Here is a 69,463-nt window from a genome sequence, read left to right on the forward strand (position 1 = left end):
AGGTCTGGGGTTATTTACCACCTCCAGGAGATGGGAGGTTTGGCTCACCTTTTTTTTTTTTTTTTAATTTTTTTTTTTTTTTTTGTGCAGGCAATGGGGGTAAAGTGACTTGCCCACGGTCACACAGCTAGTAAGTGTCAAGTGTCTGAGGCCAGATTTGAACTCAGGTACTCCTGAATCCAGGACTGGTGCTTAACCACTGCGCCATCTAGCTGCCCCCTTGGCTCACCTTTTGAAAAATACTTTCTTATTTTCTGTAAGCCACTCCATGTGACTTTAGGGTAATTGATTGATTTCAATGCAGTCTTTTTTTTTTTTTTTTGGTGAGGCAGTTGGGGTTAAGTGACTTGCCCAGGGTCACACAGCTAGTGTCAAGTGTCTGAGGCTGGATTTGAACTCAGGTCCTCCTGAATCCAGGGCCAGTGCTCTATCCACTGTGCCACCTAGCTGCCCCTAGTCTTTATTTTGTAACCTCTTCTCTTTTGGGAATTTTATATAGATGAGTGCCTAGGTACAAAGGTATGAATTCAGTCTATGTGCTTAGGAACCACCATTCATTTTCTTAGTATGATCTTCTTATTGTAATTAAGGTATTCAAGCCTCCTACTCTTTCTAGGATGGATAATGCCTATTTGGCATCTAAAGTTTTCTCCTTTACTCTTTAATGTTTCTATTCTTTAGCCTCCAGAGATCACCTTCTGCTGAAGTCTCACTGGGACATCCTCATATTGAAATTTTAAAAGTAGTTAGACCAAGAGATCATTGTCCCACAGATGTTCAGAAAGAAATCAGACAAAAGATAGACAGTTCCTTGGAGAAAGGTTGGTGTATCCATTATAGTGCCTCCAAGGAATCATATACACTAAAGAATTGGTTCTAGCTGGTTACCCTGAAGGAGAACAAAGAGGAAATGTTCCCGTCAGGGAAAGGACAACAGAAGCTCCAGAGATCCTCTGGAAGGAGCAGAAGGAAGCTAAGAGCTGTTGTCAGATGTGGAAGGAAAAAAAGGAGTCATTACCTTTCAGCTTCTAGAGAGAAGATACTATTATTCCAATCTTTTTTCACTAGATACCATGGCTGATTAGAGCAGAGTGGAGGGGGAAGGAGGAAAAAACCCACTTTTTTTCTAATCTTTCTACCAAGGATCTCACAGCACAGCTGCTCCACAGACTTGATTACCTCCCATTCTGTAATTGCTGGATAGTTTATATATGGGCCCAAAGGGCATGACTGATTCAGCCTATAATCTCCATGTTGATTAAGGAATCTTTATTTACATTTGGGTTGCAGGAAAACTCTTAACATTCCTTTATATCTGTAAAATGATCATCTAGAATGTTCCTTCTGGCTTTATATCATAAGACTTTTCCCTATGATCATTACTGAGCCAAACCTCCTAGCATGGCACCTGAATGAAATCAATTACACAATGTAGAAATCCTTTGGGTTACACAATAGTAACCTTAGGCAGGCAGCTGGGGTTACTGGTCTAATGTAATGGTTCAACATGTTGCTGGGTAATTTTAGTAAGAGGATTCACATTCTCTTCCCATTTCTCCCAGCCCCAAATCTCAGGCCAGGAAACCTGAGGTTGGAAGCCCCATCTGTTGGATGCGGGGGATCCTTAGCTAAAACTTTTGTATTTGAACAAGAGGCTGCATTTTGAGTCAAGGCACCTGTATATTACTATTCCACCAATAATTTTGGTCGAGTCCCTTTTATATCTCTAGCTCTCATTATGACTAGCTATATAAGGTTGAAGTATGGTATACTGGAATTTGTTGTTTAGTCCAGCCCAACTCTTTGTGACCCCATCTGGGGTTTTCTTGGCAAAGATACTGGAATGGTTTGCTATTTCCTTCTCCAGCTTATTTTACAGATAAGGAAACTGAGGCAAGCAAGGTTAAGTTTTTTGCCCACAATCACATAGCTAGTGTCTGAGCCGGGATTCCTAACTCCAGGGTGGGCACTGGGCACTCTATCCACTGTGCCATCTAGCTGCCCCAGTGTAGTGTCAAGTGTTGAATTAAAATCCTGATTCTGCTCTTTATTTGTTCTGTACCTTGGGTACCAAGTCACTGAGACTCTCTGGGCCTTGGTTTCCTATCTGTAAAATGGACAAACCCACTTTAAGGTTTTGAGTTTTTTTCCATTTCTAAATCTATGACCCTAAGACTCTAAATAAGGGTCTTTCCTGCTCAAACATTGTAGTCTTGACTTTTCTATGAATGCGCAGTATGGCCTGGAGAAAGTCAGTGGAGGTCTCTGCCTCAGTTTCCTTTTGTAAAAGGTGAAGGGTTGGAATAGATAATCTCTAAGAATCCCTTTCAGCTTCAAAACCAAATTATACAAGGGCAACCTGGGGAAAGGGAACTGGGTGGGAATGGAAGCAGCCTCACGAGGCACGGCCCCCTCCCTTTTCCTTCCCCGGCTCCTCTTCCCCTCTTTCTTCCGTTCCCTTTTTCCCCTCCCTTCCCCTCCCCTCTATTTTCCCTCTTTCCCCCTCCCTCTCTCCTCTTCCCCGGTCCAGCTCCCGGGCCTTTCCATTGCTCGCTTTCCCCTCACGCGCTCGGATACCCCGCCCCAAGCTCGTCCTCCCTCCAAGCGGAGTAGGAGGAACTGGGCGGGGTCAATTGGCAAGGAGTCGGGGAGGGTGCGGGGGAGGAGCGGGACTTCCCTCTCTCATTTACGACACTGTGCGACCGTAGGGCGCGGCGTGGCTGACGGCTGTGCCGCACCGTGGTCGGGGAGGTCACATAGGAGACGGCAGCAGCGGCAACTGCCCCAGCGGCCGTGGCTCCGGCTCCCGGGCGCAGGCTCTCGGTGGCAAGATGTGGCGAGTGTGCGCGCGGCGGGCCCGGTGCACGGCCCCGCGGACGGCTTTTGGGAGCCCGGCCGCGGCCCCGAGGGAAGGCCCTGGAGCGCCAGCCCCAGTCCCGGCCGCGACCCCGAGCCTCGCCCGTTCTTTCCACCGCGGGGCTGGGGCGCCGCAGGGCTGGGGTCCTGGCTCCGGCTCCGGCTCGGGGGCCATGCCGCGGGCTCGGCTCCTGCTTCTGCAGCTCTTGGGGACGCCGGGCCGGCGCTGGTACAGCCTCCCCCCCCACCAGAAGGTGAGACCGGGGCGGTCCGCCTTGCCCTTTGAAAAGCCCACCCGGGCCCAGCCCCCGGGCCTTGACCCCGGGGGGTCAGGGGCCTTCCAGGCCTGGGCCGGGCCAGTCTGCCCCAGAGCGAGTTCCTCCCCATCCCGCCCCACCCCCAACCCCCCATCCCCGTCGCTGGAGGCCGGGAGGGCACTGGAGAAACCTCTGGGACTGTGTGAGTGATAGATTGTAAATGTCAACTGAAAGGTAGCATTCTTCTTGCCAGATCCAGAGCCCAGTGAGACACTGACAGGGGCTAGAGGCAAGGAGCCGTAGCATCCCACCGGGCTCCAGAATAGGGCCCCAAAGCCAGTGAGGGAGCTATGAAGAGGTAAGAAGCAATGCTTACTCTTTTGAAAGCAGGTGTCTCCTCTCTTTTCTTTGCAGGTTCCTTTGCCTTCACTTTCCCCCACAATGCAGGCAGGCACCATTGCCCGCTGGGAAAAAAAGGAAGGTGAAAAGATCAATGAGGGTGACCTTATAGCAGAAGTAAGTAGTTTGGAGAGGTGTTAAATTGAAAACATTATTGATTGAGGTGTCTCCTAACGACCTTTGACAAACTAACTTTTAATTCTCTGTTTGGGTGGTAATCTGAAGCATGTTGCAGTTCTGCAAGCTGTCTTGAATAAGTTTGTCACTGCCGTAAATGACTGAGCTGATTTTTCTGAGAACCTTTAATAGCTTTTGCGATCACTTTGCAAAAGTGGAGGCTTTATTTCCATTTGTGAACTTTTGAATGCCAGATTAAGTTAAAAAATCTCCGTCTGGCTCTATTTAAACATCACGTCTTGTGTTTAAAGGTTGAAACAGACAAAGCCACTGTGGGATTTGAGAGCCTAGAAGAGTGCTATCTGGCTAAAATCATTGTTCCTGAAGGTACCAGAGATGTTCCAATTGGAGCAATCATCTGTATCACTGTTGAAAAGTAAGTACTCTTTATTGATTTCATCTGTTTGAAAATTGCCATTGGATGTTGATGTCTTTGAACCTAGAGTGGAGAGATGTTCTCAAGTTGCCTTAATCGCCATAACTTATAAAGATAACTAAAATATCTCTGTGCATGTGTGTTTTCCTCATACCTTAGGGCAGAGGATGTGGATGCATTTAAAAATTATACCCTGGATTCCACAGCAACAGCAGCAGCTGCAGCAGCCCCTGCTGCCACCCCACAGGCTTCCACAGCACCTCCCCCTGCTTCTGTGGCTTCATCACCTTCTGCCCAGGCTCCAGGGAGCTCATATCCTACTCACATGCAGGTAAAGCTTTAACTACTGAACTTTCTCAAGAATTTACCTTTTCAGTTAATTATTTATTCCTTTATGTTGGAGCATGTTACTTTATCTTGGGGAAGCTTAGAAACTGAAACACATTTTAGTTAGGTCTTTCTACAAAGATAACAGTTGTCATTTTAGGAGTAAATAACAAGCATTAAACCTCAGACTGTTCCCATGCTTGGAAGGTTCACTTCAACCTAATTTGCCTTTCAAAATATTTATATTCCTTTAAAATTCAGGTCAGGTGATACCTCTTTTGTGAAATTTTCATTGATTCTATTAGTTTTTCTTGCTTATTGCTCATTCCCTTCTGTTTCCTTATTTGTGTATATGTTATATTCCTCAGTGAAACGTAAGCTGTTTAAGGGCAAGAACTTATCCTTTTTTTGGTCTTTGTATTCTTAGTGTCTACCACAGTCCCTTACACTTAGTAAGAATTTGATGTAGGAAATTAATTTTATTCCCACACATGTGACCTTGGACAGCTCCTTTGACCTTTCTGAGCCTAGGTGTCTCCACTTGTAGATCTAGGAGTTTAAAGCTTCCTTCTTTCCATGACAGGGACATTGCAAATATAGTAAATCAAGGCTATGATCAATATTTATAGATTTTTTTTCTTTGTAAACCTATTATAACTGAAATATAGAGATATGTTTGTCAAATTCCTTTTCTTTCCTTTGTTTATGACTAATTGTGTCCTCTAAATTTAAACAGGATAGTTCCCATCTTTCATTTACTATATATAGCTTTCTGCTACACAAAGCTACAATATTGTTAGAGTTTATTAAGTTAGGAAGCTGATCGCTACTAAAGAGTTTTATGTGTGTAACCATCTTATATGTTTAGAAACATAAGACATTGGACCTTCTTTCTATAAACATTTTATGACTGTAAACCGTAATTAGCAAGATAAACATTGAATTGGGGCAGCTAGGTGGCACAGTGGATAGAGCACCTGCCCTGGAGTCAGGAGGACCTGAGTTCAAATCTGGCCTCAGACACTTAACACTTACTAGCTGTGTGACCCTGGGCAAGTCACTTAACCCCAATTGCCTCACCAAAAAAAAATAAATAATTAGGTCAGAGTTTCTTGAAACAGATCTTGTATCTATTCATGATACATGTACTTATTCATTTAAGAGATAAAGAATGGAAAACATTCAATAGTATCTTCCCCCTTTAAGTTGGTTCAAACCAGAATATCGTTTATATAGCTTTATCGTTTGCCACTTTGTGGCACTTTGTAGAGGATTCCAAAGAGGAACTATTTCTTTTTGGAAGGTGGTGGTGGTGGTGTAGTATCATACTCTTATAATCCCTTACTCTTACAATATACCCAATGGTATATTCAGTTTAAGCTTATGTTTCTTCACTCTTGTGTACCATTGTTGTGTTCCCTTAGTAAGGTTTAATTGTGCCTCTTCTCTTTCTTTTGTTTTCTCCTTTATGTGCCATGCTCAGAGTCTGCTCTAATTATGCAATAAATAATTCATCAATTTTAAAAAATTACTCCATTAATCTTAAGTTAGGAATCAAATGACAACAGACTTTAGAAGGAAGATTGCTTTTGGTCTGAGTCAGCTCGTTTGCTATTGTTGGGGGTATCTGAGGAAATGTGACCATCATGATGGTGATTATAGAACTGTTGTGGCTCTTTGATAAGCTTGTAAATTTTTTTTAGAAAAAAAAAGCTACTAAGAACCTTCTATGGAAAGTTTAAAAATTAAAATGCTTTGTGGCTTGATTCTTATTTCTCCCTTAGATTTTGAAAAGATCCTGAGTACTTGTGTCAGGAATGTTTCCATTGACTGAAAAGAAAAGGCCAAATATTTTTCATCTGTCAGCTAGAATACAGTAAAACCTCCTTTTCACAGACTAGCTTGGGACCATAGTCATTCAATAGAAATAGAAATTGGATTTATTGTAAGAATGTATTGTCATATCTAGAAAAGAAATTTTATACTTAAATTTTTATTGTGCAGTTAATGCTGATTGTCCAGGGAATGGGTTAACTACATCAGGGCCTTAGTCATCTGCTACTTTGGAGAAAGAAAAGAGTATTTATTCATGAGTATTCAGATTCCTGTTTGATATGAAATTGAACTGCTACAGAAAAACTTTGCAGGTAAAATACAATCAAAATATTGCTTTCCTGGCCTGGGACCAGGAAGATTTAAGACTGGATTACTGTTGTCATTCCTATTCCATAAAACAGGTATTTCAGTTAATATGGTATAAGAAAATCCCATATTTACAGATATTTGACAGGGTGTGCCTACTTGGTTTGCTTCTTGAGGGTTGCTATTATGCCCATTGAACCTGCCTCTTGGTCTGAAGCAATATCTGTTCAGGTGTCTTTTTTGTTTGTTTTTTTGTTTTGTAGGTCCTGCTACCTGCCCTCTCTCCCACCATGACTATGGGCACAGTTCAGAGGTGGGAGAAGAAGGTTGGTGAGAAATTGAATGAAGGAGACTTGCTGGCTGAGATAGAAACTGACAAAGCTACAATAGGTGAGATTTTTACCTCAGAAACTAACAAAGGCACAGCCATACAGTAGGAATAAAAGATTGCTATCCTACCCAGTAAAGATTGTATGTGCACGAAGATTTTCTAACTGGTAGAATTTATCTTGTGAGGACAAATTTCACAATAAAAGTGGCTGTGTGCTAATTTGACAGTGACAAATAGGAGTCTCATCCACCCAGTGAAATGTTAGTTTAGAAATTGTATTTAGAGTAGAGTTTGTTTCACAAGCAATGATTATGACACCCTTTAGATATTTCTGGGAAGAAAAGAGAGTCTCTAGAGGGATATTCTCACAAACAAGGAGGAAAGAAAAGGAAACAAATAAGAAACAAGGCTAAATCATCTCTTGGAATTAATTTATGGCTTGTTCAGTTTCCTTTTCTGAGGTTGCATTTTTAAATTTCTTTGTTAATCTGAGTATTTTATATTTTTGTAAATAAACTCAAGTTGCCGGTTTTATTGGAATATTCTTGGATAGAACAGTTTCTGATAATTTCTTTATTTTATTTAATGTGAATTTTCATTTTTCATACTATAATCTAGTTTTCTTTAAATTTTAATCAAATTACTAATGATTTTAAAACCAGCTCCTAGTTTTGTTCATCAAATAGTTTTTGTTTTGCTTTATTTGTTACTCTTGTTTGCTTTTCAGATTTTTGTTTTGATACTTATTTGGATTTAGTTTATTGCTTTTCTAGGTTTTTTAGTTGCATGCCCAATTCATTGGTCTTTTTTCTCTTTCTCTTTTCTTAATGAAAGTGCTTAGAGATATAAGTTTTCCCCTCAGGACTGCTTTGGCACCATCCCAAAATTTTTGGTATGTTGTCTCATTGTTATTGTCTTTAAAATTATCTATTGTTCCTGTGATTTGTTCTTTGATCTGCTGATTCTTTAGGATGGCTTTTCATTGCGTTGGATTTTCATTGCATTGTGGTTAGTAAAGGATGTGTTTAGTATTTCTGCTTTTCAGCATTTGTTTGTGGGTTTTTTTGTTGTTTTGTTTTTTGAGGGGCAATGAAGGTTAAATGACTTGCCCAGGGTCACACAGCTAGTAAGTGTCATGTGTCTGAGTTCGAGTTTGAACTCAGGTCCTCCTGAATCCAGGGCTGGTGCTTTATCCACTTCACCACCTAGCTGCCCCATGGTTGTGTTTTTTTAATGCTCTTATATGTGGTCAATATTTGTAAAGGTTCCGTGCTATGTTGAGAAGTTTATAGACTTCTGTTACTATTTATCAGAAACCTGTCACCTCTTAACTTTTATAAAATTATAGTCAGAACCTTCATTTCTTGGGGGCATTTCCAGGGCCAGTGGGCCCTGGATTCAGTAGGACCTGAGTTCAAATGCTGCCTCAGACACTTGATACTTACTAGCTGTGTGACCCTGAGCAAATCACTTAACCCTCACTGGCCCCCCCCCCCCCCAAAAAAAAAAGAACCTTCATTTCTTTCTTAGGTTTTGTTTTGTTGTTAAAAGTTGTAAAGGTCTAAAAGGAGCATCGTGAGGTCTCCTCACAACTGTAGTTTTATTGTTTATTTCTCCCTGTTTAATTTTCCTTCTGAGTGTTTGGATGCTTTGTCATTTGGTGCCTATATGTTAAGTATTGATATTATTTTCTGTGGTGCCTTTAAGCATAATGTAGTGGTTTTTGTTTTTTTAATCAGTGATTTTTGCTGGCATTTTAAGATTTTGATTGCTATTCCTGTTTTTTTTTGTACTTGACTCGTTTTTATTTTAGCCCATTATTTTTACTGTATGAACCTCTGTTTTAAGTATTTTTTTAATAAACATATTTTGGGTTCTGATTTCTAATACATTCTGCTATCCTTTTTTATGGGTGAGTGGGTTTTTTGCAAGACAATTGGGGTTAAGTGACTTGCCCATGATCAGGTAGCTTGTAAGTGTCAAGTGTCTGAAGGTGGATTTGCACTTAGGTCCTCCTGACTCCTGGGCCACTGTACCACCTAGCTGCCCCCACAGTTATGATTATTAATAGCAGATATTCCCCTCTAATCTATTATCTTGTACTTTTTCTTCTCTGTGCCCCGTACCCCTATAAAAAGAAAATGGTGGCAAGAGGAGAGTGTGCTTAGCACTTCAAAGCTATACTTTATTCAGTGTCCTCTTTCTTTATCCCTTTTTTCTTCCCCTTGCCTACACCCAATTCCAGGTTCTTACCCTTTCTTTCCTATTAAGCCCCCCTTCACAGTCTACCTTCTGAGGTTGTAGTTTGTTTTCCTTATGACTAAAATCCTTCCCTTAGCCTATCCTCTCTCTTAGTTCCTTTCTCTGTTCCCAGTTCCCTCCTATTTCCCCTTTGAAATTGAATATATTCCTACACCAAACTCTGTGTTCTGTGTTTGCTTGTTTTCTATCCTTTTATTGACTCAAAGGAAAATGAGATTCCATTGATGAAGCAGAACCACTGCTTCCTCCCTGTTTTCTACTTATGTGCCTCTTTTATGTGAGCTTGTAAATTTGCTTGTTTCTTTGAGCCCTTTTCTAATGTATTTGAATTCCCTTTCATTTAAGACAATAAAAATATAACAAAGGCCCTTTGTCTTACTTAACTCCGTGACCCTTGAGGGGAAACTTGTTTCTTTTCCTCCTATTAGAAAGCAAAAACTTTATTATCTTCTATAATTTCTTCTGATTACTCATACGTGTTTATCTTTTATGACTCTTGACTCCAATGATGCATTTAAGTTTCTGTTAAGCTCTTTTAATCAGGGATGCTTAAGAATCTTCTATTTCATTAAAAGTTTTTCTCTGTAGTATTATAATTTAGTTTTGCTGGTTGCGTTTTTTCTTGGTTGTAATGCTAAATCTTTTGTCTTTTGAATATTGTATAACCAATCTATCTTTGCTTCTTATAGTGGTAGCTGTTAAGTCTTGTGTGATACTGTGGTATGTTGGTACTTGAACTTTTTTTCTGGCTGTTCACAGTATTTTTTTCTTTAACCTGAAAGTTTGGGATTTTGGCTGTGACATTTCTTGGGAATTTTCACTTGAGTTTTTCTTTCAGGAAGAGACTAGTGGATTCTTTTAATTTCACTTTTTCCTCTGATTCTAATAGATCTAGGCAGGTTTCATGATTTCTTGAAATATATCAAGACCCTTTTAGTCATGACTTTCAGGTAGTCCAGTGAGTTTTAGATTTTTTTTTTCTTTTGACTTGTTTCCTAAATCTTTTTTTTTTTTAACCTTATGTTTTCTGGGTCCGGCTCCCTCCCTCCCCCGCCCCCCCCCCCAATCTTTTGACTCTGTTTTAATATTTCTTTTTCATAAGTCCTTCGAGTTATCTTGGAACATTGCATTGCTGAAAATAACTAAGTCATTCACAGCAGATCATCTTAAAATATTGCCATTATTTTGTGTACAGTACATTTCACTTTGCATGAGCTCATGTAAGTCTTTCCAAGTTTTTCTAAATTCTGCAGCTTTCTTAAGGGAGTACATAACATTGTTGCCTTGGGACACAGAGCATTGCAAACTACGTCTGTCTTTGGTGGCCCTTGGAGTCTACCATGGATTAACCTCTGGCTTTGCTGCCAGGAGGCCCCCGATGACTTTTTATGCAGTTCTGGGATGGAACAAGTTACTTATTCTTGTTTCTACTTTGGTTTCTTGGTCATTCAGTGTGGTTTGAATTCCATATTTTTACTGGAGTAGATATGTAGAGGTTTACAGCCTGCTTCTCATTTAGGCAGGAAATGAAATACTTTCTCAAATCTATAAAGATGGGTATCTGTATTTGATTCAAACCAGTTCCCACATACTAAAAAATCATGGACACTTGCATTCATAGAGAGACATGAGTTGTCTGAACTGGTCATTTTGGATTCCCCAATATTGTCTGGCAATCTGTTGTATTTCTCCAAAGTATAATGTCCAGACCTGTGCTAGTGCCATTGGGCATATTCATTGCAATCCAACAAATGCTTAATTAAATACTTTTGTTACGGTTTGGTATGTTTGCACTGTTGATGTTGTGCCCTGGAACAATTTGGGAGTAACTTCCATTTAGAACTGAAATAATCTATAGTTTTCTCTTAAGCTAAAACTAAGCACAAAACTATAAACTTAATTTTATTCACCCTGCATGATTCACTGGATGTTTTCCTTTAAGATTAACTTGTCAGGGGCAGCTAGATGGAGCAGTGGTAAAGCATGGGCCCTGGATTCAGGAGAACCAGAGTTCAAATTCAGCCTCAGACACTTGACACTAGCTGTGTGACCCTGGGCAAGTCTACTTAACCCTTATTGCCCCGGGGGGGGGGGGGGGATTAACCTGTCAGAAGTAGTCTCTGATAACATAAATGGAATTTTCATTTAAGATCTCCCTTCTTTGAATTATGTAGAATAGTGGAAACCTTTGTGTCACATTTTTTTCCTTTTTATTAAAGGTTTTGAAGTGCAAGAGGAAGGATACCTTGCAAAAATTCTTATCCCTGAAGGCACAAGAGATGTCCCTCTAGGAACACCTCTTTGTATCATCGTAGAAAAAGAAGCAGATATTCCTGCATTTGCTGATTATAGGCCAACTGAAGTAACTGATATAAAACCCCAAGCACCACCACCCACCCCAACCCCGGTAGGTATGATTCTGGAATTGAGGGAATGGGAGAGAGTAATATTTGATACATCAAGGGTATTCACCTAATGGTGAATAGTTTGACCCTTATAGCTGTGTTTCCTGTTCTCTTGGAACCTGCTGCTGAGACCAAAGCATACTGAAATGCCCCAAGTATTGGTGTGACTTGTTGTCTTCCTGCTTTAGATGTAGGATCTCATGCTCTTGAAAGGTAAGGTTTCATTTCCCACTCTCTTGGAATCATAGAATCAAAGAATTGGAGGGATTTTAGAGCTGAGCAGTCTAATTTCCCAAGCAATGGATAAATCACTTCTATATTATCTTAGAAGAAGTACCCAGCTTCCTGTTAAAAACTTCGAGGGATGAAATGCGCACTGTGTCATGAAAGAGCCCATTTTTGGACAGCTGTTAATTCTTCCATATTGGGCTAAAATCTACTTTCTTGTAACTTTAACTCATTGGTCATTTCTTTTATCTGAAGTCATATGGAACAAGTCTCTTCCAGCAAATAACTAAACAGTTATACTAAGCTAAAGATGTTTTTAATACTAAAAAGGCATATGCCTTTAAGCCAGCCTGTCTATATTCTTATCTTATTCATCTAGCCCCTGCTAAAGTGTTATAACTAAATCAGTGCTCATTTTTACCAGCTAGGTTTTAACCCAGTCTCTTTTTGGAAAACACCAAATACACAGAGACTCTTGACCTGTTTATAGAAAATATACCTTTCTCCCATATATTTTGACTAGTTTATTATTAGGATTTTTTTTTTTTAACATTCCCGGAAGTTCTAGGAACTGCCTTTTAAATCAGGTCACTCTCTCTCCACTAGTTAACTTACAATAAGAGTCTCTCACTAACAGTCCTCTTTGTGCCTCGTGCTTATGTGTTATAGCTGGGTATGACCAGAAAAATGTCTTCTAAAAAACAAAAACTAAAGATAAGTATTTCTGATACACTGAAATCCTTGTCATGTGCATAGCCTGATACAGTGTAGATTTCTGTGCTTTGGTTTTTTTTTTTGTTTGTTTTTGTTTTTTAAGGTCATTTCAGAGCTTCATAGGATCATTAAATTAGAGGTCATCAAGTCTAATGTCTTCATGTTATAGAAGAAGAAACTGAGACCCAGAGCAGTTCAGTGATTTAGGCAGGGTCACACATCAAGTAATGGAGGCAGAATTTGAATTTGGGGTCTTTCCGACTCCAAGTCCATGATGTCATGTTACTTCATGCTTGTAATATACCATTTTTTTTTCTTTTTTTTTTTTTTTTGCGGGGCAGTGAGGGTTAAGTGACTTGCCCAGGGTCACACAGCTAGTAAGTATCAAGTGTCTGAGGCCGGATTTTTACTCGGATCCTCCTGAATCCACTGCAACACCTAGCTGCCCCCCTGTAATATACCATTTCAACCATAAAATTTCCCATGGTACGGACTCCAATGATAGCATTATAGTTGAGGTATCTGTGCACTCTAGAATTATTCATGTACTTAAGCCTAAAGTAATGTTAAGCTAATTTTAGAAATAATTTCATGTGTATTTACCAACAAAATTATATTTTAGAGTAGGGCTTTTAAAATTTTTTTCATTCTAACCCTTTTATGTCTGAGAAATTTTTATGTGACCCTGGGTATATAGGCATATAAAATAGGTGTATATATAACTTTTTACCATTGCCAAATTTTGCATGACCCCTACATTGTTATGGGATTCCATATAGGGTGGAGACCCACAGTTTAAGCAGCTTTGCTTTAGAGAACACTAGATCTTCATCTCTCGTACATGTAAAGGTAGAAACTGACATGATAATTGCCATTTGGTATACTAGGATGTGAGGATTAAGCAGATATATGATCTGTCATAGAAAAGTAAAAATGATGTAATTTAAATAGCCACTGACTTAGAAGATATCAGCTCTTGATCTTGGAGACTAACCTTATCAATGGAACACTAACTCTGTGACTCCTTATTTTTGTAAGATGGCTGCTGTTCCTCCTACTCCCCCACCTACAACCACTGCACCTTCAGCTGCCCGTCCAGCTACTCCTACTACTACAAAAGGAAAGATATTTGTGAGTCCTCTTGCAAAGAAGTTGGCAGCAGAGAAAGGGATTGATCTTACACAAGTGAGAGGTAAGTCTTTCTCTGAAAGTTGATGTTACTAAATGTTTGATTTTAGTTTTTCCTCTTTGTTTTTATATATTGCCTTCATTTGTCAATATAACCTTGCCCTACTTACTTATAAGGAGAAAAAGGAATTCAGCAAAGCTAATCCATCACATCAGTCAAGGTCAACAGTATATGCCGTTTTCCACTTCGGTAGTCTTCCTTTCTTGCTCTATCCTCTGTCCCCACCCAAAGGAGAAAGCCAAATGATCATACTCACCTTCTGGATCTTCTTGTTTATTATTATTATGTAGCGTTCCATTTTGAGGCTTTTTTGTTGCTTCCATTTACATTGTCATCTTGGATATTGCTTTCTTGGTTCTAGTTATCTCACTTTGCCTTAGTTCGTGTTTTCCTGTATTCTTCGTATTCATCTTTTCTTATTTCACAATGATATTCAAATACATTGATGTACCGGTGTATTTAACCATTCCCCAATCAATGCACAGCACTTTTGTTCCAGTTTTTTGCTACCGCAAAAAAGTACCACTCTAAATATTTGATTGCATATGAAGTCTTTCTGTCTTTGGGATATATACTTAACAGTGAGATCTCTGAGTCAGAGGGTATGGACTAGTTAACTGCTTTCTTAGCATAATCCCAAATTGTTTTCCAGAATGGGGATTGTTGTTTTTTTTTTTGTTGTTGTTAGTTTGTTTTTGTTTTGGGTTTTTTTGTTTTGTTTTGTTTTTGCAGGGCAGTTAGGGTTAAGTGACTTGGCCAGTGTCACGCAGCTAGTAAGTGTCAAGTGTCTGAGGCCAGATTTGAACTCAGGTACTCTTGAATCCAAAGCCGGTGCTTTTTCCACCTAGCTGCCCCTTAATGGGAATTGTTTTAACCACTTTGACTGCTTATCCAGTGGAGAATGGCTTTGAAAGGAGGTTTTTAAAGGGACATTTTGTGATCATCTTTCTCCTTTGGTTGTGGCAAAGTATAGTGTGTCTGGCGTGGTGGGGAGGAGCAAGCCTACTTCTGCTTTTGCAATAATAATACTATATGGCACTTACTTTGTGCCAGGCACTATTTGAAGCATGTTAAAATTATTTCATTTAATCCTCACAGCAACCCTGGGAGGTAGGTGGTATTATCATCCCCATTTTATAGATGAGAAAACTGAAGCAGACAGAAGTTAAGTGACTTGCCCAGTCACACAGCTAATGTCTGATGCCAGATTTGAAATCATCTTCCTGATTTGAGGCCCAGTGCTCTTCACTGTGCTACCTAGACTCTGCAAAATTCTGCAGGTGGTTTACTTTCATAAATTGAAGAATGATAGTTGGACTCATACAAATTCATGTTTCAGGAAGCTATAGGAGCAAGGAGAAATCTTTGTCAATGCTAGATTGATTGGTGCAGCAGTAATAATTACACCAGAAATGCAGTTGTATTCTTCTGTGTGTCTTCCCAGGAACAGGGCCAGATGGCAGAATCACCAAGAAAGACATTGAGTCCTTTGTGCCTTCAAAGGCTGCTCCTGTGAGTTGAACCTGGTCCCTTTTGCTTATTGTTCTCTGTGAGGGGAATAGTTCTTTAGCAGCAGTCTTCATTCCTAATTATTTGGTTTGCAAGTTGAATATTACATTCAGTATTTTTGTGTGAAATTGATACTGGAAATATTATGTTTCCCCTGTTTCTGTTTAAATTTAGCAGTGTAAAGGTATTGATGTTCTACCCTTGATGTACACAGATGCATTTACTGACAATATCTGAAATATGTTTTGAGATTTTCAAGTATTAGCAATTTAGGATTTGTACCAAATATTTTCACCTAATTTCACCTAATCCCAGTTGTTAACAGAATGATTGGTCCTCATTATTGGTTTAAATCTGGGATTGTAAATCTAACTTGCTCATGTTAGCAACCCTGAGCTTGTCTTCATTAGGGCATTTTGTTTAGGGAATCATGCTCATAAACCACTAAGCAATACTGCAGTTATTGATTGATAATATTTTCTTTTAAAATAAAATCATCCTAATCCTTCTAATACTGTATTTTTTTTTAGTCCAGTACTTTGATTTCATCAATGTAGAGAACTACCAGTAAGGAAGCTTTCTCTGCATTTGCAGGTTAACAACTATCTTGCACTTTGATTTTAGAGAATCCGTCTACTGTGAGGTTGTGCAGCTTGCCTGTGGTCACAGCCAATTTGTGTCAGACACAAGAATGTATTGACTTGGATCTTTTTGACTCCCAAGTCCACCTTACTATCCATTATACCATACTGCCTCACAAATTCTGGGAAGGATTGATACTTGCTCTCCTTTCTGCTGAACTAGTATAGCCTTATTTTTTAAAGGCTTATTCACTTCTGTGAAAATATTGGGTAGGAAATATTCCCGTCTCAAAACTATTCAATGGTATATACTGTGACTTAGGGGAAATAGTGCTTAAGTCTTAATTAAAAATTCAGAAATAGGTCAAGCAAGTCCCTTCTGCTGATTAAAGATGACTTGGAAATGACTATTCTTTTCAAGAAAGTGAATTTTCATTCCAGTATCTCTTAAATAAGTCACTTGACAATATTGAGCTTCCCACTAAGAATTTTAGACTTAAGTTATTCTAAGATTGATTCCTAGTTTTTAAGAGTTCTTTTAACCTCTTTATCCATAGGCTCCTCCTCCAACAGCTGCCATGCCCATATCAGCTCCAGGAGTGGCAGCAGTTCCTACTGGTGTTTTTACAGATATCCCAATCAGCAATATTCGTAAAGTAAGTGTGCTTCTATAAATCTAGAAATAGTTGTTGGGTTTTTTATTAGGTTGCTAAGGTGCAAACTGTTGGAAAAAGTGATTTCTTAATTGAGGAGTGAAATGGCTGAGATGTTGAGGTACTTGGGATTAATCAGTGACTTCATTCTGCTTTAATTAATAGAATAGGAAAGTACTGGATATGAGCTCCAATTTCTTAATCCTGTTGACATGTTTTTCATTGCTGATTAGTTTAACAGTTACTAATTTTAAGGATTTTGGTTTGGTGGAGGGGGATATAGTAGAAAATTTTATGAAAGTGATTATTTACATACTTGCCTAAGTGACAGGTTTTTTGTTTTAGGTTATTGCCCAGCGTTTAATGCAGTCCAAACAAACAATACCTCATTATTATCTTTCTATTGATGTAAACATGGGTGAAGTTTTAGAAGTACGGAAAGAACTCAACATGGTAAGATGTTTGGAAATTCTTATCTGGGAATAATTTTTTTTCTCTTTCTTATATGCTGTGTCTTTATCCTATGTCTTTTGAACAGAAGGTATTACCACCAACCCTTGATTGGCTAATTGACTGTATTTTTCTTTCTTTTTTTTTTTTTGGTGAGGCAATTGGGGTTAAGTGACTTGCCCAGGGTCACACATCTAGTAAATGTTAAGTGTCTGAGGCCAGATTTGAACTCAGGTCCTCCTGACTCCAAGGTTGGTGCTCTATCCACTGTACCACCTAGCTGCCCCTTAATTGACTGTATCTTACCATGGTCACCCTAAGAATTTGTGTTTCTATTCTTGATTAAAGTGCCGTGAGGACTGGATCAATTTTTGTGTCCTAACAGACATCTTAATGTTGTTGTACCCCAGTTTTGTGTTTACATCCCTTAAGTCTTTTGTTCCTAATAGGAGCTCAGCCTTGTGGAAGAAATATAAAACACATCCCCTGCTTTTTAGGAGCTTAAAATGACAGGTACCCTAAGATAGGATAGAATATGTAACTGCAGCATAACAGGAATGTACAAATCATATAGTTGAGTGCTCAATGTCCTGTAGTAGGAATTTGGAGAGCCATTGAAAATAGTTGGGCAAGGAGAGGGTGAGGTTTAGATTGGTCCTTGAAGAATGTATGGAATTGCGGGGGTGGGGGGGGGTGGGGGGTGGGAACGACTTCATTTTGGGAGAATGACTGAGGTAAAGGCCCTGCTGGAAAGAATCTTGGTTGGGGGGAATCAGAAGAATTGACTTTTTGTCTTGCCTTTGCCACTAATGTGATTTTGGACAGGCCATTTACCTCTTTGGGCCTACATTGTTTGTTTTTCCTCATTTATAAAATGAGAACATTGGGCTAGATTTGTTCTAAATTTCATTGTGATTCTAGAATTCTATGGATATCAGAGTCACATAGACTGTTTAAGGAAGACTGGAATGGAATAGTGGAAAAGGAGAGAGGTTGGAGAAGCAGAGTGATGTATGCTTATAGAGGAAGGCTAAAGAAAGTATAATAGTTAGGCTATTGTAGTAACACAAGAGATTTGAAATAATGGATGAGGTCTGGATGAGGTGGGCAGTATTGAGAATGAAGAAGGAGAGAAAGAAAATGTTTTAAAAAGAAAAACCAGTGGAACTTGGTGGCTGAATATTTGGCATAAAGAAAAGATGTAAAAAAAAAATGTTTTTTGTTATGTTGTCCCCATGATCTGTTTCTTTGGTGATTCGACAATGAGTACAATATATGTTCATTGTGTCCTTATAGTATTTGTACTGTTTTTCTGGGTTTTTCACTTGGAGTCAAATTTCAATGCTTTTTAGAATGCTTTTTTTCTTTTTTCTTTTTTTTTTTTTTGCGGGGCAGTCAGGGTTAAGTGACTTGCCCAGGGTCACACAGCTAGTAAGTGTCAAGTGTCTGAGGCTGGCTTTGAACTCAGGTCCTCCTGAATCCAGGGCCAGTGCTTTATCCACTGCACCACCTAGCTGCCCAGAATGCTTTTTTATTAAATGTTCATCCTTATTTGTGTAACCTGAAAAGTCATACTTCATGTTCATCATCACCCAGATTGTTCTCTATACTGTGAGATTAAAATTGGATATTAGATCATAAATCGACCCTACTTAACCTTTCCCTTAATTTATCTCCCAGACTAGTAAATGGAAGAAGCTTCTGGTTTTCTAGATAGAGCTTTTATTTTTATGGTAGTCACAAGGTGATGTTGATTAGAAGGATAGGAAAGTAGAAATACAATACAAATCGTCTTAAGTCTAGGCTTAGTCTATATTCTGTATAAAACTCACCAAAAGCCGAAGGCTACCTTTGGGGAGAGAGAGACCGTCTGTGCAGCGCAGTCAGGAGACCAGCAGAGCAGGAAAAAAACTCCCACTTCGGTTCTCTCCTTGCCTTTTAAGCTCGCACCCCGGAAGTGGAGTGCTAGCAGGCGGTCTGACGTGCGCAGCAGGCGGACTGGCGTGTGTAGCTCATGCCATTGGTCTCCTCCCCGAAAGGGTGGTCCTTAAAAAAAAAAACTGGCGTCTTTCAGTTATCCTAACCGACTGTTAAAAAACTTTCATATTTTTTTACCACAATACCTTTGCTTTAATCATACTCACGAATTCTGCAGAAAACAGTACCAGTTTATAACAATTCACGTTTATTTAGTATTTAATAGTTTACAAAGCATTTTCCTCACAACTACCAATGAGGTAGTGGCACAAGCATTACTATTTTGTTATATAGACAAGGCAACTGAGGTTCAGAGAAACTAAATATCTTGCCTAGTATCTTATGACTAGTAAGAAATGGGAATTTGAAACCAAGTCATCTAACTCCCAGTACTAGTGCTTTTTCTCTTCACTGTGCTGTTTGTTGCCTCTCCTTTATTTTTTTCTCTAATTAAATGTTTATTATTATTGTCTAGCAGTTTCTCCAAAACTGCACAACGGCTTTCTTTCACTTCTAAATTTCATTTCACAACAAAAACCAAATGACTTATTTCATAAGTAACCATATTTCTGAAAAGCAAGTGAGATTAAGTTAGGATCATTGAACTGAGATTTTTCTGAAGGAAATTGACTTAGAATCCTGAACTCATGTTTCCAAAGTTGAAGATACAAAAAGAAATGTTAAATGAACTTCAGCTTTTCATTAACTAGATCAACTAACCTTATAGTAAATGGGAAAATTTTTTTATACTTAATTTTTTCCTTAAAAAATTAAACATTTGGGCAGCTAGGTAGCACAGTGTATAAAGCACTAACCCTGGATTCAGGAGGACCAGAGTTCAAATCTGGCCTCAGACACTTGACACTTACTAGCTGTGTGACCCTGGGCAAGTCACTTAACCCTCATTGCCCCCACCAAAAAAAAGAAAGAAAGAAAATACAAAAAATTAAACATTTGGGGGCAGCTAGGTGGCGTAGTAGTTAGAGTACTGGCCCTGGAGTCAGAAGGACCTGAGTTTAAATCTGATCTCAGATACTTAATACTTGCCAGCTGTGTGACCCCATGGCAAGTCACTTAATCCCAATTGCCTCCCTCCACCTCTCCCCCCCCCCCCAAACGTTTTATTAAAAGCAACATTTAATGTCAGTGTATCTAAATCATCTTGCTCTTATGCTAAAATTTTTAATTAACATTTCTATCAGCCATTTTTTTTTTTTTTTTTGCGGGGCAATGGGGGTTAAGTGACTTGCCCAGGGTCACACAGCTAGTAAGTGTCAAGTGTCTGGGGCCGGATTTGAACTCAGGAACTCCTGAATCCAGGGCCGGTGCTTTATCCACTGCGCCACCTAGCTGCCCCTCAGCCATTTTTTTAGATTAGATTTTGCCATCAAATCTCTTTCCTTTTAAGATTTTGCAGTTTTTGAGGCTTTATGGAGTAAAGAAATGACAACAGCTTGTCTTTTTTCTTTACAGACGTTGGCAGGAAACAGTAAGATATCTGTCAACGACTTCATCATTAAAGCTTCTGCTTTGGCATGTTTGAAAGTACCTGAAGCTAATTCTTCTTGGATGGACACAGTTATAAGGCAGTAAGTATATCTTTATTGAGGTAAGCTATTAATTACTATTAAGTACCTAATATGCCCATCGTTGTGTTAGTTGATGTAGGGTCAGGGGAAAAATAGAAACAAAAGAAAAGCTTTCTTCCCTGGATGAACGATGGAATAGTTCAAAACGATACTAAGACAGTATTTAGTTGAATGTTACTGTGTTATAAACTCTTAGTGTTCAGAACAAGGAGAAAGCATTGTATAAATGCTCACACACAGCTGGTGGCATGGTGGATCAAGTGCTGAGCCTGAAGGCATGAAGACTTGACTTCAAATCTGGCCTCAGATATTAGTTATGTGACCCTGGCAAGTCACTTAACTTCGGTCTCAGTTTCCTGACCTATAAAATGGGGATAATAACAGTACCCACCTCTCAGGGTTGTTATGAGGATCAAATGAAATAATATTTTTTTAAAGTGCTTAACACAGTGCCTGGCTCATAGTAAGTGCTACATAAATGCTTATTTCCTTTTGATGTTGGGGTCAGAAAACTTGGATTTAAAGCCTGCAAGCCATTGAATAACTGTTAAGTTGGGCAAGTCACTTTGATCTCTTAGCCCTGTTTTAAGAAGTACCAATGTAGTATGAATGAGAGCACCATAATATAGCCTGTTTTCTTGTCTTTACTTGCCCACCTCTTACTAGGTGCCTGAGCCCTAGGACAGAGGCCAGATACCTTGTTTGTTTGACAAATAGGCCCTGAATGACTACTGAAGATACTTCTCAAATGTTTGATACCACAACCAAAGAGAACAGGCCACTGTGGAATCTGTGGAGTCTTAATCTGTCTTTACTTTTAGCCAGTATGACTAAGCTGGAGAATCATTAGGTTAGTAGTCTTAGGTGTGTGGTATTATGAAAACACTGGTTCAAGTCCTGACTTTAGTATTTACTGGTTGAATGACCTGGAGTATGTAACTTCACCACTATGAACCTTAGTCTCTTCATCTAAAACTAGGGGTGACATTTGCATTATCCACCTTACAAGGTTGCTTTGTAGAAAATTTAAAGTGCTGAATTAAATGTGGACTCCTAGGAAGCTAGAGCAATCTACATACCAGCTGGAAGTCCAACAAAGTCTTCTGCACCAAGATTACAGGCTAGAGATGGAGCTACAAAAAATACAACTTTTGTAGACAGGCTGCAGCTGAAAAGAGGATGTCCCTTTGTTGAAAGTGCCGTTCATCTCAGCATGATCTCCTCCAAATCTGCACAGAAAGAAAGCAGGAGGCAGCTAGGTGGCGCAGTGGATAAAGCACTGGCCCTGGATTCAGGAGTACCTGAGTTCAAATCTGGCCTCAGCCGCTTGACAATTACTAGCTGTGTGACCCTGGGCAAGTCACTTAACCCTCCTTGTCCCACCAAAAAGAAAGAAAGCAGGAAATCACAGCTAATAGGGAAGGACAGTGACATGCACACCATTTGTATAAGAGTTAGTTTTTCTAATTGTTTCTAGCTCCACATCTCCAAAATGTCTTGATGATTTTGTGTCTTGAATCCCTTTGGTAATCTGTTTTTGGAAGCCTGCTTTTCTCGGAATAATATTTTTAAAAAATATATAAAACATAAGAATTACAAAGGAAACCAATTATATTGATGTTTTCGGAATATTAATTTTTTTTAAAGGTCACAGATGACCCCCTGGTCTTTAGGATAAAGTCCAGACTCCTAGCCTGACCATTTGAGGTTCTACAGTCTGGCCCCAATTTCCTTTTCTAGATGGAATATCCCATACATAAACTCTTCCCTTCTGCCAAATTGATCTACTTATTCTGTATCTTAGTTTCTCCAAATTTGTCCCACTCCCCTTTCCAAACCTGAGAATATTCACCGTCTGTGATGATCCTAGCTTGGACTGGAATCCTAGCCTGGGATATAGTCTAGGTTGGATAACATAATAAAACTTCACAAAGTAATAGAATTTGAGGGTCAGAAGGGACGTTGGTGGCCATCTGATCCAATCAATACATAAATGGAATCCTTCACTATAACATACTTAGCAATTCAGCCTCTGCTTAAAGGAGGGAGATCCGACCACCTCTTAAGGGCACCTATCCCAGGACTTTTGTACGTCCTAAGTGAAGTCTTTCCTAATCACATCAGCTAAATGTGATCTCTCTTCTGTGAACTCCTTCAGCATTTTAGTTATAAAACACTTTGGATAAAAGTGCTGTGTAAATGTCAGCTATTATTAAGACTTCTTAAACTTAAAAATTTTTTTTCCTTTGCTCAAAATAAATACTTAATAAGTTTGCTGATTATTCAGGTCATATTTCCTTTTTTCTTTTCCAAACAGAAATCATGTTGTTGATGTTAGTGTTGCTGTCAGTACTCCTTCTGGACTCATCACACCTATTGTATTTAATGCACATATAAAAGGACTGGAATCCATTGCTAATGATGTAGTTTCCTTAGCAACCAAAGCACGTGAGGGTAAACTTCAGCCACATGAATTCCAGGTAAATAATTTACTTATTTTATGTTGACTTTAAAAATATGAAAACATTTTCTTGCCTGTTGATCCTGTCATTTGCTGTTATGATGGACATAAGTGAGATTCTGGATTTTGTGTTGTAGGAAATTAAATAAACATCATTCTAATTTGTATTCACACATTTTCACAACACCTTGTTTTGTTACCCTAAATAGAGTGATTACAAACTTAAGTTTGAGTTTAACTCTTAAGATTTGAGTCTGGTAATCTTTAAATGGAACATATAAAGATTAGGCTTTGTAACATCACCTGTTTATGTAATATAATGATTTACGTATTTAAAAAAATAAAGCATTCTATTTTTTAATGTTACATTCTTTCTCCTTTTTCTCTTCCTTGTTAGGGTGGTACTTTTACCATCTCCAATTTAGGTATGTTTGGGATTAAGAATTTCTCTGCCATCATTAACCCACCTCAGGCATGTATTTTGGCAGTTGGTGCTTCAGAGAATAGGCTGGTTCCAGCAGATAATGAAAAAGGGTAAGCACTACATGGGGGGAAATAGTTGTTAAAATATTTGACTATTTTTTAAACCCTACTTTTATAGTCCAGATCTTGATGTATTTATTGGAACAAGATAGGTAAAATTAGAAATGTAGAATCCAGTTCTTTGGGGGCAGAGACTGTCTTTATCTTGTTCAGATGTAGCAAACTATAAATTCCCTATTGAAAATCTTAATTTTTTCCTGGACATTAAAGGACTACACTTAAGCTGTCTGATCTGTCTTTTCAAGCAGTTAATTTAGGGGAGGGAGGGAGGGAGGGAGTTGCTATAGTATTATTGCCAAGCATTATTGCTTGTGGGCAAGTTTTAACTTTTTGGAATACTATGATTTGAAAATCTTATGACTGCTTTCTTCAGAGTACCTGATTTATTGTTTGTTTTTTCCTTAGATTTGATGTAGCCAGCATGATGTCTGTTACACTCAGCTGTGACCATCGGGTTGTGGATGGAGCAGTTGGAGCTCAGTGGCTTGCCGAGTTCAAAAAATACCTTGAAAAGCCTATCACCATGCTGCTATAACTACCTTAAGCAGTTTCTGCACTATATCCCAGTCACATTGGTTATTCTTAGTAAGATATTTATATGTGTCAGTTAAACAAAGGTGGTTCCTTTTTTATTTTAAGTTAGCCAATTATTTTTATTATCCATTTTGTACAGTTAAGTTATTTGTAATGGGCATGGTTGAGTTTCATGAACTCCAAATGCCAATTACAACCAACCATTGTGCAAACTTTTAATAAACATTCATTCAAATTCTGTGTGCTCCCAAATCAAAAAGACACATGGCCTCCAACCCCATTGTAATTAACATTTCCATTGGGAGATGTAGTAGCTTTTTTTGGGGGGGGGTGGGGATTAAAATTCCATTTTCTTTGGAATTTAAGTTGTATTTTGTTTTCTCAGCTACATGATCCCTGTTGGTGTGGAGGGAGTTAAAGCCTCATCAAATATAGTCATAAAATAGTAACTTCTTTTTTAATCTTATAAAAAAAATCAGACCATCTACTTGACTGTTTCCTTTTACACTTTTCTATGAAATTTGATGTAAACAATTGTTTCCCATCTTGTAATGAAGACACAGCATGGAATGTAAGCAGACTTCTTTGTAGAACTGAAGTGAGAAGTCAGAATTTCATCACTCAGAGTTGATAATTGCATTCATCAGACTGTTACAGTTGTAGGAGTAGAGGGCTCCTACTTAAAAAATAAATGGTAGTTATTTGTAAGTAAATTCTCAGATGGATTCAGTACTCATGCATTTTTGGAAAACTACACCAAATAATGTTAATGTACATAGGTAAAATGATGGTCACTTACTATGTTGGACCTGTGCCAAAATCCATTCGTTGTCATGTCCAACCTGAAAGAATAAGGAAAGATAGTAGTGAACCATTGGAAATGTTTTTTAAAAGGGGACAAAAGAAGAGTCATGTATTAAATGGTCAGTGATGCTAGTAGGAAGAAAAAAAAATGTTAAATATGTATTTAAAAAATACTTTTGTACCTTTTTGAGCTGTCTTACATAAAATAAGAATGTACTAAAAATCCTCTCTGGAGAAGTGTGTCTTATGGTGAGCAAGTAAATATTTTATGAAATTTTACTCCATTTGGTTATAGTTTGCTTTATTTTGGAGGGGGGTTGGAGTCATGTACAGGATAATTGAAAATCATTGGTAAACATCTCAATTCCAGGCTTTCTGTTGAATCACTGTGTTTTAATAATTGTTTGGAATTGTTAACTATTTGAAATAAATCTGACCAGTGCTTTCTTGTGTGCGTGTGTGTGGACCTAGCCCCAGGTACTTTGAGCCACAGAAATTCACATTCTCATTGTTTAACGTTTTTATAAGTGTCTGAGCAGATAGTTATGTGGTGTACATATCCAACTGACACTCCATTCTATCTTCATGATTCATCCTAATGTACAGTTATGAAAATGTACTCCTGGAAACTAACCTGACCTTCCTGGTAATAAGTGATTCTAGCTTGAGCTGAAAGTCAAAGGAGGAAATAATTCATTACAAGGGACCATTGTCAGAATGAGCCAGATTGGGTGCAGATTTGTCAAACTATTATTTAAAGATATTTTACTCTCTGTCGCTATTGCTTAAGGCTCTGTACTTCCCTTATAAAATGAACAAAAACCCCAAAGGTTTCATATTAATAAAAATTATTTTATTCTGGGTTATGGTAATGGATCTAGAATGTTTGATACAATCTATTTTCTTACCCCATACTGAAAAAAATAGTTAGGGAGAGTGTTACTTAAAATGAGTGTATTAAAAAATTAAAGTAAATTATGCATTCTTAATGTGTCTGGTTTAATTTTTGATGGGATTCTGGTATGTTAGCTTTTAAAAATTTCATTTAATGGTACTTTATTTTTTCCTATTTACATAAAAGAATTTTCAGCATTCATTTTTGTAAGATTTTTGAGTTCCTTATTTTTCTCCCTCCCCTCCCCCCTCAACATGCTATGCAGTATAATCATGTTAAACATATTTCCACATTAGTCATGTGAAAGAAAAATTGGAACAAAAGGGGGAAACCATGGGAAAGAAAAAACAAAGTGGAAATAGTATGCCGCAATCTGCATTCAGCCTCCATGGCTCTTGCTCTGTATGTAGATAGCATTTTCCATGATGAATGTTTTGGAATTGTCTTGGATCATTGTATTGCTGAGAAGAGCTAAGTCTAGCACAGTTGATCATTGCACAATATTGCTGTTACTATGTAGAATGTTCTGGTTCTGCCATTAGCTTTAATAGACATTTCTGAAAACTATTATAGACTTTAATAGAGAAACCTCTAAACTTCTATCCAAAAATTTGAGTTAATAGAAATTGATTGTCAGTAATGTTAATTTTATGTTAATATGAAGTAGCAGACTTCTCCCCCCCCCCCCCCCCCCCCCCGGGGCAATGAGGGTTAAGTGACTTGCCCAGGGTCACACAACTAGTAAGTGTCAAGTGTTTGAGGCCAGATTTGAATTCAGGTCCTCCTGAATCTAGAGCTGGTGCTTTATCCACTGTGCTACCTAGCTGCCCCTGAAGTAGCAGACTTAAGGAGTATTTCAATGAAAAATTTCATTAGATGGTGACATCTAGTGTCAAAATGAGTGTGGTGGTAGATGTTTTTAATGCTGAGAAAAGAACAGAAGACATACTGAGAACTGTGAGTCAGGGCCTTTATCAGGGCAGGATGGATGTTATGAAAACTAAAGCAATATGTGAAAAGTAATCACTTATCTGAGAGTTTCTAGAAGACATGGGAAAATGATTTGCCTTGCTGAATTTTACTTCATTAGATTAATTTACAGAAAATATTTTCCTCTGAAGGAAATATTCCTGATTAATGCCCATTTAAAAAATGTTCCAACTCTAAGAACATTAGATGTCTGAGATTCACTTAGCTTTTGAAGTGTTGTACTAGGCATTGAACTACTCTCAAGATCAAATGAGATGTTAAAGATTGGGGAAATAGGAAGCAGTACATCTTCATTAGTACTGTATAAGCAGGTGGTTTTTTTTTTCAAGCAATCTAACAGGCCATATCTTTACTATCACAATTGAATTAAAGATGTAGAGAATACAAGATCCTATTGTGTTTACTGTTTATTTTTTAATAGTCAACAGACTATTAAACAAAACACTGCCCTAAAGGCTCTTAGCACCACAGGTTTGGAATGGGAAGGTATTTCAGAGGTCTTGTTAAACCTTCTCATTGTATAGATAAATAGGCTTGAGAAGTAACCTGACTAAAGTTACATACAGAGCCTGCATTTGATCCCAGGACCTCTGAATGTTCAAAAATGCCTTTGGTTTTTAACTTCAAGTTAAAGATGCTTGCTAAAGACACTCCGTGTTGTCATATCGGCTATCAAGTGCAGAGGGATTCTCTGAATGGAATGGTGAGGTCTTGTAGATCAGTGGTTATCAAACTCAATTGACCACATGAGGATCCCTCCAGGGCCAACATATTGATAGAAATCCATTCTAGGGGGCAGCTAGGTAGCTTAGTGGATAGAGCACTGACCCTGGAGTCAGGAGTACCTGAGTTCAAATCCGGCCTCAGACACTTAACACTTACTAGCTTTGTGACCCTGGGCAAGTCACTTAACCCCAATTGCCTCACTTAAAAAAAAAAAAAGTAAAGCATGTCACATAGGAAAAAAATTTAGTTCCCAATTACATTTTAATTATGTTCTGGCCACACTGGGCATTGTGTTTGACACCTCTGCTCTAGATTATTGATGGTTCTAACAAACTCTAGAAAGCCTCTTGAGGAGATAAAGAACCACTTAAAAGAGTGGTCTAATTATTCACAGTACTCACTGGATGAAACACAAGAGACTACTGAATTGAAAAGATATGAGTGGATAAGTTTAGCTTAAAATTAAACAGGAGAGGGGCAGCTAGGTGGTGTAGTGGATAGAGTGCTGGCCCTGGATTCAGGAGTACTTGAGTTCAAATCTGGCCTCAGACACTTAACACTTAATGGCTGTGTGACCTTGGGCAAGTCACTTAACCCCAATTGCCTCACCAAAAAAAGAAAATTAAACAGGAGAGTGAATTGGATTGCCAGAGGGAAATTGGATCCTTTAATGTTCCTTTAATGTCCCTAAAGTTACTGACACTTAAGACCTTTTTTTTTCAGGGCAATGAGGGTTAAGTGACTTGCCCAGGGTAACACAGCTAGTATCAAGTGTCTGAGGCTGGATTTGTACTGAGGTCCTCCTGAATCCAGGGCCAGTGCTCTATCCACTGTGCTTTATCCACTGCGCCACCTAGCTGCTTCAGACCTATCTTTTTAATACTCATATTCTATCAATTGTATTGTTAGTCATAGAACACTGTACGGTCTGAAGAATTAAACATTCAGATAGCAATAGAAAGGAACTTGGGGCATGTGAGCAAGCTGAAACACAAGGTAGAGGATGTCATCAATCATACATGTGATTGCCTGGTCATATGGCAAGAGTGAGTATAACTGAGAAACAGTCTGAGTGCTAAGTTTAGTGTCCATTGTCAAATGGACCAAAACCGGTCCCTATGTATGACCAGAGCTGCACAGAATAGGCCAGAGACAGGCAAGTCTGGAATCAATGATTTAATTAATTTTCTGAGTGAGGAAAAATAAATATCTTGCAAACAAAGTCCACCTTCCTGAGGAAAGCTGGCTCACCCATGGCAGGGATTGGCCTTTTAAGCCTGAAAGCCACCAACTCTGGAATTTCCACCGGCAGTCTCCGGGTGAATTGATCACAATAGTGGATTGATTAATATTTTGTGATCAGTCTCTGGGTTGTTGAGTAGTTCATTTAGCTTGGGGTTGTAAAGTACAGAACCAGGATAGCATAGCTGGGAACAGGGATGAGACTCCTGCCTCCTGTCACTTAGTGGTTACAGAGTGGGGAGTGTAAGCATGTCAGGAGAGCTGACTGATTGCTTCAGCCTACAGGACAGAGTCTGGGAACTAATTGATAATCACAGCTTTGGAGTCAAGAGTGAGTCTCCTGGAAAATAAGGCATCTCCAGCAAATCCAAGTGTTAGTAAAATCATTACATATCTCATATCGATTGACATGAACATTGTAAATTTCAATTTTATACCATGTATAACAAGAGAAAGCAAGGAAAACTTCCCCTTCTCACCCCCAAGTTGGGGGCAGCCTCTGTGGCAGGCGTTCTTAACCTAGAGTTTCAGGGAGGTCTCTGAACTTGGATGAGGGAAATAATTACATCTTTATTTTTCACTAACCTTTAACTAAAATGTAGCATTTCTTTTCAATTTTGAATTTAAGGGGGCAGCTAGGTGGCACAGTGGATAAAGCACCAGCCCTGGATTCAGAAGGACCTGAGTTCAAATCCGAGTTCAGACACTTGAAACTTACTAGCTGTGTGACCCTGGGCAAGTCACTTAACCCTCATTGCCCTGCCAAAAAAAAGAAGACATCTCTCCATCCAATTATGAATTTAAAAGATAACATTCTGAGCGGTTTTGTAAGCTTTACTGGACTGCAAAAGGGTTCCATGACAAACAAACTTAAAAGATGAGACCATTGATTCATAAGTGCTGCACAGAATGGGTATTGTTGGAGGGGTTATCCACATCAGTCAATTGCAGATTCATTTGAGTACTAATGCAAGGTATTATTTTATTTAGAAAAACATTATGAACCAATGTCAAAAAGACTGAGTGTATATATAGCAATATACTAACTGGTACAGATTCATAGCAAATTTTTACAAGTACCATCAAAATGCAGGGTAAAGGGGTTATTTAATTGTGTATAATTAGGAAAAGTTTTTAAAAGGAGATGAATTATGAGCACTATTTGAAGAAGAATGAAGAGAGAAGGGCATTGTGTATTTTAAATTTGAGCAGTGTAGGTATCTATAAATCACATTTAAAAGCAAACATTCAAGTTAAAAGCTTGTCAATTCAAGTTGAAACAACTTCATTATACATTTAACCACAAAGAATTCTCATTTTCAATTCTGTGAGATAGAGATGAGAAAGTAAAATATGGCTAGCACAATTGAAGCTCATTATGATTTGCCTCTAAATGCCACTTATAGATTGTTTCTTTCATACTATAATCTAAAATATTAGTAGCACAAGATCTTTATGAAGATACTGAAGAGAACTAAAAACAATACCATGACCTATTACTATCCCAGCTGATGTGTTTTAAGTGTTAAGTATCTTATCTGAGCACTTGCTTCTGTTCAGTCAATGTTTCTTCTTTTAGCTACTCAGTTTTGATCCAAAAGTATTTTCATTTTAGTTAGACTCTCCATGTTGCTGCTAAATTGGCTGCTAGGTGTATTCTGCCCTAGCCCTGGCCCCCTTGCACCCTACTGTGCCTCAAGGTATTTCCCCTTCCTATACCAAGGAGGAGACAGAACAGGTTAAAATTCAAGGTTTTGTTCCAGAGGATACAGGATGGTGGCATTTTCCTTGTTTGCTGCTTCTACCCAGGAATATGATGTGGAAATCTGCAATGGGCCTCCACAATTCCACTCACCTGGGCAGGGAAGCTCTAACCACTTTGGTAAAGTCTCTTTACGGGCAAGGGCATCTCTAAGATGTCTGTAATTCCCGTGCCCTCTGTGCCCACACTAATACCACTGGGGCCCTCAACTGCACCGCCCTTAAGCCAATCCAAAAATGAGGGGAACTACCAGGTGAAGATTGGCAGATAGATTTTACTCACCTACCACTTTGAAAAGGTACAGGGTTCTCTTAGTCCGATTGACCCTTACCAAACTCTTCAAGAGAGTAAAGATTGATTGGGTCTGCACGCCCCATTGCACTCCCCCAAATTAGAATGGCTCCTCCAGCTAATATGGGACTAAATCTCTTTGAACTCCTTTATGGCAAACCTTTTCTCACTATGGATTCTCTCCTAGTCCCAGAACATCATACCGTCACTAAACAACTTGGGCCCATTCACCAAACCCTCAGAGATTATGCCAATCAAATACTTCCTAAACCTTTACGAGAGGATTGGCAGGAACCTCAATGCCCATCCCAGCCAGGGTACCTAGTTGTGAGGAAATGGGGATTAGTTTCCTCTCAATCCAGACCTGTTTGAGGGAAAAGGTCTGCTTCTCCTCCCCCCACTCCATCCAGGCCACAAGTCTGCTCCCCCCCCCCCCCCGCAACATTAGCATAGTTATATGTCCAAAAAAAGCAATTAATGTTGAATTCACGAAACGTGCTACTGTGCAAAAGATAGCATGTTAGGTGTTGAGGGGAAGACAAATACATGGTCTTAGGCCTTAAAGAGCTTACCCCAAATAACTGTACCATAAGATATGATCATACCCACAGACCTATTGACCAGGGTCTGCCTTCTCCCTGAGCTTACTGAAAGGTTAGGGCAAGACTTTCATAGGTTGTTCCCTCTTTTAGTGTAACTATGCTAGCTGAACTATCCTTCCTACTGTGCTTGCCCCTCCCCTAACCCGTAACTGAACTGGCTTCAGGTACAGGTATAGCTGGTTATTTTCCTTATGTAGTACATTTAACTGATGTCTTAAAAGAGTAAGATAATAAAAAGATAATAAAAAATAGTAAGATAATAAAAAGTAGATCTTCCACTAAGAATAAGAAAGCAACTTGAAAACATTCACTTTATTTTCCCAACTATTATTGGTTACTTGTGATCACTATCAATACTAAAGGAAACATACTGTAGCATTTAAGGTTTTAGTCATCTAAGATAAGAGTGAAGTCATTTGTGGGGAAAGGGACAAAAGAGTAGAGGAAATATGTGGAAATCTGAAGAGAGGTACAAATGCTATAAAAACTTAAGAAATCTAACACTGGTGTTTAACATTATCCCCTGCTTACCTATTGTGAGAAAATGATAATGGACTTCTGGGGGGGACAAAGAGATCACTTTCTCAGTCCTCCCCCCACACCTTCTTCTCCTTGAGAAACTTCATCAAATCTCATCTGGGACAAACCCGAGTGAACAAAAGGAATGAAGAATTACTCTTTTCTCTATACTAGAGAAGGACCAAACCACACCTAGATAATGGCCTTTGCCTTAAGCAACTTGAGTAGGGGTCTTTTGCCTTCTTTTCTCTGCTGTCATTTCTAGAATTCATTTTAATGTAGACCACCCTCAAGCCAAGTCAACTAATGGAATTGAATAATGCTAACCAATTAGCTTTGATCAATGCATAATGACCTGCGTCTATCAAAAGAGGATAAAAACCCTTGGAAGATACCAGGAAAGGTCATTTTAGGACAGCATGGATCTTGGTAGGGTCATCTAGGTATTCCGGGTATTTGGGGGCTTTTCTCCTGTTCATAATAACTGGCATGCTGAAGCTCTCTGCTTTCTGTACCATGAGGCCTGAGATCATGAGAAGTTAGGGAGACACATGGTCAATCCTTTACTGGTATAATATTAATAAATTAATATACACTTCCCCCAAACTGACATCTATAGCAATAGCAAATTAATTGAAAAAACAAACTACACTATGTTGCAAAATCCTTTAATGCTTTCACAAGAGCTCCATGGTAGAACAACGAAAGCCTAACAGACATTACTGCAGTACTGGCATGGTGATGACTAATGTAGCCTTTCTTGTGACAAATTTTGCTGTAGTTGTCTCAGTATCAACCACTTCTGGAAGATCTACCTGTAATCGGTACTTCTCCAAGACTTCAATCACTAAGTCATCCTAAGAGAAATCACATTCAATTGAACAGATTTGGTTTTTTGCAATCTAGAAACAGAATCTATTCCTGGTTTCCCATGGTTATCTCTTCTTCATCTTACCTTAGAAACACTAAGGTCACAGTCACAGACAGAGCTAAGACCAGGAAGTTCAACTTCCATCTCAATTCTCAGTGATCTCCCATTCTGATCCTTCACAACTATCAGTTTATAGTTAGGAGTCTTCAGCCCAACTTGGAGCTCACTACTGGAAATTTCCTCAATTAGACACCTTTGTTTGCTTGGAATATGGTCCTTTGGCAGCAAAAGTTGTGGAATGTCATCTTGGTTGTTTATACCACTGTTTCTCAACTGTTCAAGTGTTAGCTCTTAATTAAAAAAAAGGACAGATTAAAATACAATAAAGTATTGTAAAGAAACCGGACTACATCTAGGCTGCATATCAATATTATCTATGTTGGCATCATTATTTGTTTTGTTCAACATTTCCCCAATACATTTTAATTTGGCTGGGGTATCTGGGAGTTTGACAGCTTGTTTGCTTCAAGTCAGACACCTCTGGGTTATGTTAACTTTACCTTTTTCATCTGTTCTTGTTTTAGAAATAAGATTGGGGGGGCAGCTAGGTGGCACAATGGCTAAAACACCAGACCTAGATTCAGGAGGACCTGAGTTCAAATCTGGTCTCAGACACTTACTAGCTGTGATACGCTGGGCAAGTCACTTAATCCTTATTGCCTCACCCCCCCCCCAAAAAAAAGATTGAAGTTTAATTTTCACACATTAGGGTTTTTGTTTGTGGGGCAATGAGGGTTAAGTGACTTGTCCAGGGTTACACAGCTAGTAAGTGTCTGAGGCCACATTAGAACTCAGGTCCTCCTGAATCCAGGGCTGGTGCTTTATCCACTGTGCCACCTAGCTGCCCCCACACATTAGTTTTTACTAAACATTTCCTTACCTTTCTTCATTTTCTCACTTAAATCTGTTGAATCAGTTTCAATTCCCATAAAATTATTTTTCATCCTTTGGAGGCTTCCTTTCTTCCTGGTATTTGTAATGTGATAGGACTGGGAAAGAGTAAATTGGTATCGATCCTCAATGCATTTCATTGCTAGGCGAATCAGTTGATCCATTTCCATTTCATCATCTTTTGCTGCCTTGAGAACATCAGGGTTGTATGCAACATCAATAACTGTGTATGATTCTAGGAAGTTCAAAATACTGAATTAACAAAGTTATTTCTGTGATGGTACTGTCAGGTAACAATGTCAACCCAATAGTCTGAATTAAGGTAAGGCAACCCAAAAGTTTAATTTCCATCATAGTACTACTGCACAAAAAAATTCTCACTAGAACTTCTTGGTACATCCAAATATTTAAGAAAATTAAACTAACAACTTACATGTATTCAGTTAACACTGGAGATCTCTCCAGTATATTTATTATAAATATAAAAATTTTACCTTAAATACACTTTTGCTGTTAAAATCTATCGGGTGTTAGTTGCTTGTTGAGAAAATAATAAAAATCCTAGCTTTGATACTTTTATATACCTGATGTCTCAGATACATCTTCTGGCTTGCCAACACTCAAAGGTACAGGCTCTGCCTTTGACTGAGGTGCTGGGATCCTCGTCCACTGACCTAGGTTGATGAATAGTACTTTTTCTTCTGGTTTCTGGGAAATAAAACATTTCCTTACTCTTTTATTATTTTGCAACTAGCATTCATCAAGCACCTCCTAAGCATTCCTCATATTGTCTTGGTGGTGCTTGGGGCTGATTTTGTGTAGTTGATTTGCATAATGTGTCCCTATGATTCATGAGAATGAAGAGAGAACAGATTGAATTGGCTTAGTAGTAACCCTTAGAAAACTTGAGTGTGATCACCTGAGGAAGGAAACGTCACTTTTACCTTGAGATTGGAAATAATACAAATATTTAGTGAAGGATCTCTAAACTAGGTCAGAATATTTTCACTCCTTCCCCTAAATTGGGTAAAAAAAAAGTTCTAGAACAAAGGGTTATTCTGTTCTTTGAGGAGGATCCTTCTTTTTCTTTGAATTTCTGTAATCTAGGTGCAGAAAACATGTAAGGACTTCAGAGGGTGGGGAGAGCTGAGCCGGTGCACGGCTGTGAATGTAAAGCAGAAGAGAGCAGCAAAGAAAGAAGTCCAGTGACTAACACCATCAGAACAGGCACAATGCAAGAGAATTCCAGCTTTTGTAAAAGTTGGTATAGTGGAAGGAAGATTGGACTTGAATTCATTTAAGACTGGGGTCAAACCCTGCCTTTGACTCTTCTGAGTTGTATGTGGGAAAGTCTCCTAGCCCCATCAGAGCTTCAGTTTCTTTATCTGTAAGATGGGGATGTCAGGGGTATGGTTGACTTTTATATCTTAGATCAATGAAGATGTTCAAACAGACTGGATAATGTACAAGTACTTGTGGTCAGATTAAATGATTTCTAATGTCCCTTCCAACTCTTATTATTTTGGAATTCTGTGGTTCAGAGTGTCTTGTTCCAAGTGAGGATAAGTATCTGATTTCTTCCCCATATGTAGGAACCAGAACTACTTATGGTTCTCCTTAATTTATTTCCCAGCTATTTAATGGAATTTGACTTGGATAAAGGGGATCTAGGTGGAGGAAATTCCATGAATGGACCTGCTTTTTTCCTATACAATTAGCTGGGAAACTCCTGATCAGTCACATCTTTGGCACTGACATTCAGTTTCTTATTCTGGAGCTATAGTTCCCTTGAAGTATTGCCTTGTGGTAGAAAGACGTGAGCCACAGAATCATTTGAAATCTCCCAATCCTCAGGCCCCCTTTCTACGAACCAAGATCTTGGTCTGCAGACAGAGCTGTGGCTCTGGGGCAGCACAGTATTTCTCCCCTTCTTTCAGCTGATGCTGAATAAACTTCCCATAACCTTCAGGGTCACTTTCAGCCAGGTCGTCTAGGAGGTTCCACAGTTGGGTCACTTGGGTAAGCAAACCTTTTGGTGATGATTCCATGACCTTCAAGAGAGTGGGTCCACTAAACTGGAAAGACATACCATCCCTGAGGAAAGGTTACTTGGAAGATGCAATAGCATTTGCATTGCCTAGCAAAGGTTTTAAAATGGCACCCTAGTCCATTTGAAAACTGCACACCATGCCCCCTTATGTTACTACTGTACACCACTAGCTGAGGGCCTTTAATCGAAACATTTTATTTCCCTGCATGGAGATCCGAGAAATTTATAAAAAGGAATATTTAAAAGTGTTCATTGCACTTCCCCCTTCTCAGTTTTCTCGAAGCTCCCTACAGCACCTATATTCCCTACCTCCCCCCTCCCCCAGTTCCATCTGTGGTTGTCATTATTTTTTGAGGGGCAATGAGAGTTAAGTGGCTTGCCCAAGGTCACACAGCTAGGCAGTGTCAAGTGTCTGAAGCCGAATTTGAACTCAGGTCCTCCTGAATCCAGGACCGGTGCTTTATCCAGTGCGCCACCTAGCATTCCCCCGTGTGGCTGTCATTTGATGCCAAGGAACAGCGAGTCCCTGCTACCACCTCCTTCTCTTGGTCCGGGTAAGGACTAGGGCAGGGAATGACCGTTTGGCACGACCAGCATTCTCGGTAACGCCCCTTGACCCAACCTCCACTCCATCTCGCCTCCACCCTAAGCTCTTCTGGCCCCCAAATCCAAGGTCAAGGGGGGCACTCGCTCCCCAGCATCTCTACGCCCGCCTTAGTGGCGTCAGAGCTTTTTCTGCGGTTCCTGCCTCAGTTTCTCTACACACACTCTACACCCCCTCATTTCTCCCTCCCCTCTTTCCTCAAGACTCCCTAGGAAGGGGGAAAGAAAGTGAGTTTGAAGCTCCTGACCCAAGGCCTCGGGCAACTCCCGGGGGAACAGACCGCCTTCAGGGTCCCACTGATTAGCTGGTTCAAGAGCTCGCACCTCCGCAGCCGCGGTTACCAGGGCAACCTGCCTGCCGCGGTGCGACGCCTAACTGGGCCCGGAGACCTCCCAGCGTCCCCACGCTCCTTGCACCCTGTTCCGGGACCAACTTCGGCCCACATCGGGATGGGGGCTTCTCCGGCTCGCTCCGGCCTTGTCTCTCTGGGGCAGTCGCTGTCACACCAATGTTCCTAGAGAGATACTTTCTCGCCCTTGGCCCAAGGAGAGTCCCAGGAACTCTCGGGGCGGGGGTGGGGAGGGGAGTGGTGGGGGGAAGAGGGAAGAGGTACAGCGCTTCCGAAGGGGAAGTATTTCTCAGTACACCCGGGAAGCATTTCCTACTTCCGGCCAGGACTGGAAGGTGGCCCAAGGCTCTTCCCTCCCCTGCTTGCCCCGGGACGCCGGAGCTCACGGTATGGGGGCGGGTGTGGGCGCAGGGTAGCGGAACTCGGATCTCGGCCACTGAGCCGCGGTGTCCTAGACGCTTTTTGACGGAGGGATTTCAAAGCATCCTACGGCCCTCGGCGGAGTTTGGGGAGAGGAAGGGGTCGGAGCTCCGGTGGGGGAGGGATCCCCCATGGGTGGGCGGTGACCCTCTCCCCCCGCCCCCAAGGCCGCTGAGGGAGGGGCGAGGAGCCGTAGGCCCTCCGGCCTCGTCGGGAGAGTAGGGCCTAGATCCAGGCAGCGGGGGTGGGGAACCTACCCTAGATCGCCTCCGAGGCGGTCTGGCCCTGCCCCCATTGTGCAGACGCACAAACTGAGGCCCAGAGGAGGGAAGTCGTTAAGGTGGGGGTGGGGTGGGGGTCGTAAGTGGCGGGGTTGGGATTCGAACCAGTCCAGAGCCCTGTAGCCTCTGGCCTCGGGTACCTGGTTTCACATGTCTTAGGAAAGTTTGCAGGACCTTGATTCTTCATCGCACCCAATAGATGGGTGATTTCTTCGGATGTTGGCGGGTTGGAGGGGGAGGGGCAGTGTGTGGTTGTGGAATCGTGGCCTCAAGGCCCCACCACTCTGGCAGACTTTGACCTTGCCCTTTAGTATCTTGGGGTCTGTGTACATAACCGGCATTAAAAATTGTCCTGAAGGGGAAACAGTGGGCTCCAGCCGATATGTTTAAGGGGTGTCATGTTAGGGTTACTGTTAACCACTTACTCTTGCTGATCAGAGTATCTGCTGTCCAGCAAGACCAGATGGCAAGTAAGAAGTGGTGGATTCTGCTCTTGGCTTTAGCACTGATTTATTTACTTTGGGCAAGTAATTAAAACTCTCTGGAATCCAGGTTCTTTTTTTTTTTTTTTTGCGGGGCAATGAGGGTTAAGTGACTTGCCCAGGGTCACACAGCTAGTAAGTGTCAAGTGTCTGAGATCGGATTTGAACTCAGATCCTCCTGAATTCAGGGCTGGTGCCTTATCCACTGTGCCACCTAGCTGCCCTCGTAGAATCCAGGTTCTTGAGTTGTAAAATAGAGTTAAAAATATTTGTCCCTTATTTCATGGATTCAGTTTGTCAGAGCTAAAAACATTTTAAAGGTTGTCCGTTTTTTCATCTGTAAAATGAGGGGATTAGATTAATATATATATATATATATATATATATATATATATATATATATATATATATTTCCTTTCAGTTCTAAATCCAGAGATCTTAACTTGAATCCAATCCAACTCCCTCACCTTGTAGAAGAGGAAACTGAGGCCAGAAAGGGAAAGTTACACAGAGTTCTTGTGAGACTCAGGTGAAATGATGGCTGTGGTACATTTGAAAAACATACAAGTGTAATGTATTTTTTTTTTAGAACAAACTTGTTTAATATTTACCACAGGTGATTCCTAGAGGATTCTTTTCTTTTTCAATGTTACTTGCCACCTGTAACCTTTTTTAAGTGTAATGTATTTTAGGAGGTATTCTTCTTCTTATAATGGTGTTTCTGTACATTTCAGGTTAAAGAATGTCCCGGATTCCTCTGGGTAAAGTCCTTCTGAGAAATGTTATTCGGCACACAGACGCTCACAATAAGGTAGGAGGACAGTGTTTCAGTTCTTGGCAGGGCTTCCTTGAGGAATCTGTGTTTTGGTTTATTGTAGGACACTTAGATTTGTGATATATTGTTTTATAATCTAGAATGCTGTTAAAAGAGGGATATAAGCAACAGCAGGGGGATATAACTATGTGACTAGCCTGGAGCCTGAGAGTAGGAGTAAATCTGGCATCATGCTAGCCCCAATCCTCTTGGGAGCTGAGTTTGGAGCCTTCCTCTCCTAAGAAACTGCTTTAACAATGACACTCAGGCATTTATTTCAGCACCTCCTCCCTTCTCCATCACCAGAGCTTTCATTATCATGAGCCCACCATCAGTGATGACAGAAGCAGGCTGCTTCTGATGCCAGGGCTCACTCTTTCTTTGGGACTTACTATTCCCTTCTCTACCACCAGATGTGGAGAGAACCATCCCTTTAGCCCTCCATAACAAGTGCCTGAACTCCAGGTCTCTGCCATTAGGATTATATCCAGAACCAGAACCTTAGACAGCAGGCCTGACCAGGAGTCATGTGCGTGCTCTATATGTCGGTATCTTCTGCTTGTGCATCATTGCCTGACATGTGGAATGAGGCAAAGAAACCGGTGCTGATTTTCAGTACAGTTAGGCCCCTTTGGACTGCATCACCAAGTATCCACCAACCCAACCTCCTTACTGGCTTAGCCCTTTTCTTCTGTGATTTTTGAGAGAGGAAAGCCTAGAATTGTCTTTCATGATCAAAGTACTGTAGTGGAAGGAAGCCCTGGTCGTTTTGTGTTCCCATAACCTACGGCCAGCAAACTTCCCTAATAGCTGTAATTTCTGCCAAGTTGAAAAGTCCTTTGTTTTCTACCACTCATTTCAATCTCATTACTATCCCTCTCAGTCCTGTCCTTCCCCAGTTCCTATCCTTCTCTTCCATACAATTACTAGCCAACTTCCCTTCATTCCAGACTTCTCCTTTCATTCCCTTATCTTCTTGCACTCAGAGAAGCTGGGCTTCTTGTGGAAGACATTGCATCCCTCGTAATCCTCTTCAGGACTTATGCTCTTATGCCTTGCCCCTCACCATGCCAGGCCCCGAGGAGGGTGGGCACACTCCTTGTTCCTCATGACCACTTTGTCTTTCTGTCATCATCATTCGGTACTTCTGCTCCTTTCAGGGTCATTTCCTCCAGTTACATCAGAGGGTTTAATGTGAGGCAGCAGCGTGGTACAGTGGAAAGAATACTGGATTTGGAGTCAGCAAGTCTGAATTCAAATCCTAACTCTGCTACACTTCCCATCTGACCCTGGGTAATCACCTCATTTCTAGGCTCCTCAGTTTGTAAAATGAGAGGGTTTGGTTTAGTAGCCTCTGAGGTTATACCAGCCCTAAATTTATGATCCTTTGATCTCTAATAGAGACCTAATTAAGGTCTCTTCCAACTTTAAAGCAGTTGTCTGCTGGTCTCCAGTTATTTTCTCCCAATTTAAAGTTGTTACTCCATCTAGTTATAACACACAGGACAATATGAGGCAGCACTGTCCAATGGAAAGAACACTGGATTTGGAGTTAAGATCTGCCTAGCTTTGTCTTTCCTGCATCACCCTCATTTCTCTTTCCATTTTTTCCCTCTACCTCTCTAATTTTATCTTCAAAGTCCTTTTTGAGCACCTCTATGGCCTGAGATCAATTTGTATTTTTCTTGGAACCTTTAGATATAGGGACCCTGATGCTGACATCTTCCTCTGAGGGTGCCCCTTGGTCTTCCTTGTTACTGAAGAAACTTTCTATAGTCCTAACCTTTCTCTGTCGGCTCATCTTGCCTTTCTTTTACTAGACTTTTAGCTCCTTAAAGTGGGGCACTGTTTCCAGGCTGCAGTATCCCAAGCTTAAGAAGTCCCAGGTGGTATGATTTAAGGAGAATCAGGTTCTTCACTCGCCAGGCCTGTTTCCTGGTCCTAGATGACCCCAGACCAACTTGCTAATCAACCAGCTTTGATCTGCCTAGCTTTGTTACCCTGGAGAAGCCACTTAACCTTTGGGCCCCAGTTTTTTACTCATCCATAAAATGAGAGAGTTGGATTGAGTGGCCTTTAAGGTCCCTTCCAGCTCTAAAACTCTCATCATTCATTATTATGATCCTGCATTACATTCAATATCAATTCATTATATTTTGGCTTAAAGTCTAGTCTCTACCTTGACCCCTACCCTCAGTATACATATTGATGTCTCCTCAAACACCATGACCTCTTAGCTTATCAGTGTCCTCATTTCCTATGACCTGTATTTTTACTTCACCTAGGAATGGTTAAAGTTCTTGTCATCATCCATAAATATACAGTGTTCATGATCCTGAATTCTCAAATTCCACTCCTGTCTAACAACCTGTTCTTCCATTTCTCCCGATGCTTCATTCCTCCTAAACCTATTGTAAGACATTACCATGAGGGGGCAGCTAGGGGGCACAGTGGATAAAGCACTGGGCTTGGATTCAGGAGGACCTGAGTTCAAATGCAGACTCAGACACTTGACACTTACCAGCTGTGTGACCCTGGGCAAGTCACTTAATCCTCATTGCCCCACAAACAAAACAAAACAAAACAATACATTACCATGAGCTTCAGTCCTTTAATTCCTCCCTAGTCTCCTGGTCCATCACTCTTCTGTCACATTCTTGACCAGTAGTTAACTATACCCTCTCCTCTCTCCTGGTATCTTTTGCTTTTTTGCTGCTTCCATTTTGCCAGACCCTATTTCTGAGTTATTTCCATTTTCTGCCTTTGCTGTTTCTAATCTTCTGCTGAACACACCTGGATAAAGTCACACAAATATAAATTTGATAATTGTTCTTAATCCTGAATCAGGGTACTTTTATTCTTCCCTTATCAACTCTGTCTCTTGTGCCATCCTAGAAGTTGCCTATACCAGTCCTGTCTTCCTTCTGTTACTGAGAGAAGACCTTACTTCCTACTTAACTGAGAAAATTCAAGCCATTTATTGTGAATTTCCTTTTCTCTTTTTCACATCTCAGAACTTCTCTGTATCATCTGTATTCCATCCTCTTTTATTCTCCTGTCAAAGGAAGAAGGGCTCCTCATCAAGGCCAATACCATTTTAGGTATTCTTGATCCCATTTCTTCCCCGCCTCACTTTGGGAACTTGCCCCTTCAATCATTCTCATTCTCTCTTCAGTTTTTTGGGGTGCCTCTGGCCACCATTTTTATTTTCTAGAAGCAGCATAGCATAGGGATCAAGTGCAGGACTTATATCCCATTTGTTCAAATCCTGTCTCTGACGCCAGCTCTGAAGCTTGTTAGCAGTGTGATCCTGGCTAGTCACCTCACTTCTGTGCCTCAGGCAATACACATTTTACTGCAGGGTCGAAGGATCTCACCAGGTCTTTGGTCTTTCTCTGTAGCTGACCAGCTGCCCTGGAAGTAAGCCAGGACTATACACTGTAGTAGAATACACTATGATTGTGATGTTTTTCACTAACATTTATCTTCATAAGAGAAGATAACACCTTCTCTTATGGAGTATCTCTTCCCTTATTATAAAACTGTTATAGTGTCATTTTTGTCAGTAACATTTTTATTTGCTGCTTTTCTGGATCATTTTCAGATTCAGGAGGAGACAGATATGTGGAAGATAAGAGAACTGGAGAAACAGATGGAGGACGCTTACCAGGGAACACAAAGGAGAATCTTACCCAGGAGCTCGAGGTGGATTTACAGCTTCGAGAACTAAAATAATGCTCAAGAAGGTTTTCAAAATCACCCACTTGTGTATAAAAAACATCTTAGTTTCCTCAGACTAGTAGGCAGGATTCCATAGTCAGTTCTATTTAGTCATTGAGCATTTTGTATAATATGAATCCAAACATGGGCATAGATTTAGTGACTTGTAAGTATAGCTTCATTCACCTGCAGAAACTTTTGATTGGAAAAGTTGAGAATTCCTCCATAAACATGGGCAGTCTTCATCTTTACCTTTATTTTTAGTTGGTTCTTCATTAACATCTTGTAATTGTCTCTTAGGGGCCCCATCTTTCATCTGCTTCAGCTATTCTTTTTTTTTTTTTTTTTGGTGGGGCAGTGAGTGTTAAGTGACTTGCCCAGGGTCAAGTTTCTGAGGCCGGATTTGAACTCAGGTCCTCCTGAATCCAGGGCCTGTGCTTTATCCACTGCACCATCTAGCTGTCCCTGCTTCATCTGTTCTTGAATCATCAAGTCATACATGATCTCCACCTTATTCAATTATTTGAGTATGATTGTGTAGCTTTGTGAGTACAGGGGTCCACCAATCCTTAAGTGTCTGGCTCTGTGGGAATGGTGATTGATTCCACAGGTATCAGTTATCCACTTATTCAAATTATGTAGAGGGAGTCTACACTAGCACTCTAGCTTTAATAAATATAAAAACCAAATTTCTTTGAGTTGCTTATATAAGCAGTAAAAGAAATTCTATTTTAATTTGACGGTCTACTAGTTACACATTTTTTTTCTTTTTCTTATTTACTGCTCAATTCAAAATGGCATTTTCAGTAACATTATAATATACTATGTCACTTTTAAATGTGGACACTCTGTATATTGATATGGATCACTAGTGAAAGAAGTCTGTGTTCTGATTGGTTGTTAGTGAAGGTTAGGTGAAACTAGCAGTAGTCCAGAAGTGACTGCATTGCTTTTTCCTGGGCTCTACTATGCACTGGGATAGAGTAGAACAAATAACTGATTATTTCCACTGTATGCAGTGGTAGAATGACCCAGAGATAAAGCAGATGATGTCTTGCACAGAGATGATTCTCCACAAGTACTAGGTCAATGAGGGCTTCTTTCTGCGTGCTCTGTAAACCCAGTATTATGTCCCCTAAAGGAGTTCTACATATTACTTCTAAATCTGAATGTGGGCCTGCTTTCCACCCTAGCCGAATGCGAAGTGATGGTTTTGATGAAGAAAGTCATCGAGTTTACTGGAGGACGAAGCAAGAAATTCCTGGGACATTTGAAGATGATTTGCTTAAGACTCGATCTTGGAATAGAAAGCTATATAATTATGAGGCCAACATGCCTGACAGGTTTGTGACCAAAATACTGTCTCAGTTATTTTGCTCTTAAGATTCCATTGTGCCAGTAAAGCAGGTGAGCTAGGTCAGGCCTTTAATTTGAGAGATTTGGAAATTTCGGGCCATAGAGGTGATGTGACTTGTCAGAGGTCACACAGCCATTAAGTACAAGAGGTGGGGACCAAATGTAGGTCTTTTGATTTCTAATCTGATGTTACTTTTACTTCATCATACAGAGTTCCATTTTTGAAAACTTCTTTATGACTTATGAACTTACTGAATTACTTCAGGGTTCTGTCCCTGAGTTGGTGCCATCAGAGAGCCATTTAATGTTCCTCAAGGTTTGAGGACTGGCATATTATATGAACAGAGGAACAAAAGAGCCCATCATCTAATTTACTAAGAAGCATGGCATGGTACACTGGAAAGCTTACTAGATTGGGAATTAGGAGACCTAAGTTTAAGTCCCAGCTTTACCACTAACTTGCTGTAAGACTGAGTCTTCCCCAGTTCTGGACTTCTTATATCTTTATTTGTAAAATACAGATATTGGACTGTGTCTCTTAAAATTCCTTTCATCTATGTAGTGTGTGATTCTGTGAATTGGCACTGTCATACTTTCTTTTTTCTTTCAGTCCCAATGTTATTTTCATATTTAATTTCTGAACATCTAGTGCATTTCTAACAGATTCCACTCTATCTTACAGATGGGGTCACAGTGGATATAAAGAACTATACCCCGAGGAATTTGACACAGACAGGTGAGGTCCATAGGTTTCCTAAGAAAAAAAAACAGAAAAGCCAGCCAATTTTGACTTAGCACGTGTGTTGCTAGGGTTTGTTTTTTCTTTTTTGAATAAAGGATATGTGAAATTATTTGCCTTTGTCCACATGACAAATGTTTTCAAATGACTGCAATTATTGTGACTTATTCCTTGTAATAGTCCAGTAAAATAGGGTGGTTATTATTACCCTTATTTTATAGGTAAGAAAACTAAGGGCCTCAAAGGGCCTCTGTCACTTAACAACTCTTTGGCAGATTAGACGTGAAACCCATGCCTTAGGCTCAATTTCTCACTTAGGCTATTAAGCAGTGCTATTTCTCACATCCAAATACAAGCGATTAAAGCAAAAATAAAATGCTGTTTCTATCACATTTATCCTTTTTTTTTTCTCTATTCATAGTGATCAGCAAGATGCTATTAATGGAAGAAACACACCTCCCCAGGAAAAGTCATCTACTCATGAGTCCCATAAACGTAAGAGGTCAAAGAAATCCCACAAAAAAAAGCAAAAAAAACGGTCACACAAAAAACAAAAGAAAAGCAAAAAAGAAGCCGCAGATAGAGCTGCAGATTCCTCAAGCGAATGCTCAGGAGAAACTCAGGTTTCCAGTGCTAGGAAAGGGAAACAGTCACATAAGCGAAAGAAAAAATCAAGGAAAAAGGCTCCTAAGAAACCTGCTTCTTTCTCAGAGTCAGATAGTGATTCTTCTCACCCAGATAATTCAGAATCCAGTAGTTCTGAGGAAAGTGAAGAAAAAGATGCCAAGAAAACAAAAAGGAAAAAGGATCAGAAAGAACATGTCACCCCAACAAAGAGGAAGAGTGAGGTACAAGAGAGGACCAGCAAGCGGAAGAACTGGAAGGTGGCCACAGATGAAAAGACAGATGAGAGCTCCGAGGAAGATTAAATGGAGGGAGACTTCACCCTCCAGGTTTCCCAGGTGACCCCTTGGACTCGACGGGTGTGGCAGGGACCCTCTTGTTAGAACAAGTGGCCTAATTGGTGGGAGCTGCCTTGTGCCATCCAAATCCTAGCAGATGGATTTTCTCCTATTTGAGCCTGTTAAACTTGATCCCCTTTTTATTGGTATTGGGGAAGCTGTTGTTTTTGTAATGAAGGTTTCTTGAAGAGATTATTTTTTGCAATTAGCCACACTCAGTCTCATGCACACTATTCCCCAAATCAGAGGAAATAAGCCAGTAATCTGGGAATTCCCACTAAAGTGCTCAGTTTGGGGAAAGCAGGTGTTAGGCCCAAGAGGACAGTGTGGAGAGATGACTTTCCTTTGTTGACTAGCCCTATGTGCAAGTGGTATGACCCCAAAGAACTCAACAAGGGAATCGTTGTGGGGCCTTATTTATTCCCTCCAGATCATCTTCCTCTGACCTTCCTACAGCAGGTGTCATACCTGGTTCTTCATTCTCAGCCTTGGTGCCTTTGATCCTTAGATATGTATATCTAGACCCCAGTTTGATTTTAATATTGAACTTTTAGTCCTTTTCTGGCTGGCCCAGTTTACTTGAGGAAATGGGTACAGGAACCAACCTTTTTCCTTTGCAATAAAAATTACAGGCAGCTGTCACCAGTAGGGTGTGGGGCTTTCTTGGTACGTTTTCCCCACTGAGTAGGATCCATAAACCTGCATTCTTTATAGCCCCTGAGCCGAAGTCTGAATCAGGCAGTAAAATATCCCATCTATACTGCTAAATTTTGCCTGAGTTTAGTTGTATGTGAAGTTATTTTTTTGGCTATTTAAGGTGGTCCTAGTTTGAATGGGGTCAAATTAGGATCTGACTGTGCTGTCCAGTTGTGTGTGCCCTGAACAGGATTCAGGACACAGGTTACAGATATCGTTTAAAATAGTGTGTCTTTGTTTTTGTCTCCAAGTCTGTAAATGAATTCCAGATTTCACCTCTAACTAGAAAGTCAGGTCAGCTCCAAAATAATGTAGGTCTCTCAGGGACGTATTTTCCTCTTCCCAGCTTTCTGTGGGACTCAAAATATCCTGATCACTCTTCTCTTCCCCCCCTCCCCCCCCAGCAGGAAAAGTTGGTTTATTTCACTTTGTTCACTTGGGACCCAGGGGTGTTTCAAATAGGACCCCAAGATTTCCTTGGGTTAGGAGGGGTGATGTGGAATATCCCTGTCATTCCCAAAATTCTTGGATTTGATGGATATAGTTCAACTTTGCCCCACTTAGAAGAGAACAAATACTTCTGACTTACGGTGTTATATAGTTGTTACTTGAGAATTAAAAACTAAGCCTAATCTTGGTTCTACCATTATTGACTATATTTGTGAGGTCCTAAACAAGTCATTTAACCTCTTGTGCCTCATTTCCCCATCCCTAAAATGGGAATAGTACTGACCTCAATTGGGACAACAAAGGGCAAAGTAATGGGAGATACAACAGTAGAATATGTTTCCACATAATGCCTAAGATTCAGTAGGTATGAATTACTTTTAAAAACTTCTGTACAAAATAGGATTCCAGAGTCTACAGAATTAACATTCAGATACATCTTTGGGCAAAGGCCCTCCATCCACTGGTTAGCCAGTAGGTGCTACCTTTTTGGGACATCTATGTAACTTACTAACTCTTCTGGCTCCAGTTTATGTACTCTTGGCCAGCTACCACTAAATGCCAGTTTTTATTAAGAATTTTTTGAAGGGAAGGCCTATTACTTTGTAGAGATTTTAGAGGTAGGAGAGATCCTAAAATGACAATCCCTCAACTTAAAGCAAACAGTATTTTCTATGGTCCTCTAGGAAATAGGATCTTAATGGATATTGTTTTTCAGTCTTTTTTCCCCCCAACATTGTTTTTTGCACCAAGCTTACTCTAGCCACTTGATGGGTTAGAGGAGTCTCCAGAAGTTTGTACTGTCATGTGAGCCAAGAGCCTTTTCTCATACTAGCAGCTCTGCCTCCTAGTTAATGTGTCTTTGTGGCAGCCAGGTTTTCATTTTTGGTCATGTTTACTCTTAATTACTTGTATGTGGGCATACGGGAGCAAAAGGGCTGTCTTTGCTCTCTCCTGCCTTCTAAACTCCAAACTTTGCTTTTCTAAGTCTTATTTGGCTTCTAAAGTTCTTCTAGCCCCTGAGTGAAAGGCTCAGGGTGGCTTTTAAATCCAAGGTCTCCCATTTGCACTACCAGCATTGAAACCCATTTTTTTCTTTGATAAGTGTTTTAGTATTTTCAAGTAGTCAGGGATCTCTAAACCCTGAGGTAGGATTTTTTTTTAATAAGTAATTAAGACCAGGGTTGGGGGAGTCATATTTATCAAATGATGTAATACAATCTGGAATTCCAAATTCCAAATAAATTTCACTTTTTGAACATCTCTTGTTATTTTTTAAACACTAGGTTTGGCCACAGCCCAAAGTTATTCTGGTTATATATTCTTCACCCTTTCAAAAGACCTCTGCCATGGTATATCAACTGTCCAGTTACAGATCTTTTTGTTCTTCCATTCATTTGCCCAACTTGGGTTCGTGATAAGGGTTAGCCTACTGGCTCCCTTTCTGCACAATCTGAGCAAATCGGCTGGTGATGGTAAGAGTAGTATCAATGAATCGGTCCACGCAACTGGCAAGGCAATTTTCAGTTCGAGAATCTAGACGGCTTCCTGGTTTTTCAACGCATTTATCCCAGCACAAATCCATGAAGTGGTGTACCTGAGGAGGAAGAGGAAGATAGTCATTATAGAGAGATGGGGGGGGGGGGGGGAGATAGAACTCTCCCTCTTTCTCTCCAGCTTTCCCCTTTCCTGTAGTTTGTGGCCCTCCCTTTTACCAGACTGCACTTACCATCTTTGATACTTCCCTTCCCTTTGCCTTTTGTATTTCCTATCAGTCCTTCAAAATGTCTCTCAGGCTCATACCTGCATTTACACAGCCACCTTTATCTTGCCCAAATCCTTGTCACTTTATGCCTAAATTACTATCTAGGTTTCTATCTCCCCATTCCCAATATCTTTTGCACACTGCTGTTAGATTATTTCTGTCTAAAACCGCATTTCCCTTTGTTCAAGTATCTCTAAGGGCAATTACCTACTGGAAGCATGATGTAGATATAGCATCTGGAGACCTTATTTTTGAATCCAAGCTTTGCCATTCACTGTGAGCACTCACAACTAACTTCTTTGGGCCTCGGTTTTGGTGCATAAAAGCAGGAGCTGGTCATTTCTAGCTCTAAATCCAAATTCCCTGGCTCTACCTATCCAGCCCAAGCCCACTATTCCCAACGGTTCATAAATGCAAGTGCTATGCACGTCAGTGCCCCATACCTATATATCTATACTGTCCTTGTAACAACTTTCACTGTTTCGCACTCCCAACCCCCCCAGTCTTTGAAGGCTCAATTTAAACATCAGCCTCCTGGAAGCTTTCTTGACCGCAGTAACCGGCCCGGCTATCTCTGCAGTGTCTCTTAACTCCCGCAAGCCTGAGGGTCTGCACCACGGACCACACAATTAAATGCTTTTATCTCGGGGCTCTGACAGTGGGTCGCAGGCAGGATCTCTCTCCTCCCCCAGCCCCCGGCACGCCGTGCTAGCGGGCAGCTCCGAGCTCGTCTTAGTTGATTCTCCCCAGGGGACTCTTTCCTCTCTTAAATATGACCTCTGCGGGGTTGGGAAAGGCACCCTCTTGGACTCCAACCCTGAAATGTACAGTTCTACTACGTGTTATCTGTGTGACCTTGGGCAAGACGTTTCCCCTCTCGGGCCTCCTCTGAGGGGCTCGGGTTGGATAGGATGAGATCGTCTCTCAAACGCCTACAAGGGGAGGGACCAACACTTCAAGGCCTACGATCCCCCCTCTCCCTCCCCCACTGCCTAGGGCTCGCTGCTCTGGGCCTATAAACGCCTGCCTCGGCCCTGCTTGGACGCAGCAGTCTCCCTGCCCGCAGGCCGGACACGTAGCATTTGCAGCCCCCAAACCCCCGCCGTCGGAGCCCTCCTTTATTCCCCAGTCCTAAATCTTCGCACCTGTGCAGTGAACTGCGCCTTCTGCTGTTCTGCCGCCACCAAACGCTGCAGTTCAGCCTCATCGGCCTCCGCCAATTCCGCCATGTCGGCCCCTCCAGTGGGAGTCCCACTTCCTCACCTAGCAGGTTGCGCCGACACCAGCTTCCGGTTCATCCGGGTTCTCCTTCCCGAATCCTTCGTTCCAGCTCGCCCGGGTTCCGGTCATGTCAGCTTCCGGAGCGACAGCGTGGGAAGTGGTCCTAAGCGCTTCCGGGTCGTCGCGTGACCTTGAAAGTTTCGAGCAGATATGGCGTTGGCTGCGGCTGCGGCGCTGGGGCGCCTGAACCTTCTGAGCTGCGCCCGAGGGGGCCGAGGTGAGGGGACCGGCCAGTCGGGGGGCTCTGACCGCCGTCTCCCGCAATGGGCGGGAGGGGTCAGTACTCCAGCGGTCTCTGGAGCTCCTACGCCCGGAGGTGACGGGCTTCCTTCTAGCCCTCAGTGGCACTGAGCCCGTGACCCTGGTGAGGACCCGGATCAGCCGCTCGGCCCCTTCTGCCCCCTGAGCGGGCCGGGCTCGAGCCCGAGACTCCCCTGGGGCTGTGGGACCGAGGTGACTGGCTCAGAGCTAAGGGGACGAGGGCCCCACACCGCGGCTCCCCCCAGCAGTGTCGCTTTGCTTCTCTCCCCAGTTCTGCTCCTGGGCGCCCGGGTGGTCAGACCCGCCTTCGCCTCTGCGTCTCTGCCGGACCGGCCTGCCCCCGGAGGACGGCACGTCCACCTGTCTGCCAGCCGCTACTGTACGTCCTGCCCCTGGCCACTCTGGTCATCCCCCTCCAACCCCTGGCCCCCCAGGCCTCCATACCCCCAGACCCTCGACGTCCCGGACGAATCATCTAGTTCAGCCCCTTTGTTTATAAATGAGGAAACTGAGGCACAGAGCTAGGAAGTGACACGTCCGAAATGACCTGGGTAGTTTGACCCACAGATCTGCAGACTCCCAGACTCTTCCTGTCATCATTTAGCCTCCCCTAGTGTCAACATAGGGAAACGTCTCTTTTTAAAAAATGAAATGTCGAAACCCAAGACTTTCATTTTCAGAGACTCATTCTTTGGAGAGGAGTCATCCTTTAATATTTAGATCATTCAGAGGAGTCAACACAGTAATAGTCCACAACAGCAGATTATCTAAAACGGTTTGGGATGCGTTGTGTGCCCTAATTTAGGTGGATATTATAATCACTTGGCAGTCTTTAATAAGTCATTAATTTTTTTCCATTTTACATAACACATTGATCATTGGGTTTTTCCCATGTTACTATCTCCACATCTGGAAAGATTTAATGTTTTGTTTTTGCAGAAGTTCAAATCAAGTCAGCAAACATTAAGGGCCTATTATGTGCCAAGTCCTGCTAAGGGCTGGGGATATCCAAAGGACAGTTTTCTCCTCTTAAGGAGCTCACAGTAAATAACTATGTAGAAACAAGCTATTTATTATATGAAGGATAAGACAAAGATAATTTACAGAGAGGAAGGCACTAGCATTAAAGTTCAGGTTTCAGATTTTAGATTTAGAGCTGAAAGGAATTTAAGATCTCCAGCCACTTCATTTCATCAATTAGGAAACTGAAGGGGAGATGGGGTGAGATAGTAACTTGCCCAAGCTCACACAGGTTGTAAGTGCCAGAGTCAGAACTCATTTCAGATCCTTTTATATCAAATCCAGAGCTGCTTCCATTCTACCACCTTTAGGCTTCTTTCTCTTAGGTCAGTGTATTATTAGATCTTGATTCCTTTGAGCCCTTCTGTGAGACTACAGAAGTAGAGTGAGACTAGATGTAGTATAGTAGAAAAGGTGTTTAACTTTGAGTGAAAAGATCAGACATTTGGCACTTACTAGCTGTGTGACCCTGGGTAAGTCACTTAACCCTCATTGCCCCAACAGATAAAAAAAAAATAAAAGACCTGAGTTTGTGTACTGACTCACTACTGTATAACTTAGTAAATTCGTTTCTCTAATTCTTAGTTTTCTCATAGCATATCACATCTTTCCACTGATTATAGACAAGTCACGTAACCCTGAATCCAGTTTCCCAATGTAAAATATTTATTTGTTTTTTAAAACTGAACTTTGTGAATTATGCAGTCCTTATAAACATATGAACTGGTTGTTTTTGTTTGTTTTTCCCTCCAAATTGAAGTTTATACCTGTTTTTAAGTCTTGATTAAAATCAATTCATTATGGTCCCCCTCTCCCCAAAATACTTTGTAAAGCCAAAATTATTTGTGGCTTGTTTTAAAGTTAATCACAAATGATAGGATAATAAAGCAGACCAGAGTCTTCGAGTGGTATGCAGACTTTACTATTCTTTTTGAATTGGTTGGTTTTGAAAGAAAATTTTCATGATGGCCTTTGGCAGGGGAATGTGAACAACACACGTGGTTTATTTTCTGGCTGCAGAAATTTCATATCAATAAGAAAAGATGTTTAAAATGAACATGCCAAATATTCATCTCCATTTACAAAGTCTTCAACAAATGGTTGATTCTCCCATGATCATTTCATACCTTGCAAATACATAGAATGTTCTCTCCCCAAAAAGTAGGAGTCTTGTTCTTTGGAAAATGAAAGAACCTCCAGTTCCTGTTGATTGTTTCTAAGCCCCATATTCCTCTGATATTCTTTGTTAAATCTTTCTTGCATTTTGCTAGCCTCATAAATTGACTATTTGTGTTAACACATATTCAGGTTGAGAATGTGTCTTAACCTGCGCACCCACCCACTGCCCCCCCCCCCTTTCATATGGTTCTGGTCCTTTTTGTAGCTAACTCTAAGGCTGCATCTCTGCACTGGACTAGTGAGAGAGCGGTCAGTGTCTTGCTGCTGGGCCTGCTCCCAACTGCCTATCTGTTCCCGACCTCTGTGGTGGACTACTCATTGGCTGCAGTCCTCACCCTCCATGGTCACTGGTAAGCACAATATTCCTTCTGCACTGCTGTGTCTCTTCTGAGCCTGCTGTGTTTCAGTTGGTGGTGGACTGATTTCCCACTGGTTGAATTGTTTTAGCTATTCTAGTAAAATAGAATTACAAAAACTAGATTTGGACAATTTTATCCTCTCTCTCCCTTAAGAGATAGGTGGTAGGATTATTCCTTTGATGACAAAATGGGGAGAAATTCAGAGGCTGTGTCAGTTGTAGAAAAGGGGTTGCACTACCACTTCCTTCCTTTGTCATTGGAAACTTCAGTTCTCACTTCCTTCTGCTTTCAAGTTTCACTTTCCCTGCCTAGATTTTGAGAATGATGGCAAGAGTCAAGAAGACTCTAATTTCTAACATGGACTAGCTATTTCATTATGACAGACTCATCCTACGTATCTGAATCTCTCCATCCATATTTATAAATATAATCAGAATAATAATCTGTTTTGTCAGGCTCAACTGAGAAAATGAACAGGAAGTGTTTTAAGTGTGCCATGTTTGTCAGTTTTTATTTTACTTTAAAAATGTACAGTTAATGCTAATTGGGAAAGATTCATTTAAATTCATATGAAGTCAGCTATAAAGTGTTTAAAGAAATGAAACTTCATTACTCTGAAATATGCAGGCAATTAGAATATAAACAAAAAGAATGGGGTTTTGCCTTAATTTTTGGATAGAATGAATTGCAACAAACATAACATTTGTTTTTTAAATGGGTGCTTTTGAAGTGTTTGAATTAGTACCATATTAAGCTTTTTTGCCCTGGTCTCTTGTTCTACCCTTAACAGATGTTTCTTCATATGCTATAAAATAGTGGCAAAGCTAATAAATGGCAAGATTTAAAATTTCTACTTTAGCAATTCTTCATCTTCCTGAAAAATAAGCACTAAAGCATCAAAGAGGCTGATAAAGCTACGTTTCTGAGAGTTCTCAAAATCTGAAGAAGAAAATGGTGTGCAAGTGATTGAAAGCCAGGGCTTGGTTATAAAAATTTGTTTTCATTTCAGGTTTAAGGTTTGGGGCTTAAAAACCCTTTATTCCTGAGGAATGAGGGCCCCCTCCCCCCTCTTCCCTGAAATGTACTTCTACTGCTCCCTTGTTGATACTGCTGGTATCTTTACTGGTTTGAAGGTTGACTAAAGAATGAACAGTTCTATAGTTCTGGTTTGGGTTAGAGAGATAAAGGATTGAGAAGCAGGAAGATGAGGTTAAAAAAAATGAGTAGTAGAAATGGAAGAAGTGAATAGAGTTTACCTAATTTATTTTTTCTTCCCTGCATCAGCCAGTTGTAAATGGCTGACTATGCAATGCATAATGTTGGGGCAAAGAATTTTCAGATTTAGAATTCTTTTATACCGAAGTCTTATTTGGTTGCAGCATTCCTCTTCCTGGAACTCTTCATTGACTTTTTTTTTTTTGGTGGGCAACGAAGGTTAAGGACTTGCACAGGGTCACACAGCTAGTAAGTGTCAAGTGTCTGAGGCCGGATTTGAACTCAGGTCCTCCTGAATCCAGGACTGGTGCTTTATCCACTGTGCCACCTAGCTGCCCCCTTTTTATTGACTCTGTTGGTGAATCTAAAAGTTCAGATTCCTTAGCCAGGAATACCAATACAGAATACACAGTATGGTGCCACACTACTTTTCTCTGTTTATGCCCCAGCCAAACCCCATAGCTCACTGTCCTCCATACATGTCTTACCTTCATGCTTTCTTTACATTATTCCCTACACTTTGTAATGCCCTTCTCTGCCTACTGAGATCCTGCCCATGCCATTTCTTTTGTGAAAACTTTCTTGACCTCCCCAGTTAGTAATGTTCTTACCTAACTCTGAGATCTCTAATATTTTGTCTGTGCCTCTTAGGTATTTATCTTGTATTATAGCAATATTTGTATGTGTTATATACCTTTCCTAAACTGTGAGGGCAGGGAAACTTTGAATCAAGCCTGCTTCAGTGTTCTGTACACAAAAGAGGTGCTTAGTAACTGTGTACTGATTGAATAGTTCACATTTCCTGTAGCTCATGAAGGAGTCTGTTAACTGAAATAGTTGTTAGAAATGCTATTGGAGCATTCATTGGCATTTTAAAATACAGTAAAAGCTCATAATTATGATTCCAATAATTTATTTAAACCCTTTTGTTTCTTAACAAAACTTGACCCTGAGAAGTTAAATAACTCCTGTAATTTAAACTTATGTATCCTGGTAAGAAATGTCTTCTATTTAGAAAAGCTTCTACTAGCAACATAATTGCTGTTTCAAAATGAGTAAAAAATAGGAAGAAGCAAAGTTTTTTGTTTTTGTTTTTTGTCTAGACCTGTGATTTCACTGGTGTAGGAAATGCTCAGGTGCAGCAACTCCTGCTGCTTGAGCAGATCTACACTTGCTTTATAATTGAGTCTAGGTCACTGAGAGGTGTGAGTGATCTGCCAAAGGTCACACAGCCTGGGAGGCTGCTATCTATCTGATATACCTTGCAGCTTCTCAGTGATCAATTATTCAGGATAAACAGTTTTTCTTGATTCTCAAATTGTTAAGGGAAATATAGAAGGGGAGAATATATAGATGAATGCTATTTGCCAGAGAGAGTAGGCCCTTAATAAATGTATGTTGATTGACTAAATAGTTACTAAAATATTTTCATTTACTTTCTGATTTACTCTTTTATGCCGTAGTTTTTCGTTTTTGTTTTGTTTTTGTAGGGCAATGGGGATTAAGTGACTTGCCCAGAGTCACACTGCTAGTGCCAAGTGTCTGAGATTGGATTTGAACTCAGGTCCTCCTGAATCCAGGGCCAGTGCTTTATCCACTGTGCCACCTAGCTGCCCCCTATGCCGTAGTTTTTTAAACAATACAACCATTTCTAATTAATGACACATAACAAATCAAATGCTGTCTGAATTGTCATATATTCAGAATTGCTGGATTTAGTTACCTTGCTGTTTTCAAATGCCAGCCAACAGGAAGAGAGTAAACAGTATGGAACCAATAACATTTCTGATAAATGCTCCAATTAATATTTACCTATGTAGAAGTCTGGCACCAGAATTGGGCAGGTTGGTGGTGGTGGAGAACAGGTCTTCTTTTAGCATATCACCTAAAGGATACACACTCCAGTCGTGGACTAATGGTTCTCTCCACAGGCCTGAGTTATTTTAATGATTGTGTACCGATTGGAATGACGCCACCTGCTGGAGACTTACTGTAGAAGAGTTCTGCCCATGAAGCGAAGGTCTTTGAGGGCAAGACCAGGAGTCTTTTCTTTGGAAAAGGAAGTGACGTGGGCTAGTGGGAGGAGGAAGGAAGAGACTGGCTCTCAGGCTCGCTCTCTTGCCTTGGGACTCTGGTGGAGAGTGGAGCTAGAAATGTGCTCTCCCTTTAATAGATAGGAATCTAGGCCTTTCTCTCTCTTTACCAAATTCTTATTCTCCTTAATAAATGCTTAAAAGTCTAACTCTTGCTAAAGCTTATAATTTATTGGCGACCACTTATTAAATGTTTTAGACAGACTAGCTAGAATTTTAGCCCTTAACAATTGTCTGGTTTGTACATGGTCCCTCTTGGACTTTTTTTTGTTTGATATACTAACTGAGCCAAGTAGATTGGTAACCATCAGGGCTTGTGGATATTATCTCCAGTATAAGTCTCCCTGAGCATTATAATTCTGAGAGTGTAGGTTTCAGTTAGGTTTCATTTAGAACTTCTTGCTTCCTTCTTCTTTAGTTATGGTTCTTGTTACCATGAATTGGGTTTTTTAAACTTTTTTATCAAAGTGGGATAAGAGTATTACATTCTACTTATAAAAATAACCATATACAAAAATCCCTGAAGAGATAGAAAAGATTAATCTAGTGGTAGGAGCTGAGGAAGATGATAAAATACTTGGCTAGTTCTTGTTAGTAGCAAAGTCAATATGAAAATGCCCTCTTAAATGTCACCTGTTATTTTTAGCTTGTACTATGGTAGAATTTTTTCTTTCTTTTCAGGGGTCTTGGACAGCTTGTTACTGACTATATTCATGGAGACAAGTTGGTGAAAGGAGCCAATGCAGGTCTCTTGACACTCTCAGCTGTGACCTTTGCAGGACTCTGCTATTTCAACTACCATGATGTGGGCATCTGCAAAGCTGTTGCCTTGCTGTGGAGCCTCTGAACTTCCTGAGAAAAGAAATGATTGTACACCCATTGCCTCTGCTCTATCACATTATTAACCAATGAAAATGAGAGGAAAGTAGCAGTGAACTTCTCTGATGAGACCTTCCCTGTTCTCCAGTCAGGCACAGGTATTTCAACAATTGGTCTCTATGAGAAATACAATCCAAGAAGGATTGGATGAAGGAAATTGTGAGATTAGCTTGTGTTCCAAGTTCTGATGAGTCACTAAGTTGTCTCAGGTTCTCGCTAGGTTTATATCTTGGTTAACCATTGTAAGTTGCCACATTTTAATTTACTGATTTCTTAAGAATTCATTTATACATCATTCTTTTGTGACTGGATTTGTCCAGCAGCCCTAACCCTCTTATAATTCTTGTTCTTTGGAATACTGGGCAAAAGAGGACATTTTGTTAATTCATATAATAAAAAATTTGCAAGAAAGGACACCATGTGTTTTATTTTGAGAACCTTTCGTCTCTTTGCACAGTTCAGATGTCTTTACTGTTTTGTGACTTAAGGAAAGCTTGAAGTTAGGAGAGTGCTGATGCCTGTATTCTTTTTATTGTTAATCTCGTTAATTGTATTAGAACTAGGGTTCCCCCATCTCCCAAAATAGGGATTAATTTACCTTGAAAAACATAAAAACTGTCCCTTGGTTTTAATTGGCCCCTGCCTCTCTTGGTTTAGCTTCCTGGTCATCTAAGGACATAAGTAAATCCTATTCATAGAGTCAGGGCTTCTTCAGCTTGGTAGATTTCTGAAGATTATGCAAGTCACCATATCCTGTCATGCTGACCAGACCAAATGGAGTTGAGGGGCTTAAGTGCCACTGTTTCCCTGTTGCATATTCTTACTGTATTAAGACAAAGTAAACCTCCTTTTGTTAACTGTTCAGTGACTTATGAATGTTTCACATCTTAATATCCATACTGAGTAAAGTGCCACTGTTAAGTCCACCTGTAACACCAAATTTGCAAGTCTTAAGAGAAAGGTAGGAGAGTAGATTGTATGAATTGGAGGCAGCTGAGTGTCTGGAGCCCAGACTGGGGAGAAAAGCATTTCTAAAAGTAAGACTGGCCATGTGTTAAGAATAAAATTGGACCATGAATTGGTCCAAACATTTCTGAAGGCAGTTTGTAATTATGCCAATAAAGTGACTGAAATGTTTATGCCTTTTGGCCTAGGGGTTCTCCAATAGGTATATACCCCAAGGAAGTTAATGGTTAAAGGGAAAATCCTCATATACTTTGTGATGTTTTGTAGTAGCAAATAACAGAAATCAAAGCAAATAGTCCTCAATCGGAGAATGTCTAAACAGATTGTATTTAGTATATGAATGTAATGGTGTATGATGGTAGCCAGAGTCTAGGAACAGAACTTGACTCTTCACAGGGAATGTAAACTACCTTGAATAAATGTAAACAACAAAAGAAGCTGTAACTATTTCATGGGAAAACTTGTATGTGACCCTGGGCCTTCCCTGGCATTATGCTTTTTTTGTTCTGTTTCTTTATAATGCCTGTCCTGGCTAGAGGATGGTATGGGGATCTACCCTTCTGTCCTCCTGCTGCCAAGGACTAGGCCTCTTTGAGTAAACACCCCCCATTAACCCTAATAAAACCTATTAATAACTAAGCTGGTATGGACCCCTCTTTCTTTGGCATCTTTTATTCTCTCAGAGGGTATGCCACCCTATAATTCGCATAATCGGGGCAGAACAGGTTTTGCCCCCTTACAAACGGAGTGTTACTATGTTGTAAGAAACAACAAATATGAATACAGAGAAGCATGTAAAGTTTTACAAAGCAGTCAATAACCAGCAAAGTGTCAGGATATAGAATAAATCCAGTAAAACAACCATCGTTTTTATATTACTAACAAAACCCAGCAGAAAGAAAAATTATAATCAAGATAACTATATAAAATACCTGAGAGCCTGCTTATAAAGAATTCTTGCCACACAGGGATTATATGACACAACAAAACACTTTGCAGGAAAATACTAATTGCAAAAATTAATGGCTTATGATTGGACTGTCAAAATAACAAAAATGAAAATACAACTTAGATGAATCTACAGTGTCAGTGTTATACGTTGGTGAACTGAACCAATGTAGGCTTCTTGGTACTCTCAGCTGTGACTACCAGTCAGACCACCAAAGGGTTAGTTACTTTATAGAGAAAACAAGATTCAATGAAAGAAAAGGTCAAGAATCTCAAAGTAAATAATGAAAAAAAATTGAGAAAGAGGGGTTCCTAACATTCTGTACTATGAATCAATAATCAGAACTATTTGGTATTGTTTAAAATATAAAGCTTATCGATGAAACAGATTTGATACTTAAAACCAAAAATAAATTAATACAGTAGCATAGTGTGATAAACTCAGGGACACCAACTGCTGGGTAAGTACTCGTGATCTGACAAAAACTGCTGGGAAAATTGGAAAATAGTCTGATCAAATTTAGGTTCAACAGGGGATAATTTTGGGGTCCATGAACTTATTGAAAAAAATTATAACTAAGTATAATTGATTTCTTTTGTAATCTTACATATTTTTTCAATGCATTTAAAAACATTCTGAGGAGTCTATGATGCTAAAAAGGTTAAGAACCCTGAATTGAACGAACCAGCATTCACACCATGTGTTGTAATAAGCTCCAAGTGATTATAAGATATGTAAGATATGTAATGTGATGAATTGAAGGTGAAGAGGAGAAACTTCCAATTATGCATAGGGGGAGAGTTCCAGACTGAACAGGGTATAAAGATAGCAAAAAGAAAAAAATGGTCAATTTTGGTTGCATAAAATGGAAAAGTTTTTGCACAAAATTAATGCAGTTAGAACTGAAACTGCCATACTAAACTTGACCCTAATCCCCTTTTCATCCCCAAACAATGAGGTAGTGCAAACAAGGGATTATGCGTTTGAGGGGAATAAGCTTGTATATTTGTGAGCATGCCTATGGAAGTTTATATTGCTTTTGTTTCAAAAAAAAAAGTGAAACTAAATTGGGATCTTAGCAGTAAATTTCTTAGCTAATGGTGCCCAAGAAAGGACATTGATACAAGTATATAAGGACAAGAGACAATACCCAATAGATAAATGATCAAGGTTTTTGAACAACTTGTTTTAAAAAGAAATGAATATCATCAACCACATGAAAAAGTGCTCCAAATCTCTAGTAATAAATACAAATTAGAACAAATTGGTTCTTCCTCATACCCGTCAGATTGACAAAAGTAACAAAAAACGGAAAATGACAATTGGGATTTCTATGATGGGATAGACAGGCACACTAAGGTTTTATTGGCAAAACTACGATTTGGTCTCATCATTCTAGAACATAATTTGGAATTATATTTCTAAAGTTCCCAAGATGTATTGACCCAGTGATATTACTGTAGGATTAACTCTTAAAGAGATTAGAGTCAGAGAAAAGACTTGAATCAACAAAAATATTGAGTAGCATTTTTTGCTGTAGCAAAGAACTAGAAGCAAAGTGGGTATCCAACAATTGGGAAAGGCTGAATAAATTACAGTATATGAATGAATGTAATGGGATATTATTTTTATGTAAGGAATGAAAGGATAGAAAAACTTGTATGAACTGATAAAGAGTGAAGTGTGCAGAACCAGAACAATTTATAAAATAACTACAGCATTGAAAGGGAAAACATTTAAAAGATTTGAGAAGTTGATAAATGTGATAACTAGCTACAACTGAAGAAGATTGACGGTGAAGCATGTTTTCAAACTCTTGACAGAGAATTGATGGACTATAATAGATACAGAATGAAACATACCATTTAAATTACTGAGTGGATACTTTATAGAACTTTTAAAAATAACATTCATTTGGAAAAATAAAGGATCTAGAACATGAAAGGAAATAATGAAAAGAGGCAGGGATGAAGAAGGAACTGCACTTCCAGACCTCAAACTAAATAAAATAGTCATCAAAGCCATCTGGTGTTTAAAAAATAAAAAAGTAGATCAGTATAACGGATTAGACAAAGGAGAATCAGAAACAATGTGAATCAATAAGTCAGTGGTCAATAACCTCAAACAAAAAGAAAGTAACTTATTATTTGATAAAAAATATTCTGAGAGAACTGGAAAGCAGTCTGGCAGAAATTAGGCTTCAAGCAATACCTTGTACCATATTCCATAATACAATCTAAATGGGTATATGACCTTAATATTAAAGATTATACTATAAAATATTTAGAAGTAGATCATAGACCTTTGACAGCCATTGTGTGTGTGTGTGTGTGTGTGTTTTGGGTGAGGCAATTGGGGTTAAGTGACTTGCCCAGGGTCACACAGCTAGTAAGTGTTAAGTGTCTGAGGCTGGATTTGAACTCAGGTCCTCCTGAATCCAGGGCCAGTGCTCTATCCACTGCCCCACCCAGCTGCTCCAAAGATAGATTATTAAACTATGGATAGAGGTAATTACAAAAGATAAAATACTGGGAGGTCTTAATACAAATAATGAATCCTTGAAGTTGCATTATTGGAATTTGCATTGGGCTGGAAATGATTATTTTATGTAACTAACCGAATGGTGTGAATTTGAATACATTTGCCCAATTCAGGGTATTCATTCAGGGTATTCAACAACCTTGTGAGGTAGGTGTTATTATTATCCATTTTTTCAGATGAGAAAACTGAAGTTGAGAAAAATTAAGTGACTTGTCCACAACTAAGTGACTAAGATAGGATTGTGAACTCCAGGTTTTCTTGATTTAAAGTCCAACATTCTATCCATTATGCCCCTTGGCTACTCAAAATCGAGCTAGTGACTTCTGGTCAAATATTTATCCAATCTGGGTCCTAGTCCTTCATCTTTAAGAGAGGAGCAATATACCCATGCTACCTAGAGAGGCAGTGTGGCTATAGCAGAAACTCAGGTGCAGATAGCACAATTCCAATGGGCTGGCCACATTGTTCAAATGTGAAATGTATATTTGCCTAAAATACTCATTTATGGAGAACTCACACACAGAAGGCATTCACATGGTGGTCAGAAGCATTACAAGGACACTCTCAAGGTATCTCTGAAGAACTCTGGAATTGACTGCATGACATGAGAGATACTGGCAAAGGACCAGCATGGCTTGCCCACATCTAAGATGATGTGTTCTACGAGCCAAGCAAATTTACAGTAGTTCCAAAGAAATGGGAGATGCGCAAATTTAGACATGTTCACCCCAAATGTTCATATGAATTATTTGTCCCTGACCTGTGGCAGAGTCTTCTGAGCCCAGATTGGTCTGATCAGCCACAGTCAGACACACTGTGCCTTGACTCCAACATAGTGATGTCATTTTGGTCCTCTTCCAGAAGACAACCATTCATATCCTTTGACTTGTCTATTAAGAAAGGTTTTTTGATTATGTGTATATTTCTTACTTGTTTATATATATTAGATACCAAACCCATTATCAGAGAAATCTGATACAATGATCCCTCCCCACCCCCATATTATGGCTTCCCTTCTCATCCTGGGGGCACTGATTTTGTTTATGCATAAGTTTTTCCATTTCATGCAATCAAATTTATTAGTCAGGTCTACCTCACAAGGTTGTTGTGAGGATCAAGTATGATAATATATGTAAAAGCAAATTGAAAACATTAAAGCACTGTTATGATAATGATGATGATTTTAAGAGGCTTCTTTCCTTGTCATGCTCAAAAAAGTCACATCTGCTGAAACCAGTTATTTTCTAATGTTTTGGAACGTGAGACATAATGAATCTCCCTTCCTCCACTCATCTTCAGCCAAGAATGTGAATTCGCTTTAAAAAAAATTTTTTTTTGGTGGTGGGGGGGGAGAGAATTACTAATTGCACCAGGGTGTGAGGAAAAGCTGCTGCAAAACGACAGGAATCTAGAGGTCCTTTGGGCGAGGGGTGGGGGTGTGTTAGTCTTACTTAGTCTCGAAGGATCGCCGGATTCGTAGTCGGGAGGGGACCCTGGAGGGTATCTGGACCAATCTTATTTGACTAAGGACGAAACTGAGGTTCAGGGGAAGAGGACACGTGTAGGGGGCAGATTTCGAACCCAGGTCCCTGGCTCTAGCTCTCTGCCGTGGGCATTAGCCTGGGAAAGCCACCCCCAACAGGATGAGTTGAACTGCGGGAACGCGGACCAGGACCCGGACCTGGATGGAGGCGGGGGTGGGGGCTGACCTAGAAAAGGGGGTGAAGCACGCAGAGAGACAGGGTCTCGGGCACCCTGGTTTTTTGGAGAGGCATTCCCACCTCCTCCCCAACCTGGCCCAGTGAAAATGGGGGAGAAGATCGTCTGTTCGGGGACTGGCAACGAGAGAGGGTGTGTGTATGGGGGAGGGCAAAGAGAAACAGGGAGATAAGGAGAGAGACAGACAGAAGAGAGGGGGGAGAGGGAGGAGAGAGGAAGGAAGGGAGGGAGAAAGGGGAGAGAAAGAGACAGAAGGGGAGAGGGAGGAGAGAGGCAGGGAGGGAGACAGTGGCGAAAGAGCAGCAAGAATGTGAATTCTAACAATTCTTACTGACTAGCTTGGAAAGGTACCTTTGTTTATTTGTAATTGGAGTTTAGGAAAAGGAATGGGAGGAGTTACTTTCACTGACATTCAGATTTGGCAGATGAGACCCATTGGGAAAGACCCTGATATGGGGAAAGATTGAAGGCAAAAGGACAAAGGGGATGGAGGAGGATGAGAGACATAGATGGTGTCATGGAAGCAACAAACTTGACATTGGATGGATTTCAAGAAATGGTAGAGGCTAGAAGCACCTGGTGTGCTATTTATGGTCCAAGTGGTAACAAAGAGTTAGACACAACTGAATGACTGAACAACAATAACAAAGAAGTTGAGGATAAGATACTGCCTCAATGGTGAGGAATTGATCCAACCTAAATTGAGTACTTAGGGTTATAGATTTAAGAGGAGAAGGGATCTCAGATGACACCCAGTTTAAATCCCTCCTTTTATAGATGATTATAGATGAGGAAATTGAAGGAGTGTAGGGGTTAAGCTACTTGCCCAAAGGTACAGAGGTATTGTATCAAAGGTAGAATTTGAACTCAGATCTTCTTACCCCAGAGCCAGAGCACTTTCCACTCTACAATGCAGCAGGCTCATTAACACTAAAGCCCAACAGGGCCTCCAGAAGAGTATAGATGAGCACTTTCTCCTTGTTTTTGTTTTTTTGTTTTTAAGTTGCTTTTTTTTCTGCCAGGAGAAAAGATAGAATGAGAACCTCATAATACAGGTACCTTTAAAATTCATCTATCACATTTGATCTAGTCAGGTTATAGATTAAAAAAATTTTTTTTAATTAAATTAAATTTTTTATATTGTTTTTTATATGTAATTCTCAGTTTCCCTGAAAGCAGAAGTCAGTGTATTCAGTGTATTTTGTATTCTAAACTCTCTGCCATATCTGAGGGCCAGTGTTTCCTGTCTTCAAGGAATGAATCCGTTTTAAATCAAAATGTTATTTGGCTGCCTTTTTGAATAGAAAATCAAGTCCACATGTCTCTTTTGGGTCCATTATTGTTCAGGTTAGAGCTATGTTTGGGAGGGATGAATCCAAATCTTTCTCCTCCATTCTAAAAATTTAATATTAATAGTAATAACTGACATTTTCATATAGCTTTCAGGGTTGTAAAGTGCTATACATAAAATATCTTCATAATAATCCTGAGTTAGGTGTTATTATTTTTCCATTTTGTGGATGAAGAAACTGAGACAGACAGAGATTAAATGATTTACCCAGGGTCACACAACCAGTAACTGTTTGAGGCTAGATTTGAATTTAGGCTTTCTTGACTCCAAGTCCAACATTCTCTTCACTATGCCACACTCAGAATATAAGTTGAGAGTTGCCAAGAATGGCTGGGGGCAGCTAGGTAACACAGTGGATAGATTTCCTAGTCAGTAGGGGTCTTCTGGAGGTCATTTTGTTCATCTTTCTACCTCTTAGTAGATCTATAGTGCCCCCCAAAGAGGGAATTCTGTTTCCATAAAACCTACAATCTCTCATGGTTTTTGTTGTTATTCAGTTGTATCTGAATCTTTAAAACCAACCCCATTTGGGGTTTACTTGGCAAAGATACTGGAGTGGTTTGCCATTCTCTTCTCTAGCTCATTTTACAGATGAGGAAAGAGGAAAACAAGGTTAAATAACTTTCCTAAGGTCATATAACTAGTGAGTGTCTGAGGCTGTATTTGAACTTACTGAGTCTTCCTGATTCCAGGCCTAAAGCTCTAACCATTGTACCACCTAGCTGCCCTGTTGGTTACCTGTTCGAGCATCAGGCCCATAATCAGGAAGTTCTCACTTTCACAAAGTATGTGCTAAAAAAATTTTTGTTGAATTGAGTTATATCAAGAATATTCAACTGCTGGAATGAAGTTTCAGTTGCTAGAAAGTCTTCTCCTTTCTGTTCCTATGTTGATGACTCTGGTTTATAAAATTTAGAGGGGCTTCATTTTTTTCTTTTCTTTTTTATTGGTGGGGCAATGAGGGTTAAGTGACTTGCCCAGGATCACACAGCTAGTAAGTGTCAAGTTTCTGAGGCCAGATTTGAACTCAGGTACTCCTGAATCCAGGGTCTGTGCTTTATCCACTGCACCACCTAGCTGCCCCCTAGAGGGGCTTCATGCAGAAAATTGAGCATTTTTCATATGACTATAGATAGCTGTAATGATTGGAATGATGCCACCTGCTGGAGACTTACTGTAGAAGAGTTCCACCCATGAAGCGAAGGTCTTTGAGGGCAAGACCAGGAGTCTTTTCTTTGGCGTCAGGGCTTTGATTTCTTTATCTGAAAACTGCCTGTTCATATCCTTTGATCATTTATTAATTGGAGAATGACTTGTATTTTTTATAAATTTGACTCAGTTCTCTATATATTTGAGAAATAAGGGATCAGAGATACTTGTTACAAAATTTTTTCCCCCAGTTTTCTGCATTCCTTTAAATTTTGGTTGTGTTGGTTGTTTTTTTTTTTAACTTTAATTTTATATAATCAAAATTATCTGTTTCATATTTTGTAATGTTCTCTATATTTTGTTTGGTCCTAAATTCTTTCCTTTTTCATAGATCTGACAGATAAACTAACTCATACCTTCCTAATTTGCTTATGATATCCTCCTTTATGTGAATCACAGACTATTTTTTTTAATTACAGACTATTAACAACCGTATGAGAGCATATTCCAAATCAATAATAAGACAAGGTCAAATCAAAACAATCCTAAGATTTTACCTCACATCTTGCAAACTGGCAAAAATTGTTTTTTAAAAATAGTCAATTTGGAAGGGTTGTTTGGAGATAGGCATACTTGTGCATTGTTGGTGAAGCTGTAAATCAGTACAACCATTCTTGGAATTAGGTAAATAAAAATAACACAATTCTCCATACCACTTGCCCCAGAGATTTCAGTCCTAGGCTTAGAGCTGTAAAAATATTTTGACTGACTTGGATAATTTGGGGGGACTAATCTGATTGGGGTACTTAATCTGGGACTGTTGACTGACTGGCTATCTGACTGCTATTAATTTAATGTGGGCTGTTTATAAAGTTCCACCACACTGCTCCACTCCCCAAATTAATAAGCTAAAAATTAAGAAGCCTCTTAACTAAATAATCAAAGCAGAGTTTATTTATGAGATACAATTTAAACATAAAAATACAGGGAAATAAAACAATTTATTAAAAATACAGGGAAAGGGGCAGCTAGGTGGCGCAGTGGATAGAGCACCGGCCCTGGATTCAGGAGTACCTGAGTTCAAATCTGGCCTCAGACACTTAACACTTACTAGCTGTGTGACCCTGGGCAAGTCACTTAACCCCAATTGCCTCACTAAAAAAAAAAACAAAAAAAACCAGGGAAATAAAATGTACAACCAGACTGCTTTCCAGTGCTTCCACCTGCTGCCCCTGGAACTTTTTTAATACAATAAGGGCGGTAGCCGCCTCTTGCCTTAGGGTATGTTCCACTTTCACTACTCAGGTCCTTTATTCTAACTCCCAGCTCCTTTCACTTTGTAAATCCCCCTGCTTCTAACTTTCCTCTCTTACTGCCACCTCTGAACCCCTGTGTTTCTCTCTCACCAACCTCTCCTTCCATTCTCCTAGCACTCCAATGCCCTTCTGTTCTCTTAATCTTCGCTTTCTCCAACCCGTACCCTGTGCTGACCGCTTCCGTGCTCTCCGCTGCCTCCTGTTCTGTCTGCTCCATCAATCTGCCCTCTGCCACCTTTGCTGCCCCTCTAATCTTGTCAGCTCACCCCGAGTCTAATTCCCAGGTCTATATATATTTTCCTTTTCTCCATTCAAATCTCAGGGCTTTTTTTTCACCCCCACAGACCCCAAGCTAATCCTCCCGTCAGGGCTGCTGCTGGGGCTGGGGGACGCTTGAGCATCATGTGCCTCAGCACAGGCTACGCCAGAGCCCAGCCTGGACAAGCCCAGGATCTCTGGGATAGATCTGCTCAGGTCGGAGGGAGCTGGGGGCTCATACAGCCCACAGGGCTTTTTGGCTCAGCTGAAGAGCAGGGGGAGGGGCACTAGCCCCTCCCACACAGAAGAGACCCTGAGGGCCTAAGGCTTTCTAATCTCAGCCCAAAGGTAGGGTCCCCAAATCAAAATAAATTTCCACATAGTCCCAGGAGGCCATTGAGAAGAAAGTCTCCATAGACAACAGTTAACTGTGCTGAATAAGAAATGATGAATATGATACCTACAGAGATGCATGGAAAGAGCCTGTGCAGGGGGAACTAATAAAGGGTGAAGCAAGCAGAGCAAAGAAAACAATATATAAATGACAAGACTAACTACAGTAAAAAAAAAAAAGTGGATCCATAAAATTACAAAGAATAAATCTGGTTCCAGAGAATAGGTATGAGAAGACACTCCCATCCTATTGTAGAAGTGTGAGGAAGGGAATAAGCACCTTCTCTGTTCCAGCTACAATTCTGCCTGGGAGGTGCTGTTATTTTCCCTGTTTTACAGTTGAGGAAACTGAGTTGAACAGATTAAGTGACTTGCCCAGGGTCCCACAGCTAGTAAGTATCTGAGGCCAAATTTGACAGTTCTTCCTGACTCCATGCCTGGCGCTGGTGGTGTCTATTGCACCACCTAGCTATGCCCAGATTGGCACATAGCAAGTACTTAATAAACCATCCATCTATCCATCCATTTATTCTTTTTTTGGGGGGAGCAATGAGGGTTAAGTGACTTGCCCAGGGTCACACAGCTAGTAAGTGTCAAGTGTCTGAGGCCAGATTTGAACTCAGGTACTCCTGAATCCAGGGCTGTGCTTTATCCACTGTGCCACCTAGCTGCCCCTTATCCATTTATTCTTAATACAACTTGGAGAGTAATAAGAATGAAGAAGAAAAGCAGACAAAATATTTCAGGAAAATTTGGTGAGGGGGTAAACATTTTCAGCCTGGGAGGAGGAGCTATGGATGGGAATCAGGGGAAGCCACACAGAGGAGGAGGGTACCTGAGTTGAGCCTCTAAGGAAGATAAAGATTCTGAAAAGCAGGAAGGGAAGAGAGAATACATTGCAGGCGTGTGATATGGCTGTAAAAGTGGTAGAGATAGCAGTTCAAGTTTGGGGAACAGCCAGTAGTCAAGTTTGACTAGAATATAGAGTACTTGAAAGGACAGATTTGCTGAAGTGTAAGAAACTTTTTAAATATTGGTGTAGGAAATACTAGTATAAGTGCCAGTTAGTGCCTGTCTCCAGAAATTATCCTTATCTGTTTTGTGTTTATTTTTCTGTGTATGTCCAATAGAATAGAATGAAAATTCTTTGAAGATAGGGACTGTGCTTTTTTTTTTTCTTTGTGTCCCTATGACTAGACGATGTCTGGCCACATAGTAGGCACTTAAATTCTTGACCACCACCTTCCCTTGACCCTGATAAAGGATCCAGGATTCAGGATCCTGAATCCAGCAGCTTTGGGAATGTCAGTGCCCCAAGACCACCAATCTTTTTTTCCCCAGCCTGTGCTCCACAGCTGTCATTGAGGGGAGCAGTCACTATGGAGAAGAGACCCTATTTTCCTCACCACCACTATCATTACCAACTGTTTACCAACTGCCACAATCAGGCAGGTAAACCCAAGGACTCAAGAGTAGCAGCATCCCCTTTCCCCAAACTAGTGGTCCTATCTAGTCTAACCCCCTCAGCCTCTCAGGAGGCAATCTCCATGGAGATACAACCTGGCAACTGCTTCTTCAGGTGCTTGAGCCCCACTTCCTCAGCAGCCACAGCTACAGAACACCTGAAAAATAAAGTTCTCAGCACCCCAAATCCAAATGATTCAGCATCAGAAAAAATATGAGAATCAGTTAAAATGACATTAAAGGAAATCTGTAAACTTTCCTGGATTTCTGGGCTGATCCCCTTGGCTCTACACTATATGTTTTTCCCTGGCTCCCAGCATCTGGCTCCTCTGCAGCTTCTCCAGGAACAGCTGGTACCTAGGCTTTATTCTGCTGCCCATCTTTCTCATTTACACCTGTTACCACATGTCTAAGAAGTCAATCAGCATTGTCAAGAGTCAGCTACATTGAAACTGTACAGGTGCTAGGTGGGGCAGTGGATAGAGCACCGGCCCTGGATTCAGGAGGACCTGAGTTCAAATCCGGCCTCAGACACTTAACACTTACTAGCTGTGTGACCCTGGGCAAGTCACTTAACCCCAATTGCCCCGCAAAAAAAAAAAAAAGAAAAGAAAAGAAAAGAAAAGAAAAGAAAAGAAAAGAAAGAAACTGTACAGAACTGGAAAAGTCCAACCACAACTCCAACAGCACTACATGGTGTGACCAGGACATCTACAAAGAACTGGGGACTGTGGACAAGGTGTTTTGGTTGCCTATGTTGTTGGCATGTTCA

At 40.3% G+C, this 69,463-nt stretch overlaps 5 protein-coding genes across 13 annotated transcripts; 3 read left to right on the plus strand and 2 right to left on the minus strand.

The window, feature by feature from the left end:
- Positions 1-2,705: 2,705 nt before the first annotated feature.
- Positions 2,706-25,208, plus strand: DLAT (dihydrolipoamide S-acetyltransferase). The gene is made up of 14 exons (XM_043991905.1): positions 2,706-3,110; positions 3,528-3,629; positions 3,941-4,065; positions 4,225-4,396; positions 6,798-6,924; positions 11,347-11,534; positions 13,513-13,666; positions 15,108-15,175; positions 16,311-16,409; positions 16,752-16,859; positions 20,307-20,422; positions 22,740-22,902; positions 23,281-23,417; positions 23,832-25,208. The coding sequence occupies exons 1-14, from the start codon at positions 2,832-2,834 to the stop codon at positions 23,959-23,961; spliced, it is 1,968 nt and encodes a 655-aa protein (XP_043847840.1). The 5' UTR covers positions 2,706-2,831; the 3' UTR covers positions 23,962-25,208.
- Positions 25,209-32,466: 7,258 nt separating this feature from the next.
- PIH1D2 (PIH1 domain containing 2) lies at positions 32,467-36,866 on the minus strand. 3 transcript variants are annotated; one of them, XM_043991908.1, is made up of 6 exons: positions 36,591-36,866; positions 35,485-35,688; positions 34,198-34,321; positions 33,603-33,848; positions 32,747-33,012; positions 32,467-32,648 (listed from the first exon to the last, which is right to left on the minus strand). In XM_043991908.1, exons 2-6 carry the CDS (start codon positions 35,659-35,661, stop codon positions 32,511-32,513), a joined length of 951 nt encoding a protein of 316 aa, XP_043847843.1. In that variant the 5' UTR covers positions 35,662-35,688; positions 36,591-36,866; the 3' UTR covers positions 32,467-32,510. The 3 variants fall into 3 exon arrangements, with proteins under 3 accessions (XP_043847843.1, XP_043847842.1, XP_043847841.1); XM_043991907.1 differs by having other exon boundaries at positions 36,515-36,866; XM_043991906.1 differs by lacking the exon at positions 36,591-36,866 and having other exon boundaries at positions 35,485-35,913.
- A 12-nt stretch (positions 36,867-36,878) lies between these two features.
- Positions 36,879-47,792, plus strand: NKAPD1 (NKAP domain containing 1). Of its 7 annotated transcripts, none has more exons than XM_043991909.1 (6): positions 36,879-37,003; positions 38,534-38,610; positions 42,218-42,318; positions 43,527-43,676; positions 44,372-44,425; positions 44,850-47,792. In XM_043991909.1, the coding sequence occupies exons 2-6, from the start codon at positions 38,542-38,544 to the stop codon at positions 45,355-45,357; spliced, it is 882 nt and encodes a 293-aa protein (XP_043847844.1). In that variant the 5' UTR covers positions 36,879-37,003; positions 38,534-38,541; the 3' UTR covers positions 45,358-47,792. The 7 variants fall into 7 exon arrangements, with proteins under 7 accessions (XP_043847844.1, XP_043847846.1, XP_043847848.1 ...); XM_043991911.1 differs by lacking the exon at positions 36,879-37,003 and adding an exon at positions 37,010-37,137; XM_043991913.1 differs by lacking the exon at positions 36,879-37,003 and adding an exon at positions 37,037-37,149.
- On the minus strand, positions 47,718-49,621 carry TIMM8B (translocase of inner mitochondrial membrane 8 homolog B). The gene is made up of 2 exons (XM_043991917.1): positions 49,444-49,621; positions 47,718-48,130 (listed from the first exon to the last, which is right to left on the minus strand). The coding sequence occupies exons 1-2, from the start codon at positions 49,525-49,527 to the stop codon at positions 47,963-47,965; spliced, it is 252 nt and encodes an 83-aa protein (XP_043847852.1). The 5' UTR covers positions 49,528-49,621; the 3' UTR covers positions 47,718-47,962.
- Positions 49,622-49,654: 33 nt separating this feature from the next.
- Positions 49,655-56,999, plus strand: SDHD (succinate dehydrogenase complex subunit D). Its single transcript, XM_043991916.1, has 4 exons — positions 49,655-49,796; positions 50,112-50,219; positions 52,245-52,389; positions 56,388-56,999. The coding sequence occupies exons 1-4, from the start codon at positions 49,730-49,732 to the stop codon at positions 56,551-56,553; spliced, it is 486 nt and encodes a 161-aa protein (XP_043847851.1). The 5' UTR covers positions 49,655-49,729; the 3' UTR covers positions 56,554-56,999.
- Positions 57,000-69,463: the final 12,464 nt, after the last annotated feature.

Source organism: Dromiciops gliroides, chromosome 3 (genome assembly GCF_019393635.1).
Source record: "Dromiciops gliroides isolate mDroGli1 chromosome 3, mDroGli1.pri, whole genome shotgun sequence".
Classification (NCBI taxonomy): Eukaryota; Metazoa; Chordata; class Mammalia; order Microbiotheria; family Microbiotheriidae; genus Dromiciops; species Dromiciops gliroides.

What these genes read in the sequence shown, in the direction of transcription:
- PIH1D2 (XM_043991906.1), bottom strand. Translation starts at nt 35,700, where the DNA reads ATGTCTTTCCAGTTTAGTGGACCCACTCTCTTGAAGGTCATGGAATCA. An exon ending in AGATGTATCTGAGACATCAG is followed by an intron (nt 33,849 to 34,197) that starts GTATATAAAAGT and finishes TGAACTTCCTAG; the next exon opens with AATCATACACAGTTATTGAT. An exon ending in GTGACCTTAGTGTTTCTAAG is followed by an intron (nt 32,649 to 32,746) that starts GTAAGATGAAGA and finishes GATTTCTCTTAG; the next exon opens with GATGACTTAGTGATTGAAGT.
- TIMM8B (XM_043991917.1), bottom strand. Translation starts at nt 49,527, where the DNA reads ATGGCGGAATTGGCGGAGGCCGATGAGGCTGAACTGCAGCGTTTGGTG. An exon ending in AGGCGCAGTTCACTGCACAG is followed by an intron (nt 48,131 to 49,443) that starts GTGCGAAGATTT and finishes CTTCCTCCTCAG; the next exon opens with GTACACCACTTCATGGATTT.
- DLAT (XM_043991905.1), top strand. Translation starts at nt 2,832, where the DNA reads ATGTGGCGAGTGTGCGCGCGGCGGGCCCGGTGCACGGCCCCGCGGACG. An exon ending in CACCACCCACCCCAACCCCG is followed by an intron (nt 11,535 to 13,512) that starts GTAGGTATGATT and finishes TATTTTTGTAAG; the next exon opens with ATGGCTGCTGTTCCTCCTAC. An exon ending in TGCCTTCAAAGGCTGCTCCT is followed by an intron (nt 15,176 to 16,310) that starts GTGAGTTGAACC and finishes CTTTATCCATAG; the next exon opens with GCTCCTCCTCCAACAGCTGC.
- NKAPD1 (XM_043991909.1), top strand. Translation starts at nt 38,542, where the DNA reads ATGTCCCGGATTCCTCTGGGTAAAGTCCTTCTGAGAAATGTTATTCGG. An exon ending in ATCTTACCCAGGAGCTCGAG is followed by an intron (nt 42,319 to 43,526) that starts GTGGATTTACAG and finishes TTTCCACCCTAG; the next exon opens with CCGAATGCGAAGTGATGGTT. An exon ending in GAGGCCAACATGCCTGACAG is followed by an intron (nt 43,677 to 44,371) that starts GTTTGTGACCAA and finishes TCTATCTTACAG; the next exon opens with ATGGGGTCACAGTGGATATA.
- SDHD (XM_043991916.1), top strand. Translation starts at nt 49,730, where the DNA reads ATGGCGTTGGCTGCGGCTGCGGCGCTGGGGCGCCTGAACCTTCTGAGC. An exon ending in CTGCGCCCGAGGGGGCCGAG is followed by an intron (nt 49,797 to 50,111) that starts GTGAGGGGACCG and finishes TTCTCTCCCCAG; the next exon opens with TTCTGCTCCTGGGCGCCCGG. An exon ending in CCTGTCTGCCAGCCGCTACT is followed by an intron (nt 50,220 to 52,244) that starts GTACGTCCTGCC and finishes TCCTTTTTGTAG; the next exon opens with CTAACTCTAAGGCTGCATCT.